We start from the raw sequence: 70,495 nt of genomic DNA, 5'->3' as shown, positions 1-70,495 counted from the left end.
GACCTGGGGGTGGGGAATGAGACCATTTTCTCTCCCTCGGATGGAAGAAAAAAGGCTGTGGCTGGTTTCCAAAGAGGAAGCAGAGTGAGGAGTGAGTGAAGAGATTCAAGGAGCTCTCAGGAGATAGCACTGGGAGGAGGTTGCGGGCATGGAGGCCAGGCCTGGGAGAGGTGGGTGTGTAGGACTGAGGGCTTGGGCCCTGGGCAGTAGGCGAGGGACACAGAGCACCAATTTAACAGTCAGACAGGCAGTCCTGGGTTTAGATCCCATGTCAGCCTCTTCTTGCAGCATGACTTAACATTCACTCAGCTTCCTCCTCTGTGAAACAGAGCCACAGAGATAGCACCTACCTCTCAAGGGGGTTGTGAAGATGAACAAAATTATGGGAAGGACAGTTCCCTTCCCATCCCTGCCCCACGGGGGTCCTTGCCCCAGCTCTGGCCCCTCCCATGTATTGACAAGCACTGGTCAGTCCTACTCCTCTCTGTCACCCTTTTTGCAGTGATGGGGACTGAGTGGTCTTCGTCCTCCCATCTCAGTGAGGAGAGCTGGTTTTCCTGTGTGAAGTCTTGGTCGTATGCCCATCTCTATAGAGCACGAATAAGGGCATGGGCACAACAGGAAAGCCACTCGCTCTAGGACCCACCTCCACAATGGGCTAAGGGAACATTTGACCTTTTGGAGGGTGCATTTCCCTACCTAACCCCCACCCTGCCCCGTCCATTCAATGCAGAATCATGCTTGAAGCCAAAACTCTCCCAATCCCCAGAGTGAGACTACTTAGGCCCAGCCCTCAGCCCCCATAATCAACTCCTGTAACGCACAGCATTTGGCTCTCAGGCAAGCCTCCTGTTAGTTCCTTCCAGCATGCTGCAGCCCTGTCTCCTGGCTGGGCAGAGGGAGCCAGGGGCCTACAGGGTCAGCACCAGCACACCAGCACCGGTGAGTGGGGCCTGGGCAGGAAGCCAGGTCATCACAGGGAGATGCTAGGGAGGCAAGAGCCAGAGATCTCAGCTACCCTGGAGTCCAGGAATTGGGAACCAGGAAATAGAGTCACGGTAACAGGAGTCTCCAGGGGACACAAGAAATCATTCTGAGGATAATGTGACCAGTTCTGCTCATTCATCTCCTCCCCTTCCAGGCTGTTTTTTTAGCGAAGTAGCTCCACTTGAATTTGCTCCAGCCCTTTGGTATAAAGACACCTGCTGATCAAGACATTGAGGGAAATAGGACTGGTGGTATTAATGTCTCCATTTTACTGATGAAGAAATTGAGGTCAGAAAGGGTAACCTATTTCCCCCAGACCACACAGCTTGTAATAGATGAATCTGGGACTGAAAACCAAGTGTTCAGACTCCAATTACAGAGTACAGCCTTACCAGGCCCCCACAGTCTCCCTGACCAAGCCATCGCTCATCCCAGCTGCACCTGTGGGGCCCTCATCGCCATGCCTGTCACCACTCTGCTCAGATCAGGCTCTTTTTTGGGGGCACATGGCATGTGGGATCTTAGTCCCCTAACCAGAAATGGAACGCACGTCGCTTGCATTGTGAGGCAGATTCTTAACCACTGGACCGCTGGGGAAGTCCAAGCTTTGCCTTTTTTGGCACAGTCACCCCCCTGGGCCGTGTCACAGCAGCCTTGGGCTCACATCCTCATCCTTTTCCAGAAGGGCAGCCCAGTCTTGGAGTCTTAGTCCCATGCGACCTCCAGGAGGAAGAAACTATAGCCCTGAAGGTCGAGGGAGGGTCACAGTGGCCTGAAGCTGAGGGCCTCCGAGCATGGCCAGGGACCCCACTGGGCCTATAGACACAATTTGGCCGTCACCTCAAAGGATGGCCGCGCCCGCCAACTTTCCAGACCCCCTCCACAGGGCCACCCTGTCACTGAACAGAAGCGGAGGGGCTGGCTCCCGAGCCGGGATCTCCAGCAGGCAGCCCTGACATTTTCCTCAGCCACACATGTCGGCTCTCCAGGACAGAGATCTCACCTTGCCGCCCAACTGGAGTCCTGTCTGCTGTGCATGTTCTTGTTCTGTTCCGTGTCTGTGCTGAGAGCAATCCAGTCACGCCCTAAAATAAAATCCACCCACCCCACTCTTTTTCTTCCATGAGAACATGAGGGCAGTGGCTGGGGTGAAAGGATCACTTAGTGAAAGGTCCTCCAGGGGATGGCCCCCAGGCTGTGTTCTCCAAAGCAGATCCTTTTGCTTTACTTGAAATGGTCCCTAATTCCCAGAATTGCCTGGGTGACCTATAGAAGGAATCACTGGAGTCCTGACTCTGTCCTAACACTCTTCATAAGTCACTTCTCTAGCCTCTCCCCAGAGCTGTCCTCCCACAATGAATGCAGAAGGGGTCCAGACAGGGAAAGGGTGCTACCTCGGCCAAGAGCCTACTGTGTACCAGGCTAACGCTAGTAGCTTGACCTACAGGAAGCCAGGTGATCCATGCAACAGCCTGTAAGGCAGTGTTTAATGGTCCCCACTTTGCAGTTACGGAAACTGAAGCTCAGATAGGTTAAGTGACTTATCCAGGGTCACACAGGAAGAAGACCGGAGAGCCAGGGTTTGAACCTAAACATTCGAAAGCTCATGCTCTTTCCACCCCAGGTGCCTTTCATCCCTGGTTCAGCCCCTTCTCAGGAAAAAGGTCTCCACTTAAACTTGGCAGTACCTTTCAAAATGAAAAATTCATACACACTTTGAGCCAGCAATCTCTCTTCTAGGAATGAATCCTCAAGAAACACTTATACGTGTGCACAAGGTATATTAGGTGTTCACTGCACAAAACATGTGAGATGTTCTTGTTTGCAACAGTAAAAAAGTCAGATACAACCTCAGTGACCATCAGTAAGGGAGTGGATAAATAAACAGAATTACCATGCTGCTGTAGGAAAGGATGAAGCAGATCTTAACTGGAAAGCATGGAAATTTCTCTAAAACAGAGTTAACAGGGAGAATGATAACTGTTTGAATATTGTATGTATTTTTATATATTGAATTTTGTATGTACGCATATACTACATAAATGTATTTTTAGGTCATTTTTTTAAAAAGCATTGATCATTTCCCAATGAGGGGAAGTGGGAGAAATGGAGAAGAGTAAAGAGAGAAGTAACTCCCAGGCACCAGGCAACAGACCCTCCACCCTCTCTGTCTCTCTTTAGGGCCGTGTCCTCCCTCTCACCCCTGCAAGGCAGACATTGGTGTGTCTGGGACAAGGGAAGGGAGTTCCTTATCAGTACAGGGCATGATTTCCTCCCACCATGCCCATCTACACCTGGCATCTCCTGAAGCAGCACAGACAAGACTCGAGGTTGGTGGTCCCCAGGAGGTCATCCCATTAGGTTATAATCGATGGGGTTTCAGCATACCATGCAGTAACAGCAAGGAAAGCTGTGATCACCCACCCTGGGCTGCATCTGGCACATGTCAGAGCCAGGCAACCTGGACCACGGATGAGTCAAGCTTGTGACTTAGTTCCTCCTTCTGTTTCTCTTGTTTATCACTTAGTATCCTGTAAATCAGATGAAATCTGGGGATGCCTGATAAGGAATGGGTGGGGGAGGGGCAATGCTGAACACAAGTGATAAGCAGGGATTGGTTGAATGTTTTCATTTGTCTTTAAAGCTCTGTCTTGGAATGAAGCTTGTTAAAAGTCTTAAGAGCTATTAATAGGGACGTCCGTTGCAACTGGCTGCTGACTGTCAAAACAAATGCTAACTGCCCTTGCCTCCTGCCCCCACCCTCTGTTGACCCAACCCTGTGCAGGCCGGGGGCTCAGGTGGACTTCTGTTAGTACACAGATAGACGGTCTATGTAGCAGGAAAACAGCTTTCACCCCACCTCAGATTAACCCACCTGCAGATTCGTCTTCAGCTGTGCTTTCTTTCCAATAAACTCTGGTATTCCTGTTTCACGGTTGAATGTCAATTCGGTAATCCTAATGGACCAGCCCTCCCCCTGCTTCACTTTCCTTTGCTCTCCTGTCAGACTTGGTCCTCATTCCTACAACTGTCTCTGTCAGTCATTCTGTCCTCCTGTTTCTCTAAGCTGCCTTAGTCTCTTTGATGCACATCCAACAGTCTGGCTTAAGTTTTACTCACATAACTGAAAAGTCTAAAGTTAGACTTCAGGTATAGCTGGATCCAAGCACTTAGACAATGTTATCTGGCATCTGTCACTCTTCAGCTCTTGGCTCTCCTCTCCTTTGTGTTGGCTTACTCTTTAATAGTCACTCGCCAAGCGATATAAGCAGCAAGCAGCTCTAGGCTTAAACTTACCAACATGGACAAATCCAATGGAAAGAAAGCACTCCTTTTCCATTGGTTCCACAAAAAGACCCAGTGCTGATCTCACTGGATCAGCTGTTACCAAGACATGTGACCCAGGGATGGATGGCACAGATGGGCCAGCTCCAGTCATAGGCCACCCTAGGATCTCATGGACAGAAGTAGGGAAGCGGTGGTTCCTAGGAAAAATCTAGGCGTGCTCAGCAACAGAAGGGAGATGGAAAGTAGTATGCAAATCAGTGTGACACTGACTTGGGCGGGGTCTTCACTTCTCTGGGCTTCTCTTAGTTTCCTTGTGTGGTAAACTGGGTGTGGTGTCCACAGCGGATCCCCTGCTCCTGGACATTTTCACAGCCTGGGTTCTTTTCAGAACCTTGGGCAGGTGATCTGCAGGAAAGCAGCTCCCAGATCTTTTGGTGTCACCTCTACTGTCACCACTCCCTTCCCCATTTCTGCTCCTGGTGGAGACTATGGTGGAGAGCAGTACAGGGAGGGGAAAAAGAGGAAGAGACAGGCTAGGAAAGGAAGACAAGGGAAAAGCAACAGAGACAGAGACTGGGAGGGAGGCAGAAGTTCAGTAGCAAACCTCTAAGGCTGTGCTGATGCTGGGCACTTTGGCCTACCTCCCTGCCCCCCGCCACTCACACCCCCCAGCCTGGAAGTGGTGCATCATGGCTTAGCGGTGCCAGCACCTGGCTGGGCTAAGCTCCAAGCCCCCACTACTTTGTCAGGGTATTATTATCCCCATTCTGCAGCTCTTGTCACCTGGAGGTTCTTTCTTCTCCTCTGGCCCACACACCAAACCTGCACAGGCACCTCTGTGATGGTCTCCTAACTGCCATCTCCTCCAAGGCCCTCTCCATGGCACAGTCAGTGCCTTGCTCCTGTGGGGGCCATCCCTGCCCCAAGACCATTTTCCCCTCCTTTGCCTCCCTCTGACTACATTCTCTACTCTTTGTCTAGAGAGAGCCAGGGTCTCTGCTTCAGAGAGCCTTCTGTCCTCCCTGGGTGGACTAAGATGGAAGGGGCCAGAGGTCAGAGGTGATACAACCGGGGACTGGGCACATCCGATCAACTGATCACCCAGTAAGAACTGAGCACTCATTCAGTGTCCAGTGTGGGATCCCTCCATGGTCTTCTCCACAGCTTCAAGTTGGCTGATCTTATCCCATACTAAGGATCCACTTTCCCTGGGTCCCTTATCTTTGTCTAGGATGTATCGTACAACTTTCACTTGGATTTTAGGAGACAACAAAGGGCCCTGAGACCCTTGAACAGGTCTCTTCACCTTTGGGTTGCTCCAGAATGAAGAGATTGAAACTAGATCAGGGATGTAAATTCTGGCACCCATGCTACCACTTCTAATTCAGTGCCCATGGCAGACATTGCTAATCAATAACGACACTCTCTTCTCAGGACACTTTCTAGGCAGCTGCTATTCATCATTTAGCATTAACTTGAAACTCCTTTGCCACTCCTGGACTGGCTGATCTCTAAGGGCTATTCCAACACTGACCGTCAAGGATTCTTTTGGCCTGGTTGAATCGATATCATCTCCCCCATTTCCCATTTCTCCCTCCAGCTCATTCTTTTGATTGTCCCATCCCTCTCTCTCTCCCATCCTGCCTTATGTCTAAGTTCCTGCTGCTGAGTCCATGTATACCCGAGATGATGTCTGGGTCTCCAAGGTTCTGTTTACTGTCACTCAACTTCAGTCTCTTTGAAAGTTACATTTTCCAGGCAGTCACACTTACACATGTTGGGCGGTTCTGTGGCATTGGCTCAGGGGAGGGAGGCAATGATAGAGACACCAGAGGCAGTCAGAGGAGAAGCAGGAGTGACATCCAGAGAAATATTAAGAAAGAGATAACAGGGTGGGCAGATAGAGGGCCTAGAGTTAAATTTCTGTCTCAAGGCCATATGGGTGGGAGTGGGGAGAGGGGAGTTTAAATGGAGTTTATCTTGGACCCCCAAGGTCAAGTAGGAGGGAGGATCAGGTAGAACCTAAAAGCAAAGGACAAAGAGGACACATAAATTAGTAGCTCAGCTGACAAACAGGAAAAGGGAAAGGGGATTCTTTGGTGGGAAGGACTATCAAGAATTATAATAATGAGATGGTATTTTAGTGGGTGCTTTATGAACATAAAAGCATCCCCTAGTTATTGATCAGAAGAGTTTGATACAGGAAGGTGAGTGCTGGCCAACAGCCAACTGGAGGGTTAAAGCAAAGCCTGACCCAAGTCGCAGGACACTCCCATCAGAATTGCTTGGAGCAGTTTTGGAATTTCAGGAAATGCTGCCAACTTTACCAGAGGGACCTGTGTACTTGTGCGACAGGCACAAGGGCCAGTCATTCAGGAGCCTAGTGACTACAAGAAAGCCACTTACCTGTAGGCCTGGGTTCAAATCCCAGCTCGTTCATGTACTATGAGACTTTCGCCTCAGTTTTTTCATCTGTAAGATGAGAATGAGTAGCATCTAACTTATAGGTCATGGAAAATATTAAATGTCTGTAAAGTGCTCAGCACAGTATCAGGTTTGAGATTGATAATAGCCAGTAGCTGATAAGCTGGTAATGCTAGCAATAGTATTACCATGGGTGATGCATCTCAGGGGCCCCATGAGGGACCCTCTAATCCACTTACTGTATATATATATGCTGGGTGCTGGCCTAAGTGTTTACCTGTATCACTGACTTTAATTGTGGGATTCTCCCAGGCACCGGTACACCATCAAATTCCCATGTGACAGATACATTTTGTTTAAACCCAAAAGGCTGCAATTCAAAATGCTTGCTCTCTGGTTTCGCTTGTGGGTGGTAGAGGAAGAGCTGGATAGATCCTTTGGGTCTGAGAAGAGGGGCTCCTTTTCTTTAGGGGGAAAACAGAGGTATAGGGGAAAGCACCACGGCCAGGCAAGAGGCTGGGAAAGGGCCCCAAGATGCTCAGCAGAGAGAGGGGCAGCTTCTGCCTTCCCTGTTGTGCTGTGGGTGAGCCCTGTTGAGGCTGCGGCCCCGCCCAGTCTCCCTCTGAAGGAAGCGATCAGGCCAGTGGGGCCCCTGCCTGTGAGGCTGCTGCAGGAGTCTGACTGGCTGGGGTTAACAAGGGTGAGTCGGCTGTCAGGATGCCATTTACTAGCATGACCTGGGGCTGGGTCAGCTCTTGAGCAATCTGTGCCTCAATTTCCTTGCCGATAAATTAGGGATGATAAAAATTAGCTCCCGACAGGATTAAGTAAGAATGTAGCATGTGTAGTATTAATTATTTGGCCCAGGGCTTCCGAGGTGGCACAGTGGGAAAGAATCTGCCTGCCAGTGTAGGAGTAGTGGGTTTGATCCCTGGGTGGTCGGGAAGTTCCCCTGGAGAAGGGAATGGCTACCCACTCCAGTATTCTTGCCTGGAGAATTCCATAGACAGAGCAGCCTCGTGGGCTACAGTCCATGGGGTCGCAAACAGTCAGACATGACTGAGCATGCACACATGACACGTGACTATTTAGCCCAGGTTGGACACAGTAAGTGCTTAAAAAAATGTGAGCTATTATTCTTCCAGTTAATTATTATTATGGCTTGTGACATCCTCAAATGTTTATTTTTACTGCTTGTGACAGCCTCAGATTGGGCAGTTACACCAATTCCAGCCAGGAGGTCCATGAGGGCCAGTGAGGGAGTGGGTCTTAGCCAAGTCTGGTATGATTTGGTCCCAGTCTGTCTGCCACCCATAGTCCTGACTCCAGATGATTCCACAGGGGAAGGCAGCCCCCTACCTCACCAAGCAATTGCTGAGGAAGTAGGAGGGGAGCAATCACTTGTGAAGACAGACAGGAGCGGCCACAAGGAGACCCGACCTTTTCTGTTAGGGACCTCAGTTCAAGAGCCCCACCCAGAGGAGTGTTCTCCACCCAGCTCCCCACATCCATCCCTGACTCCTACCTTCTTTCTCATCAGGAACACACTGTGTTCCTGTGTTTACCTGGGAAGGTGGGGGCTGCTGTGTCTGGGTATTTCTCTGGACACGGTCCTTCCTTGTCCCCACCCGGCGGATGCCTGGCCTGGATTGTATATTTCCGGAGCTGCCTACTTGAAACACAGGCTTTTATTTTTAGAAAATTACAAATGCAGGGGGCTGGGAGGAGAAGCTTGGGGCCCCAGAACTGGGGTGAAGGGGAGAAACTCAGGGGTCTGAATATGAATATGATGACTCTGAAACAAGAGTGAAGGGAGGCGTGAAGGGGAATAAGTGAGATGGTGGGAAAACCGAGGTGAGGAAGTAGGGGGGGATCCCACACTCCCAGCACCCTGAGCAGGGATCAGAGTCTTTACCCATTTAGGCTGGGGAGCTCTGGTGGGTGGAGGGGGAAGGGTCAAGGGTCACCTCTCTGGCATGTAGCTGGATCCCCAGGGAGGCTGAGGAGCCTGGGAAAGAGACTGAGCCAGCAGCTCCCCTCCCCACTCCCTGAGGCCTTGGGGACTGGGAGAGCAGCTTCCTGCACAGACAGCTCCTCAGTCTCCTGGGCTGGGGACGTCTTAACCCTTCTGCTGCCAGTATCAGGGAAAGCAGAGAGGAACACAGATGTACACCCAGGTAGCCCAAATGCTGTTTTGTGCCTGCCTTCCTCATGATGTCTTGCTTAATAGGCATCTCTGCATCTCTGGAGTCCCAACCCCAAAGCCCCAGATGGCCTGAAGCGGCAAGAATTCAGCTAATTGTCTTCTCCCAGAGCCCAGACAGAGGGACATGGGGGTGCTTCCCCCTAGGGATGGTTGGCACAGGGTCTTTTCCTTCACTGATGGGTGTTAGGGGATGTCAGTCAGAACTTCAAGCTCAGAAGGTAAAGAAGTCCCCATTCTGCCGTAAAGGCTTCCCAGGTGGCTCGGTAGTAAAGAATCTGCCTACCAATGAAGGAGACATGGGTCAGGAAGATCCCACAGAGTAGGAAATGGCAACTCACTCCTGTATTCTTGCCCGAAAAACCCCATGGAGAGAGGAGCCTGGTAGGCTACAGTCCATGGGGCTGAAAAGAGTTGGACACAACTGAGTGACTGAGTACATGCTACTGTGAATGGGAGGCCCCGGGCTGAGGGGAAACTCATCTTAAGAGTCAGGAGTCCTGGTTTGCTTGCCCACATGTGACCTTGGGGAGTTATTGAACTCTCTGGGCTTCAGCTGTAGCCTGTGCAAAATGAGGAAATCAGACCAGAGATGACCTGGTGTCATAAGGGGCACACCCTTCTCTGGGCCTTCATTCCCTGGTGTCCCCTGACCAATGCAGCTCCACATCCCTGGACACTGAACTTCAAGGCTTTCTTCTCCACCTGCTCCATGGAGACAGGAAAACGTTTGCTTTCTCCACCCCTAAATAAGCATGCCTAGCACAGTGTCTTACACAATCCTTCAAACAGGCTTGTGACCGATGAGTACATAGATGAACCAGCCACCCTTGATTTAGGGATAGGATGTCTCTTTCTCTTTCCATTGTCTCCTCAAGAGCACTAGACTAGGAGCAGAAGGACCTGGCCTGGGTTCAAGTTCTGACTGTTACTCACCAACTATGAAGCTTCAGGCAGGTCACCTTGCCCCTCCAAACCTTGATTTCTTTTCTCTGCAAAGTAGGAATTAGAAATAAAACATCTACCTTATGGACTTGTCAGGATAAATCCAGAAAGCCTTTGTAAATTCTAAAGCAAAAGAATTATATACAAAAAAAAAAAAAAAAAATCAAGAAGTATGACCATCAGTTACATTCTTGTTAATCCTGCACCCAGTTCAGGGGTAGCACAAAGTATGGTGGTTTTGAGGTTGGGGAGTCTTGATAGTCGTGTGACTTTGGGCAAGTTTCTAAACCTCTGAAAGCTTCCATTTCCTCATCTGCAAAATGGGGATTCTAATAGTACCTACAGTAAAGGGTTGTTGTAGGTATAAAAGAGAGACTTCATATAAATGGTTTCCCCAGTGCCTGGTGCATAGCAAATTCCACAAATAATAGCTGTTATTATTTCAGCACTGGTCCCCAACAATTCCTCCAGCTGCTTCAGCCCTGCCCTCCCAACCTGCAGGAGGTGATGGTCTCAGCCATACCTTCCTTGCCTGACACAGACATTCCCAAACTCATTTGATGAAAACGTATCCTGCAGAAGCTGCCTACCCCAAAACCCTCAGAGGAGGCAGAGCAGGAGTGGGTGCTGCTGACGGGAGGCCAGAGGATGAGGGCACTGTGCAGGGCTGTGTGGCGGCCAGGGCCGGGGAACGGAGGGTCAGAGGCTGTCCCTGCACCCTCGCCAGCCAACCAGGATTGGGGCCTCCTCCGCTTGCCAGGCTGGGCCTCATTGATGTTGGGAGCTGCTTATCAGGTTAGCACGGAGCCGCTGTCTCTGGCTGTCTCTGCGTATTACCCGACCCATCCGTCCTGGCCCTCCTGCGTGCTCTGCCTGCCCCCAGCTCTGCCTGCGCTAACTAGCTAATTGGATCTTGGCTAACCTGGTTATGAGCCAAGTCAGCCCAGCTCCTCTGCCTCCAGAAGCACAGGTGGGGGCAGGGCAGAGCGGCTGTGCATGAGTGTGTGAGCGAGTGTGTGTGTGTGTGTGTGTGCGCGCGTGTCTGTGTGTAGGAGCCTGTCTTGGCGCCCTTGTTCTAATCCTCCTGGGATTCCCTGGGCCCACGGAGATTGGATCTTAGGCGCCCGAGGTGAGCTCAGAGCACCCCAATCCGCTGTAAGTGGTTGAGGGCATGAGGGCATACACCCTATTCCAAAACTCAGCTCTGCCACTGTCACCATCTAGATGAATTCGGGGCAGCTGAGCCTCAACTTCCTCCTCTGTCAGCTGTATTATGGAATAATAAAATGTGCCACCTTGAGTGGCTTTGAGGACTAAGAGAAAACAAGACACATTCTAGTGCTTGGAGCTTAGTAGGCACTCTGGGAATGATAACTGTGATGTGTGACCACATTGTCATCACCGTCGTCATTAGGCACGCTGGGTTCCTGCCACTTCCCCCATCCTGCGGTGGGGGTGGGAGGGATCTCAGGGTGGGGGGCGGGAAAGGCTTTCATTCACAGTTCCTGGCAGGTGTTTCCTCCGAGGCAAGACTCCAATCTCCTCAATTGTTCCTTATGCAAATATCATGCTAATGATCACGTCAGAACACCCTAGAGCTTGGGGAAGGTGAAGGATGGACTGATTCCCCAGGTTTCTCTTTGGCCATTCCTTCTCCTTCCTCCCCCAAAGAGGAGCAAGTGCTGATCCCCACCAGTCCTCAGGGCAAAGAGAGGCAGAAAGACCCCGATTGAGAGAGAAACAAAGAAAGGCCCCAGTCTTGGTGGGAGATGGACAGCCTCATCATCGCCATAATCACCAACATCAAAAAGGCCTTTGGAAACGTCAGATTCTTCCCCGCCCTATGCAGGCTACTCTGCAATTATGGAGGCGCAGCCCCCTGGCCCTGGGGAGCTGGGGCGGGGGTGGGGAGGTAGTGGGGGGAGGGGAGGAGTTGGGGGGAGGGGAGGAGGAGGGGAGAGAGCTAGGGTTTGCTAAAAGGCAAGGGGCTGCTCCCTCATTGTCCTCGAAGGCAGGGCTTGCTCAGGCCACTCCCAGAGCCCCAGTGCCCCAGCTCCAGGCTGAGGCCAGGCTCACAATCAAGTGGGGAGACTGGAGATAAAGTGATCCTGAGGCAGCCACAGTGGGCCTTGCCCTGCTCTGCTTTCACTTTCTGACCAGTGATGATGGGCCAGTCACCTCATAGTCTTTTCCCCTCAATGTTAAATGGGCAAGATAATCCCTGCTTCTTTACATTCCTGTGAGAATTAAATGAGATGCTGTAGGCCTCACCCAAGGATGATCATAACAGGCAAGTAGAGTGAGAGCAAAGTAAAAGCAAATGCCCATCCCCACTCGTGGCCCACAGTAGGGGGGCTTGACAGAACCAGCCTCATTCTGTACCTGGCAACGTGACACAGGGTGTCCACTGAGCATTTACCCTGCCTTCTGGGTTAATGTTGGACAAGATTTGCAGTTGAACCTTAGCCTTCTGGCACTGTCCTCTGTTAGAACAGAGATGGAAGGGAAGTATACCTGTGCAGGCAAAAGTACTGCTGAGGCCAGTGTGGAACCAGCCTCTTCCCTGAGGGAACTCCCAGCACATACTGCCTTTCTTTTGCTGAGATGTCAGACCTGTAGGCAGCTCTACCAACCATGACCCCTCCTGACCCTGTTGTGAGGACCCCTGGCCCTTGGAACCTACTTCAGGCACACCTGGCCCTCAAGACTTAGAAGGTACTCAGGGACTTACCTGATAGTCCAGTCATTAAGAATTCCCCTTGCAATGCAGGGGCTACGGGTTTGATGCCTGGTCAGGGAACTAAGATCCCATGTGCCTCAAGCAACTAAGTTGTATGTGAACCTACTGAGCCTGCACAGCACAACTAGAGAGTCCCTGCGCCACAACCAAAGATCCCACATGATGCAATAAAGAGCCCACAGCCACAACTAAAAGGCAAATAAATAAAAATTAAAACAAATATGTCTCCTTAAAAAAAAAAAGACACAGTAGGCACTCAATATATACAAATTGGGGGGAATGAGGAGAAAGCCATGAGAACACTGCCAAGTAAGTAACCAATTGTGCAAGTGCAAGCCACTGTAATTAGACCAAGGAGGATGGCCAGTTATTAATATCAGACGCGTGGCAGGGTTAACAGCCATGGAGGGTGGCTGTAAGGACGAGAGAGGCACCTGCTACGCCCTCAAGGCCTCCCCTCCCTTTTTGGCCTTCTGAAGACGGCTGAACGGCTCCCAGTGCCCTCCCTGCTTCAGGTTTCCCTGCCTTCATGGTGCCTTCCAAGATGGTCTCTGTCTTGATCTCCCCCCCCCCACCATTAAGGTCCCTGCCTCTCCCATTCCTCCTCCCTCCTAGAATCGCCCCCACCCCAGCCTTCTATCTATACCTCTATTACGATGCCTATCAGGATGGAGCCCAATTACAGTTCTTTATGCCCGAGCCGTATCTCTTCTGTGGGATTCTAAACTCCCCAGGGCAGGATTTATCCAGTGGTGTCCATTGCTGCATTCCCAGTGGGGGAGGGCAGCCCCTGGCCTGTAAACGATGCTTAATAAATCCATGTTGAAATGGAAAATTAGAGTGAGGAGGAGAAGGGGAGTTGGAAAGAAGGGAGAGAAAGACCTGAGAGAGGGAGAAGAAAGGAGAGGGGTGAAGGGAGGAGAAAGGGAGGAAGGGAGAGGGGACAATGAGGCAGCTGTGTTGTTCTCTGATGGGGGACGCAGCCTAGCCCTCTTTTGGTGCTTATAGTCTGCTTGGAAACACAGGTGGCCGCACAAAGGGTGAGGCCCTAGTGCTCCTGCCGTACTGCAGGCTCCCGTGTCCCTGCCCTGGACCTGCTTCTCTGTCCTGTCAGTCTAGGCTCCCCTCACTCCCTGGCTCCCCTTGGCAGCCCGGCTCTGAGGAGGTGCTCCTGGGTGCCATCCAGCGGGAAGGGGCTGGGCAAAAACCACCCCAAGCCAGGGAGCACGGCCAGGAAGGAGTCGGCAAGGCAGATGCCGCCCCTCTCCTGCTGCCTTGATTAGAGAAATTGAGATGTTAATAATATTCTGAGATGCAAGGTGCTAATTAAAGTTAATTACTGTTTCCTTGTGAAGTAACCTCTCCTCATGTTTACCAGGAGCAAGGCTGCCAGCCGCTCCCCTGGCTCGTGCCAATCACGGTGCCCGCTGCTTAGTGTCCCCACATCCTCACAGGTACCCTCAGCTGCCCTAGTCCAGCAATCTGAGGTTCCCAGGCCCTGCCTCTTGGCACAGTACCAGACTAGCTCTGCCAAGGCGCATGGGGGCACACGGACAGGAGTGTCATGTGGGGCCTTTGAGGTTGGCACCCTGTCCTTTGCCTTCTCCCCTCCTGCAGAGTCTTGCCCTGTCTCTTTCCAGTTCCTAGACCTACAGCAAGTTACTTCACCTCTTAGAATCTCAGTTTTCACATCTGTAAATGGGGCTAATAATTCCTACCTTGTACAGTTGTTGTGAGGATCAAATGAGACTGCCTGTAAAACGCTCACCACAATCACAGGACTGGGATTTAATAAGCTCTCAATTAAGGTTAACTGTGATTGCTGTTGTCTTTGTTAATAATCATCTCCCTCCCAAATCCCTCTCCTGTGTGGTCTGACTGCAGGATTGGCAGTGGGTGAGTTGTAGACACATCCTCTACATATACCAGGGACACCACCTCAGGGACACTCCATGCGCTCTCCACACTGACACCCTTGGGAAGCACACCCTGCCTTGTGGAGGGCCTCCCCATCCCTGCCCCTCCCCAATACAGCTTTTTCTCAGGGCTCAGTCCCTGGTCTCAGCCTCACCCAGGGCAGTAGAGAGCAGAAGCGGGGAAGCTGATAGGGCTCTCTCAGGGATAGAGTTCTGCAAAGCCGTGTGTGTGTGTGTGTGTGTGTGTGTGTGTGTGTGTTTCCACCCTTGCGTTCCAGGCCACCCTCTTGGGATACAAGTCAGGTTGCCATGACAACCACTGCAGGTGCACAGCACCTCCAATCTTTTCTGCTTCCCCCTCCACAGCCACTCTGACCAATGCTGGGGGAGACACCATCTATCTGATGGGAGTCTCCCCATCCCCACCCCAGGCTACCACCCCTGTCCCTTTCCTGCCTTCTTAGGAAGCCACAGCCTCAGGAGGGGGCCCAGGGCTAAGGAAGAGCCCTGGGAAAGGATTCCTCCTTCAAGCCCAGGTTCCTCTATGGGCTTAGTGCTAAGAGTTAATATTGCTGTCACCTTTGATTTGGGCAGATGGAGGCTTCTGAAGCTTGGGTAATCAGAGTCAGGACCCCCTACTGATTTTGTGTACCTCCCTCTCTCCTGCCCTGGGAGGATTGCTGGCTCTTTCTCTGAGGGCGGCACTGGTCAGCCCAGCCTGGGGCATTTCCTGTTTATGGGCTTAGAAGGGCAAAGGGAGGGGCTCTCAGACTGGGCATCTGGCCCAGATTTCAGATGAGGGTGAGTTGGAGGGACACTGATGGTACCAGCAGGCCCTGGGAAACTCCCATGGCTCAGCTATTCCTGGTGGATTTCTGTGTTCCACCAACTCTGACCCCAAACCCGAATTCCAAGTGTAGCCTTGCTGAGGGTAGAGCCTGTCCTTAGCTTTCTATTCCAGACTTGATCTCTTTCTGCCCAAGTACCTGCCTCTAGCCCCTCTGGAGGCCTGGATCCCTTCCCCCAAAGCCCATGCCTCATGGGTCCAGCTCCATCTACCTCCACCCTAGCCCCCTCCTCACAGCCCTCTTCCCCAGTCTCCCTCTCATCCCCATCCCACCCACCTTCCACACGTCCTTCCCCCTCTCCACCACACCCTCTCACCTATATCCCTGTTCACCTCTCACCACCCTCCCTCTGCCTCCTTTTCTTGCTCAGGCTGCAGAAACCCCAAGCAGATTTCCTCCCATTCATTCATTCATTTGTTCTTTCAGCAAACATTTTTGAGGTCTGACAAATAAGTTAAACAAGATTTTTGCCTCCTGCGAGCAAGCTTTTATTCTAGTGAGAAGAGACCGAAATCGAAAAAGTAAACATAGAAATGAAATAATGACAGATTGGGCAAGGTCAAGGAAAAGGATAAAGGAGAACCTGTGACAGAGATCACAAGGGCACCTTCTAATCCCCCTCTTAGATATGGAGTCAAGAAAAGGATCATGGAGAGCAGCCGACAGGGGCCACCTGGAGGCAGAGATTTGGCAGAGGCTGTCCCTCAGCTCCTCTTTAAGCAGTAGACAGGGGCGCTACTAGATCCTGCTGCTCTCCACCCATTCCCCACCTGCTCTCATAGATACCTTGCTCTTCAGTCAACCATGACAGACAGAGACAGGAAATCAGAAAGACCTCCTCCCTGCCAGCCCTGCCCCTGCCCCCGCCCCACCAGCTTTTGCCAACAGCAGCTCTCCTGATGGCAAGGGCATCAGTCCTGGGTCATCTAGAGGGGGAAACTGAGATACAGGTAAGAAAAACATGACCTTGTCAAAATAGTTTGTTTAGCCTCAAGCCTCAACAAACTACCACAGCTGTAAGAAATAAAATATGCACATACCAAGACACGTTCCTGGCCAGGAAAGGGTTCACTATGGGCAGTTTCCCGTGAGGTGTGGGCACTGAGCATGTGGAACGGCTCCAAGCCACGTGGAGTCCAGGGCACGTTCACAAACACAGCTCGGGGACTTTGCCCTTCCCAGTGCTGCAGCCCCATGAAATATTTAGGCTTCTGGACTCAGCTTATCCCTTCTTGTCCCCTTCAGCAAGTGCACTTCCCCTACATCATTTATGGCTGTCCCTTTTCCTCTTCTTGGAGTCCTGCAGAGGAGGGGAAACCAGTCTCCAGACTGGAGGAGGGTATGTCCCGAACCCCGCATCCTGGCCCCGTGGGCGGGGGCAGGAATCAAGCCTAACCTTCTATTCCCTATCCCCTCCCCACCCCATAACAGGGACAGCCACCCGCAGATAGAGAGCTAGGCAGTGGGGTTGAGTCTAGGAGCTGAGAGGTAATTTGGGGGCCACAATAAGAGGGAAGAAGAACAAGAAAAGGAAAATGCACACGTTATGGTTCCTAAAGGGCCCCAGGAAAGGAAAAGAGCTGGGGACTGATGATGATAAGAGCTGTGTTCATTGAGCTCTTACAACTTACTGTTCTAAGCAGCTCACATACATTATCCTTTTAAATCTACACTCCAAAGTTAGGATCTATTATCCCCATCTCAATAGCTAGAGAAACTGATGCTCAGAGAGGTTAAGTTACTTGTCCAAGGCAATTCAGACAGTTCAACTTCAGAGGTCAAGTTCCACATGCTCCAGAAAGGTGATGAGACTTGGTTAGGGGTGGGAAGTGGGAATAGAGTTGCATATGTGTGTGTGTGTGTGTCCATGTGTGGGGAGTCATACTGGGGTAGTGTCTGCTGTCTTCCCTCTAACTCCCAAAAGATGAGGCTGCTCTCAATATAATCCCATCCCTTTGCTCCTCCTCCACTCTAAAGTGGATCTGCCCCAGTCAGCACTCCTAATGGCAAACGTTGGCCAGAGATTGGGAGACCCTGAGGAAAGGGGAAAACGAAGGTGAGGAGACAGAGGAGGAGGAAGAGCTAGAGGAAGAGACAGACACTAAGCAGAAAGCAGGTGTGTGTGAGGGAACATGAGTGACAGCTGGGTGGGGGGATTAGCATGACCCACAGCTTGGACAGTTAGAGCCCAGCCCATCCACTGGATGGTGACAGAATGGATGGAAGGTGATAGAAGGAACTCCCGCTCCACTCCCCATCCCACGGGGCTCCCTCTCCTCCCACCCTTCCCCCTTCACACCCCAGCTTCTCTTCCCCTCCCCCACTGTCTTCTTCCGAACAATTCTAATTAGACTAAGTGACTAAGAGGTGGTTTCAGCCTGAACAGCCAATTAGGCTGGGGAGAAGGGAATGAAGCTCCCCCAAGTCTCCCATCCCTCCCCCTTCATCTGCCTTTTACTCAGACCAAGTATTCTGTGCCCCAAACTCCTGACTTGCTCAGATTCTCCTGATCCTGCTCCTCCCTCACTGGCCACTGGCCCCCAGTTACCTGTGTCCAGACAGCTGTCAGCCCATTGCTTAGTGCCCACCTTGAGGCCCTCCATTCTCAGGCACTGAGAGTCCATTCAAGTCTTCCTGGTAGGAGATGCAAGGAGAAAGAGGGGCCTCCTTGGAAGGCTATCTTCCTGAGTCTCTTTATTTATAATGTTGCTCCTCTCTCTCTCTTTCGTCTTCCTCTGGCACTTATTTCTAACATCCATGGACCAGGCCTACTGGTTGCCATGGAGACACAATGTGCAGCTGGATGGTAAGCGGGTGAGAGGAGCTGTGTGCACTCTGCAGCACGGGTGGCTGTGTGTGATACATATCCATGTGCGAGGAAGCTTTCCTCAAGGGCTCCCTGAAGTGAGACCCTGGCTGAGGGGGAGACTCCAGAGGGCCCCAATGACCTTCAGCCTCTGCAGGTCAGACACTATATGATGTTCAATCCAGGCCTTTGATCAAAAGATTCTGGAGGGGCCCAAACTGCCCCTCCTGTCCAAGGAGAGGATTGGGAACCCCAGAAAGGAACAGGAGTGGGCAGAGACCTTTCCTGTATAGAACAGCTGGAGAGATTAAGCTGTGCAGATGGACAGGCTGCTAAGAGGCCAAAAGCACCCCACCCCAACACACTCTAGGGGATAGGGGTGGGGAGGTTGGCCAGCAAGCTGGAAATTCCCCTCCATTTACTTCACCCCATGTTTATCCAGAAGGTTCTAAGAAGTGAGAGACCTCAGTTCCTGCCCACAGAAAGCTTAGCATCTTAGATGAATCAGGTTACTTCCTTATCATCTCCCACCTCGGGGTGTTGGCAGCTGCAATTTTCTGTACTGGAATACTCTGTTTTGAGCTCTGAAACGTAAGGTTCCCTTAGAGAAGCTTCCTGGGCCACACAGAGTAAGGCAGCCCCCTCCTCTTCCCTACCTCGTTATCCTCCTTCATGTCCCACTGTTTCCTTCACAGCACTTTAACACAGTCTATAATTATCTCATTTGTTTGTTTATTGTCTGTCTTCTCCACTGGAATGGAAGTTCTAAGAGACAGTAGGGACCAGGCCTGTCTAAATGAGTGCAGCTGGCACAGAGCCTGCCCCACAGTAGGTGCTAAATATGTGTTAAATACAAGAGTGGACACATTATTTCATTGAAGTCCCCAAATAATCCTCTGTGATGGTAAGCATTATTAGCTCCATTTTACAGATGAAGAAGCCAAGGCTCAGTCACGTGCCCAAGCTCATACCACAGGAAGTGCTACAGATAGATTTCTAATGTAGATCTGATTCCAGGCATGATGGAAGGATGTGGGGACTGAATTTCCTAACATACACTGTGCTGTGGTTCCTCTTCCCCACTATCTGTGGGTATACGCCTCCACCTCTACCCCAGGCATCTCCAGAAACCTGGGCAGAGAAGGCAAGAGGACAGTTTTAGAATCTGTAAAGAACACAAATCTGATCTCTCCTTTTAGAGGCTTAGAATCCCTGAATGACTCCCTTGCCCTCCTTAGGTTGACCAGCAGGCCCTGTCAGTTCTGGCCCCTGTCCTTTCCAATCTCTCTGGCCCTCCTGAGCCACTTCATCTTCTCCTGCTGTACCTTCAGGCCCTTGCACACACAGCTCCATAGCCTGGGAGGCAGACCCCTTCCTCATGGGCTTTTCCCCATCTGCCCTTCAAAACTCAGCTCTGTCCCAACCTCTTCCACGAAGCCTGCTGCAAGGTGCTGGAAAAGGCACCTCCTTTGGCTCTCCAGCCTGAATTTACGGCTCAGGGCAGGGCTGAACATATGATGTGGTCATTGTTTACCTGTCTGCCTCTCCCAAAGAGACCTTGAAATGTCTGTAGCATGAATGAACCAACCAACGACAGGATTCTAGTATCCAAGTCCCTTAACCCTGACATCATTTCCAGGGCTTGGCCTCAACAGAAGGAGCGCCTCACCCCTCACTGTCTGGTCAACTCAGAGGTGGAGATGACATGGGGCCCTCTTGCTGACTCAGTGCCTCCTCTGATCAGGAAGTGAGGCCTCAAGGTTAGGTGCAGGTCTCCCTGGCCTAACTGGTAGAGGGAGGGTAGGAGATTCTGTAACTGGAGGAAGGTGGGAGCACAGGGTTGCACACTGAGCCAGGAAGCTGATCTCACCCTTTGTGGATTCAGAGGCTGCCAGAGGGATCTCTGCTCTTCCTTTCAGGGTGTCCACCCCCCACCCCACTGCCAGGTTGCTTGAGCGCAACTGATCAGACCTGATCTTGGTGGTGTCTTCACTCTGCCCCCTCCCATTTTCCCCCACATCTTCAGCACAGCAGATCCAACCACTTGTCTCCGACTGTAGCGAGGGGGCGTGGGGTGGGTCCAAGCCCTGAGAAGGCGGGAGTAAGGGAATGGATAAAGGAGCCCCCACGACCCGCGCCGTACCCGCGGTCGATCCGGGTTTACATGGAGGCTCATCCAGGATTAGTCCCTGCGCTCGACTAATCCCAGCAGCTGAACCGACCCCGGGGTCCGGGAGTCAGGCCCACGCTGCGAGAGCTGGGGGTGGTGGGATGGGGAAGGGTGCACGCGGACTGAGCGGAAGCGCACGCGGGGGAGGGGCGCCCCGGCAGGCGGGGCCGCGAAACCGGCTGATCCGGTCTCTGTTCTTCGACTTCTTCCGAGCTGGTGTTTACCAGGGAGCCGGACGGAGGAGGCCTGGCCACTCGACACGGAAGCGGGGGTGGGGGTGGGGGGGTAGGGGGAAGTGCGCATTCGGGGCCAGAGGCTGAGACCTTATCGGGTCCCCATACATAAGACTTCCAACCCTCGTTCCTGAGCATGCGACGGAGCGACAGACAGGTGTCCCCTGCCCCTTCTCTCATCCAGTTCTGTGATTCAAACTGCTAAATGAGGGGTAGCGGGAATGGATACGTGCCCTATGGAAGACGGCAGCATAGAGTAACCCTCCGCAGCGCGGCGCGCCCTCCAGCCTAAGGCCTAGCTTACACCTTAACTCCGGTGGGAATGGGTTGCTGGGAGCGGATCGAGCCCAGTGGATGGCTTTGGAGTACGAAGTAGATCTGCCATCAGTTTCCGTCCTCTTGTCCCCATCCCTGCGTGGCGCCGATTAATGCCATTATGGATCTCGATCCCTCTTCTCCCGTCCGCGTCCCCCGACCCTCTCCAAGGTCGCTACCCCAGATTTAGCCTCCACTTTCCCCGGGACGCCGACCCAAGGGGCTGGAAGAAGCCAAGTGGGGTCCGGTTTTCACACTTTTATTGTAAAGCTCGGGAATAATTACACGGGTCTTTCATTGACAGCTCAGCAAACAAACCGGAAACGAACCGAACCGGAGGGGTAGGGGCGGTGCCTGCGCATGCTCGCGGCGGGGGGCGGGGGGCGGTCAGAGAAAGAGAAAGACAAGAGAGACAGAAATCATTACAAATCAACGGGATTGTGCTCGCAGCGCCAGGGACAGGGGTGGAGTGGGGGCGGAGCGGGGGCCCTTCCCGGGAGGAGCGAGGCGTTGGGAAGTGGCACGAACCAAGAGAAACACGACCCCAGTGTGGGCACCCAACGCGCCCAAAACCCCCCTCCCTGATCCCCACCCCCCAACACACGAGAGAGACACGGCCCCCCTCCCCACTCAGATAACCCGAGGAGACACAGTCTCCCCCTCCCCACGGGCAGACACACCGCCCGGAAACCCCATGGGCGAGACACAGTCCCCCCTCCCAGAGAAGTCCCACGTGGAGACGCCCCCTAAGAGGCTTTCTCTTGGCCAACACAAGCCAACCCAACACCAGGAGACAGCCCCCGTCCAGGGAAGAAATGGCTCCAGAGGCTGGGCCCTCAGGAGATAGAGGTATCCCAGAGCCCCTAGGAGAAAAGACAACTTAGAGCTGCCCAGTCTCATCCCAAGTGCTGCAGGTCAGAGACACCCCGGAGGAGAGGTGCGGGGAGGGCCAGAAACATCTCTTCCCAGACATGCTTCAGAGATAGCCCCCTTCCCTGGGAAGAGAGATGGCCCAAGACTGACATGCCTTAAGTACTCCCAGGAACCCTGGGAGGAAAACAGGCTCCCCAGAGAGCCTGGGTAGGGGGGAGACATGCTCCCATGGTCCCCGGAGGGAATACATATCCCTCTAGAGACTCCCAAGGGGAGAGATAGGGCCTAGGGAGCCCCCAGAGGTGAGGGATGCCCCAGAGACTCTCCCCGGGGGAAGTGAGACACGCTTCAGGGACCCTAGGAGAGAAGTATGTCCCCATATACCCTCCCCCGACCAAGAGACATGCTCTGAAGTAGGGGGTGAGGACAGACTAGGTCCCCTCTAGGAAGACACTGACTGGGTCAGGCTGGGTTTGAGCGGGGTCTCCTCTGGCCAAATGTCGCCTATTTGTACATAAAACTGTACGCGACACAAGGCATTGGGGAAGGGCTTCACAGACCTAGGACCAACTGGAGTGGTCCCCAGTGCTGTCACCCACCCCCTGCCCACCTTTGGTTTCACCTCTCCAGTGCCCAGGTGGTGACAGACTCAGTGCCCCGACCCCAACCAGGGGGCTAGGGGCTCTGCCTTTGCCTGTGGGAAGGGCTCCTCTGTGCTTCTCAGCCCTCCTGGCCACCTGGGCCACTCTCTTCCTTCTGGCTTCTCCATTGTGCAAAGTGCTCCTCTGCCCTTCCACTTAGTGCTCAGGGGCCTCCAAGACCAGGGCAGGGTGCCCAGGCCACCAGGGGCTTCCAAGGGGAGTCTGCCGACCCCAGGAATGCCTCCTGTCTGGACCACCCTCTCCACCAAGCAAATGGGCCGCATACAATCTTGCCAGAATCTTGAACTCCAGGACCCAGGACAGCCCTCAAAGCCACTGACCCACCAGCTGGGCAACTCATGTTACCAACTCCACCAGTATTGCACCTGCCCCGTTTGTGCAGGGGGAAGGGGCTGTCTCTTTAACCAGCCCCAGCCCACCTCCTGGGCCTCCCCGAGGGAAAGGAGCCTTTGGCCAATCCCTGGACCTGGTTGCTGCCACCCCAGCCCACTCTACACCCTGCCCTCCATAGAAGGGCTGTGGATGCTGGGGCCACAAGCCTAACAATGTTCTCCTTCCCAGCACTGTTACCCCAAGCCAAGTTAGGGGCAAGGAGCAGAGAATAAGGTGATTCTTCAGCCCCATGGCTTTCAGGGGTGGAGGTGGGGTCTCTGGGGATACAGGAGTTAAGACCCCAGCAACACAGCTCCCAAAGGCACCAGACGACCCAGCAGCCTGTACCCACCCCTCCCACCCTTGGGCCGACCCCCCCAAGCTTAGACGAAGTCAAGCAAGGGCCATACCCTGAGTCTCCAGCCTCCCAGCCTGGGCTCCTGGGGAGCTGGAGAGGTATGGGCCAAGGCAGTGGGGGTTTCTGGAAGGAAGGGGGACTGAGGCTTTGAGATGGCCACAGTGGGAGACGGAGGCTCTGCAGGATGCCCCTCACACCCTGGCCCCCTGAGGTGAAGAAAAGAATCCCACCTCATCATGGCTGACTGGGCTTCTCTGCCCCCCAATCTCCCCACCCCCATGGGACCCCTGACCCTGGCAAAGGGAAGCCCAACTGGAAGAAGGGGGCCTGGAGCCCAGGGTGCCCTGAGGCGCCCTTCCCACCCCCTGAGATCAAGGCAATGGTGGTTTTACAGGCTGACGGGTCAGTCATGGCAGGGGCTGGGGGTGGGGGGCAGAGAGGGGGCAGGGTGCAGGTACCCCCTACTGGGGGCAGCGACCAGCCACCCCCTGAACAAACCTTCCTGCTCCCAACTCACCCGACCAGGCCAGAGGCACAGTCATCCCACCCCTGTCCAGCTGCCCCCCACAGCCTCAGGGCCCCTCTGTGATGCTCATCTGGATGTGGGGGCCAGCCTGAGCGGGGATTCCCCCCACCAGGGCACAGCGTAACAGTTCCAAAAAAATAGAGATTTGTTTCTTAAAAAAAATTAAATAAAAGCCCAGCTCTGCTGATAGGCGAATGTTACCCTCACCCCCGCCCACCCTTTGTTTCCCTGGCCTGCACCCCCATCCCACCATGGCCCCAGGGGTATTTACAACATGGAACAGTAGAGGCCTGGGGTGGGGGGCACTGCGGCAGGGAGGAGGGGGCATAGGGCAGGTCCCCCCCAGAGGGGTCCCCCAAGACAACACAACATCAACAAGAAAAGTTGCAAATCAGGCAGAAATGGGGACATCATTCCAAGGTCCTTATATACAGACACTGCATGACCAGTGGGGAAGGGGGGGCCCCCAGATGGGACCAGGCATGGGCATGTGGCAGGCAGGTGGGCCGGCCCAGGAGCAGTACAGGAAGACAAGGCCTCTGCCCCACTCTCACCCCCATCCCCACCCCACCTTTGGTAACAACAGCCCTTCGGGGAGCGCCTGGTGGTTGAATTTCCTCTGGGAGTTCCCAGGGAGGGGGGCTCCCCAGTTCAGCCCTGCTGCAGGGCTGGAATAGAGGCATCCTATCCCCGCCCTGGTCGGCCATCCGGGAAACAATGAGTTAAAAGTGTGCTACCCACCCTTGACTCCACTATCTGCCCAAAGTAAGGGGGTGCTCCCTGGAAGTCGAGGGAAGGGAGCCTAGTCATCGGAGAGGAGCCCTCTTGGGCATCAGCTGGGAGGAGCCCCATAAAGGGGAAGAGGGGGCTCCCTAGGGTCTGGGGGATGAAGTGAAGGGAGAGGACCTGGACCCTGCATGGGGGAAGGGCCAGCGTGGTCATGAGGCCAGTACCCCACCCCCCACTCAGGGCCCTGGCCAGGAAGTCCACGCTGGAGGAGTCAGGAGCGGGGACCCTGGAATGGGCCCACCTGGGAGCTGGCCGGCGACTGGGGAAGGGATGGCCAGCCGGCCAGAAGGGGGCTCACAGGTAGATCTCGCGCTTGGCTGTCTGGGCAGATGCCGGTGTGGCTGCAGGTGGGAAGTCCGAGGTCTGGGTCAGGGGGATTTCCTCCAAGGTGGCCGAGTCCTTGCAGGAATCATGGCTACTGTGGGAGAAGGCACTGTAGGAGGGCAGGAGGCGCACGGGGGCCGTTTTGGTGTTCCGGTCTTCCGGGGGGCTGGGGCTGCCGGCGCCCGCAGGCTCCTGCCCTCCTCGGTCCTGGTAAGGCACGAAGGTGGAGAGTTTGAGGGCGCTGCTCTTGGTCCGGCGGCTGGGAGACGACTGGCCTGGCATCCAGCACGTGTCGGAGTGGCCAAACTCGCTGCACTCGCGGGTACAGGTGCCCGTCATGGCGACATCAGGCAGAGGGCGCAGGTCTGCAGGGAAGAAAGGGGAGGGTCCTCAGGCAGGGCAGCCTTCGAGGGCTCTGCTCCATGGCCTCCCAACAGCACCTCCACTCTGTCTTGGAACAAGAGTGCACACCCCTTCCTGCCCACCAAGCTCACAGGCACACACACCCTCCCACCATCCATGGAGTGTACACTCTCACACACAGCCTATCCTTAAATAGACACCTCCCTTCTTCCACCCTCACCCATCCTCCAGCTCTCCTCTCACACACCCACTGTATCTGCCCTCAGACAGGTGCACGCACAACCCATCTATGCACTCTGTCATCTACCTCCAGACAGGCTGACACATGCACACCTACCCTCAGATAGGGATGAGGAAACCCCTGTCCTCATTACAGACACAATCTCTTTCTCCCTTGTCGCCCCCTTCCCCCCACACACCCATAGCCTTCCCTTCAGATAGGCATGGACGCACAAACCTACACCGGGTATCTCTATCCTCAGACAGAGGTGGGCACATATCTTCCTTCTGAGCCCCCTTAAGCCTCACCATGCCCCCAGCTGTCCTGAAACCCCACCCCAGCACAGCAAGGCCCCACTACAAAGCCAGGGGTTCCCATAGAAGCACACACTCACATAGCCACAAGCACGCTCATGCAGCCCCACCCCGCCTTACTCTGGCCCCTACAGCAACCACCATCCCTGGCCTTGCCCCGGCTCCCTGCCCAGAACACCCACGGGAACAGGAGTTGGCCGCCTGACATCAGCAGTAGCCGGTGTGGTTGCTGGGCAGCCGGGGTCTCTATGGGAACGGTTGGGCCTGGAGCACTTCCTGTCACAGTTGCCCCTGTCCTGCCCTCTCTTGGGGACAGCACCAGGCGGTGACCTCCCCGCCCCCTGCCAGGGACATGACTGAGCAGCACCACCTGGGGTGGGGGCTCCCCTGGCACCACCCACCCTGGTTTGGTCTCCTGCCAGTGCAAGGTGAGAAGGGGACAGCTCTGTCGTTAACCCTCAAAGCACCCAGGCTCTTTAGCTCAGGGCAGAGTGGGGACCCAACATGGCATGGAGCAGAGCACGGGCACTGGGTGGGCGGGGCTGGGTGCTGGGCCGAGTCCCACAGACCCCAGACCCCAGAGCAGCTCCCACATACCTGGCAGTCCGCCTCAGGGCCTGCTCCTGCCAGCCGGCTCTGCGCGGGCACAAAAAGGACGAGACGGGAGTGAGATCGCGCATGGACGGGCAGGGTGGGGAGAGAGGACACTCTGAGACCTCGGGCCTGGGAGGTCAGACAACAACCTGTGCCCGCGGGGTGAGGTGTGGAACCTTTCATCTTTTGGGGGGCTTCGGGACTTCGGCTTGAGGGAGGGGGCGAGACCTGAGGAAAGCTCCAAGCTGGAGAGTCTGTCTATCCCAAGGGCAAGCTGATTTAGGCTCCCCACTGTGGGCCACCACAGATGCCTTCACACAGACACGCACTGCATCCATACATTCTGACACACATCCCCCATCTGTCCCCATACTGCTCCTGCCCAGACCTCACTTCTGCCATCACTCTCCAAGCCTCTCCCAGACAAGACTTTCCCCTTCCCAGCCCCACCACTCCTCTCCTCAGCCAAACCATCTCCTGCTCCCCCGGGGACCATCACACCCTTCTCTGGGCTCCTTAGAGCATCCAGGGTCCCTTGAGCATCCTCAAGGCCCTCTGACCCTCATTACATCAAAAGATTGCCTCAAGGCTCCCTCACCACTGTCTGAGCCCTCTAGCCCCCATTCTTGGGGTCCCTGTTCCCAGGAAGCAATATAGAGTAGTACTAAATGCAAAGTCTTTGGAATCAGAGAAGCCTGGGTTTGAATCCTTCCCAGCTTTGTCACTTCCTGTATAGGACTTTGGATAAGTGACTCAACCTCTCTGCGCCTCAGTTTTCTCCACTGTAAAGTGGGCACAATAAAGATCTCAAATCAGAGTGGTTATGCAGATTCAATGAATATATGCCAGAAAGCACTCTGCACAGTGATCACTGCTGACCACAGAAGAGCTCAAGAGATGGAGGCTGTTTTGTAAGGTCTTGTCATCATTTTCAGGCTTCTACTCATTCCTGGGGTGCCCGACCATGCCAACGCCCCTCACCGTTCTCGGGGTGCTCCATCTCTCCTATGCTGCCATCAGGGGTGGTGCGCTCATAGTGATCCTCAGGCAGAGCCAGGGGACCCAGTCGGGGCCCTGACGACGACTTGCTGGATGGCGTCTCAGACTCCTCCAGGCCACTATCGTAGTAACTATGCTGGGACGGGTCCTGGAGCTCCTGGGCCTGGCTGGTGGCGGAGAAGGTGACGCGGCGGTGAGGTAACTGCGGGGAGAGGAAATGTCACTGCTGGCCGGCCAGCCTGCCCCACGGGCCCACCACCACACCAGGCTGCAGCCCCAGCCAAGCCTACACCCAGAGCTTCTAGTCCTCTAGGCCTCAGCAGCAACCAAGAAGAGGCCCAGCCCCCCAGCACAGCACAGCCCCCCAGAAAGCAGACACCTTCATAGAGCACTGCCCTTCATTCTAGGACAGCTCCCAGGACAGCCAGGACCACACACTGGAAGTCCTAACACAGCACAGGCCCCAGTGTTATGATAGCCCCCAGGCCAGCAACGATAAGCCTAATCCAGTACAACCACTTGTTAGAGCACAGCTTCCCAGTATTGGCACAGCCTCTCTCATTCCAGACAGCCAACACCAAAATAGCACAATACCAGCCAACTCCCCTAATTCCAGCATAGCCTCTAAACACCAGCAAGCCTCCAGTTTCTAGAACAGCTCCCTGAAAGCAGGACACACTCCTCATTCCAAAACAGCTCATCAATACCAGAACAGTTCCCTAATTTCCAAATAGCAGCTTCCAGACTCCAGCTCCTCACCTGTTTCATTGCTCCATAACTTCCTACTGCCTCCATCCAGTGGGGTTGCTAACGGCTTTCTGAGGTTCTGTTCCTCACCCCTGGTCTGCAATGCCCCCTGGTCTGTAATGCCATAGGCAGGACTCCCTGCTGAGTCCTCTCCCACTCAGCCCCTGTCCCCACTTGTTCCCCTTCAGAGAGGCCTGGGAGTGGAAAAAGGTGGGAAGGAAGAAGGAAAAGGAGCCTGATAACAAATCAGGGCACCTTGGGGGTGGGGTGGCAGAACAATGGAAACTCCCCAGCCCTCCATATCAGGAAACAGTATTACTGGAGAGGGCAGGGCCCAGGAGGACCTGGGCATAGGAGGGGGAGGCGGCATCCATCAGGGATTCAGAAGACTGGCTTCAGATGGAGACTCCTTCTAGGAAACAGGAAGGAGCTTCTGGGAGGGGCTGCCGGCTTGGTGGATTCAGGATTTAGACTGGGAGCTGGGGTCGGGGGAGTGCAAAAGTGACAGGCTGCTCCCAGCCAGCAGCTCCGTCTGCCTGCCATGGGTTAATGATCATCCCAGGAACCTGGCAACCTCAGCCTGGAACTTGGCACAACCAACCAAGCACCCAAACACCCACCTGGGACTACCACTGGTTCTCCTACCAACCAGAAATTAGGAGTTGTGGAGGGTGAAGACCAAGGGCCCCTGGAGGCCAGGGATGGGAGCAGCCCATGCCCAGGCCCCTGCTGATGAGTCTCCAGGTTCCCTCTAATCCTCTGACTTTGTGCTGCTTTGTTCTTAAAACTCTCAATAGGTTATTGAGATGGAAGGTGGTCCAGGTTTGCAGACCCACCCTCCTGATACCGTAGACAATTTGTGTCCCATTCAAGGCAGCTGGGGTGGGGGAGGGCGTCAGCACAGGGAGCTGCCTGCCCACCCTGCCTCCCACTCCATCTTCAGGCACAGGCAACCCTTCTTGAGATCCATGTCGGGATCCAAAACACTGAAAGGTCTGGGTGATAACAGACAAGATCTCCCAAACTGACCTGACGATAGGTTCCAGGAGCTCTGGGAGGCACAGAGTAGCCCGGCTATCAAATGTTTTTTTCTTCACAGTTTTCTTTTTAGACATTAGCCAGCAGCCCTCCGTCCCTGCAGAACCTGTGCCTGGTAATCCAAGGCTGCAATCCTGCCTCCTGGAATACACATTACTTGGTCTTTTTCTATGATGCTTTTCTTTAAAATGGAGGGTTGGGTCATACTCAATACTAAATATTCCCTATAGTTCTATGACTATCAAATTTTAAAAAGTCTAGGGACTTCCCGGCAGTCCATTGGTTAAGATCCCACACTTCCACTGCAGGAGGCGCAGCTTCAGTCCCTGGTTGAGGAACTAAGATCCCACATGCTGTGCAGTGTGGCCAATAAATAAATAAATCTTAAAAGCCTATGTCCAAAATCTGTCTCAAACACCCCAGTCCAGAAGTTCTAGACACTTCCTGGATATTTCTAGTTGGTGTCCCCATGGACCCTTCAGATTCAACGTGCCTGAAACCAAATTCTTTTTCTTCAGTCAGCTTCTGCATGGGCAATGATCTTACCATTATCCCCCTTATCCAGACTCAGAAGGATGGTATCTATCTGGAAATCTTGGTAGCTCTCCCCTCACTCCCCACCCCTACCCCACATCCAATTATTCCTTGAGTCCTGTGGGTCTTTTCTCCAGAACGTCAGCCTGATCCATCCATCCATTATTCCCTTCGCCACCATCCTTGCCTAGACCTTAGGGGTTCAGTCCTGTACCTTCACCTCTACCAACTTAAATCCATCATACACTCCAGTGAACTTTCTAAAACTCAGTTCACCCCAAATTCAAGAGCTTTCAGGGGCTCCTATTTCCTCTAAGGAACTTTTGACAAGGTATCTATGTCCTCTATAGCCTACACCTTCCAATCTCCTGTCTCAGCTCCCCACTCCATCCTCCATTCCGTTCAGAGTCCCCTCTCTGCCCTCTCCCTGCCTCCAGCTTGGTGACACTCACTCCTGCCTCAGGGACTGGCTCAGCCTCCCGTCCATCTCCTGCTCCTCACTTCATGAAGAGCTGGTTCAGGTGCACATTTCCCTCTCAGGAGCCCACTCCCATGTCTTCTCATACTACATGCCTCAAAGAAAGGGAGGGGACACCATGGTCAAATAAATGTGGAAAACCCAGAGTTATACAAAGCTTAACAGTTTCTCCCTTCTTGCAGAACTTTGTAGAGCCTTTATTAGGTTAATCTGAACTTAGTCAAAAAGTGCATAATGGAAAATAGCAGACTCTGGCAACCAGATCTCGTGATGATTTGAATTTGACTCCATCGCTACCTGGTTTTCATTTCTGTAAAATGACCTACTCACAAAGAGTTATGAGCGTTGAATGAGCTAATTCACATAAAATGCTTAGCATGGTACGTTGCACCTGGTAAGGACTCAAAAAAAAAAAAAAAGAAAGCGAGTAGTGGCAGAACAAGTTGGGAAAAGCTTTTCTATGTGGCATTCTCACTGGCGAGAAGCAACACCAAGATTCCGAACTGCCTCATCTTTTCACTTGTATGTCTTGTAGAAATATGACCATTTTTCCCTCAGGGTCTAGCACAGTGCTGAGCACACAGTAGGGATTCAGCCTATGTGTTTTGATGATAACAGCGGTATCATGACTTGGTTATGTTCAAATGTGCAGTGTGGCTCCATCCCTGGGTTGGTCTGGAGCCGAGTAAAGGATAATCCCTCAGACTTCGGAAAAGAAAAAGAGATGAAAGAGCTACAGGAACAGAAGAATGAGGGAGAGGCAGCGGCAGCAAGGAGAGGAACAAGAGAGAAAGGATGATTGGTCAGGAGCTGCCGGAGGCCACCCGAGAGATGCTTATTCGTCCAGGAGAAATGAGATGAAACCAGATTTCACTTCCCCATGCCCCACTCCTCCAAAACCCCCAGGATTTTCACTTTGGGGGTGCTCCAGGGCGTTGGGGAGTTTGTGGACCGAATCAGAATAGAGAGCTGGCGCCTTGGACCTCCTGGGAGTGTCTCAAGCCTCTTCAGTTACCATGGACACAGGTTGCCTCTGGCCTCAGAGACTCCCCCAGGACCTGAGTCCCCTCACTCTGACTTTAGCCTCCTCCTTGGGCACAGCCAGCGACAGGGCAGACCCAGGAGAGCAAGAAGTGAGAGACGGAGAGAGAGAGAGTGAATGAGAGCTAGCAGCTAAGGGTGGCCAGAGCAAGGAGCTGAAGGAAGGGAAGGGAGAGGGCCATCTAGGGTGCCTCAGCCCAGGTCCAGGGACACAGAGCAGGTTGGCCCACGGCACTGGAGGATTCCCTCCCCTCTCCCTGGGCCCGCCCTCCCGGCAGCCCAGGCTGGTGACCCTGGTGGGAAGACAGGGCAAAACAGGCTAATTGCTGGGTGTTGAGTGGTACAGGGATGAAGAGGCTGGGAAAGGGACTTGGGAAGATCTTGCCTCTAGTGAAGTTGCCTAGTATAATTAAAAGGTTCTGTGCCTTTACCTGAGGCAGCCAGACTGCACTCCACCTACCCCTACCAGCTGCTCTGGTCTGAGCTCTATTGGGAACTGCTCAGTCTGCACAGAGGGGAAAGGTCAAGTCTTAGTCAGTGGAGAAAGGTCAGGACTTGGGTGTCTCTCCACCCGCTTTCTTGATGAAGGGCATCATTCCCAGGGAGGCCTCACAAACATGAGGGGAGGTGGACTTCCCTGGTAGTACAGTGGGCAAGACTCTGTGCTCTCAATGCAAGGGGCCTGGGATTCGACTCCTGCTCAGGGAACTAGATCCCACATGCTACAACTAAGACCTGGCCCAGCCTAAAGAAATAAATATTGTTTAAAAAAAAACACTAAAAACCACGAGGAGAGGGATACACTGCTGGACACACTTCTTTTTGAAGGGTGCTTCACCCAGACAAGGACTTGGTCATGGTCATGGGTTGGTGGGGGGGAAGGTGATCAATTAAGATACGGTTGGCAGAGAGGTGCAGGTCTGGGACATGGGGAGGGACAAAGAGCAGGGATGGGGACACTGAGGCAGGACCTCCAGACAAAGGTTTGTTTCCAGTCTCTCTCACTTCTTCTCTCACTTCCAGGAAAATAAGAAACCAAAACTCCAAAAATAGAGAACTTTATTATCAGGGGGAAGTGTTTGGGATGGGGGAAGAGGAATGGGGGGCCCAGCCCAGGAGTCTGGGGTGGGGAAAAGGGTAACACACAGTACACAGAGAAGGCACAAAGGGGGGCCCCCCTCCCTGACAGAGTCCCCACCTGGTTACCCACCAGGGCCCAGGTCTCCCTGTTTCCCCTTCACAGAAGCACCCATGACTGGTCTCAGACAGAGATCCAGGTTTGAAGGAGACTTAAGTCTCCATTTCCCTCCACGCTTCTGCCTCCAAACCCTTCTGCTCCCCTGCCCATCAGCCCCCACCTGCAGCACCCAGCATCTGGTCCTGTCCCAGGATGTAACAAACCACAGGCCTCTCCCAGTGGGGAGGGGCAGTGGGTGGGGGGACACAGAACGCACCCTCCATTTTCACTGGGCCCAGCCCTCCAAGCCTGGGTGAGGCAGCAGGGTCATTGCCGGTCCCAGCGTTCCCTGACCTTTGGTTCCACCTCCCACCATTGCCTTGGGCTGGTGAGCAGAGCAGGTTCAAGACACCAGCTCCGTCACTCCCACACCTCGGTCCAGATGGCCCCATGGTAGGGGTAGGGTGGGGGCTGGGGCGTGCTGAGCCTCAAGGGCTGGCCTACCTGCTTGCTGGGGTATTTGGGGGGGTTGGTGCGGTAGCTGTAGTCGGAGTACTGCTCAGAGCCCGTGGACGTCGTGTCCCCGGTGCCCACGAATGTGTTTGCAGGCGGCAGTTCCTGCACCACCTGGTGCTTCTTGGAGGCGGAAGGCGACTGGGGCTGCAACTGGATGGAAGGCAGTGGGGAATTAGAGCGATAGTGGCGACCCAGGTCAGGGCTGCCTGGTGGGTAGTTGAGGGGCAGGTGGATGCGTGGACTGTCCCCAGGGGCGTCGCTCATCAGGTTGAACTTGAGAGACTTCTGCAGGCCAGTCTCATCCTCATCCTCCACCGGTTTCACAGGCTTGGGAGACTTGCTCTTCTTGCCCTTGCTTTTGTTGCCCTTGGAAACTTTGCTGCTGGGCTTGGGGGCGTACAGGTCCTTGGTCTCCTTCTTGCCAGCCTGGTAGCCACTCTTGGCCTCCCGTTGCCGGCAGTAGCGCACGAGCACAGCCAGGGCGATGAGCAAGGCCACGGCCACGACACCAGCCACCACGCCAAAGAGGATGTTGCCGCGCTGCTTGGAGCGCTCATATTCTGGGTCCCCGGCGATGTCAATGTCCAGCGGTGTGTCCAAGCTGTGGCCCAGTAGGGTCTCGAGCAGCGTGCGGTTGGCCAGAGTCTCGTTGACATACAGGTGGACCAAGGCTGTGCCGTAGCGTGGGGGCTTGCCGCGGTCACTGACCTTCACGACTAAGCGGTGCAGCCCATGGTGGCGGCGCTCAATCTCCTTCTCCAGGGTGATGGCACCAGAATGTGACCCAATCTGGAAAAGTCCATAAGGGTTGCCACCAGCGATGCTGTAGGTCAGCTCGGCATTGACACCAGAGTCAATGTCCTCAGCTGTCACCTGGCTGACCGTCTCACCCAGACGGGTCTGGGGGGTCAGCAGCCGGTGGGAGGTGTTAGAAGGGGCAGTGATAAAAGGTGCGTTGTCATTCTCATCCAGCACGTTGATGGTGACACCAACATAAGCTGAGCGAGGTGGGACACCACCGTCCACAGCTTTCAGTTGGAAGGTATAGGTGCTTTGTTGCTCCCGATCGAAGCTCAGGCTGGAGAGTATGGTGCCCGTGCCATTCTGGATAACAAAGTCACCATTGTCCTGCTCCACCGTGAGCTGCACCCGTGCGTTCTCCCCCTTGTCCCCATCAATGACAGTCACCATGCCCACTGGACTCAGTGCCGGCATGTTCTCCATCACCGAGAAGTTGTAGCCACTCAGCATAAACTTGGGGTCGTTGTCATTGCAGTCCAGCACGTTGACGAGGACGGTGGCTGTGCCCTGGAGACTAGGGCTGCCCCGGTCAGCTGCCACCACCTTCAACTCATAGCTTTCCCTCTGTTCCCTATCCAGGGATGTCTTCACCCGGATCTCTCCAGTTTCAGGTGAGATGGTGAAGAGGCCCTTGGCAGCTGGCTCAGGCTCCAGAGAGTAAACCAGCTCAGCATTGGAGCCCGAGTCGGCGTCACTGGCAGTGACCTCGGCAACCACTTCACCCGGCTTGTTGTTTTCTGGGAAAGCGACCTCAGTGATGCTCTGGGTGAAGACAGGCGCATTGTCATTGACGTCCACCACCTGCACCTTGAGGGAATTGGTGCTGGAGAGTGGCGGGTTGCCAGAATCCACGGCCACAATCTCGATGGTGTAGTCTTTGACCTTCTCATAGTCGAGCGGGGTGGTGGTTTGCAGGAAGTACTTCTTCTTGCTGTCACTTCCCGTCTCGCTGGCCTGGCGGAGTTGGAAGGGCACATCGCCTGCTACCACACAGGTGACAGCCGCATTCTCTCCCTCGTCTCTGTCAGATACCTGCACCAGGGCCACAGCTGTCTCTTCCGCCACATCCTCTGAGATGTTGGCCATCCCGTCCTGGTGCGTCACCAGCCCTATGCCACGGATCTCGATGGTGGGTGCATTGTCGTTCATGTCCTTCACAGTCACCACCACCTGGGCTCGGGCACTCTTGGGGTTGGTGCCACGGTCCTTGGCAAGCACCGAGAAACGCAGGGTGCTCAGGTCCTCACGGTCCACGGGGCCCTGCACAGTGATAAGTCCGGTGTTCCTGTCCAGTCGTAGAAGGCGTCTCACGACTTCAGGTGCCTGGTGGAAAGTGTAGTCGATCTCTGCGTTGGCACCTTGGTCTGAGTCGTTGGCCTTCACCTACAGGGCAGGGGTAGAAACGAGGGAAACAGGGCTGGGTTAGCTTGGGGATAGCAAATTAAGGGACACCAGGGCTGCCTTTCCAGGGAGCACAGCAGACATGACTAATCTAATAAGGCAGCCTTTCCAAAAGCAGCACGTGTAAGCCCTGCCCTTTCCCAGTTCCTGACACTGTAGCTGATATTACTGATCTATTTCCCTGAAGAGCACAGATAACAGCCCACAAATCCTCGATGGTGCTGCAGGCTAACTACTAGAGATGGGACAGGGCAGAACTGAACTCTACTTATCATTTCTATACTAGTCCACCCAAACGTGGGGATGAGGATCCAGCTAGCAACCAGGGTAGCCCTTCCACCCAATTTAACTGACCTTCAACCCTTCTGAAGAGCTGGGAATGTGTGAGTAGTAGAGCTGGTGTGTATGTATGGCATATGTGTATAATAGGCATGCATGAACATACACGTGTTGTGACTATGTGAGAAGGTATGTGTGTTTGTGTACGTGTGTGTTTGTACATGAATGGAGACCCACATGCCCACCTGGAGGCCACAGGTGAGGGGACTGCTTTTTTTGAAAACAGCCAGATAGGGATGTGGGTCAGAGGGAGCCCGCCAAGCCAGGCCACTACCCTTGTCAAACCGGGGAAACCTGTTTCAAGTCTCTTCTCCTCCCAGGTCTGGTGCTGGCTAGGCACCAACTTGAGGAATCCGGCCGAGCCTGCGGCCAAGAAGGAGGGACTGGTGCAGGCCACAGAGCCTGCTGGCAGCAGGCTGGGCTCCCAGCATCAAACAACGAACTGCCTGTCCCTCTGCAGTGGGCACGCCCTTCTGCGCCGAGGCCGACGCGCACCCGGCCCAAGTCTACACAAACACGGGTGGTGACGGAGGAACAGGAGCCAGGTGGGAATGGCCATGAGGGAGCACCGGTCAGGCAGAAACATGCGATCTAGAGTTAGGTCACAGCCCAGCAGAATGCGTTGGCAGTGTGTGTGGGGAGATGAGACCAGATGGGTGCAACTAGGCAGAGTCTCTGGGGAGCAGAGCAACAGAGTCTTATGTTCAAATCCCAGCTCCACTGCTTCCCAATAACGTGACCTTGGGCCAATGATTTAACATCCTCGAGCCTCAGTTTACAAATGTGTAAAAGGAGGATAATAATAGAACCTATTTCACAAGGTAGTGATGAGGATTAAATGGGATGTTATTGGTAAAAGTGTCTAACACTGCCTGGCACGTGCCAAGTGCTCCCTAAATACCATGTATCTCTCTTTTTGTTTATCCATTCAGCCATCCATCCATTCACCTCTGAAAATCAGTGCTGACACTCTATGGGCCACTGCTAGTGTCTTTCCTTCCCATCAGGATTTTTTTCTGACAGTCAAGACACATGGGTCAGGATTCCCAACTGCTTGATCTCTGCTCACTCCTCTAACAGTTTCTCTTCGCCCCTCCATCCCCTCAGTCTGTCACCAACTTTTCATTATGATTCCCACTGTCTGCTTCCCTGTCTCTAGCTTGGTCACCCACCTCCTTATCCGCCTTTCGTGCCAGCTTACCTCTCTCTCTGACTCTTGACTTCTGTCTCTCTCTCCCATCTTGCTCAGTTCTTCAGCCTCTTTCCCACTGCTGGTTCTCTCCTATCCTCTCTTTTCTGCTCTATCTACCTGTAGCCTCGTCTATGCCCCATTGTCCTGCTTCATCCCACTTCTTGACTCTTATACCCATGGGCTCTAAAGTCAAACTGTTGGACGTGGCCGAGGTGGGATCTGAACACATCAGATGGGTGACGTGAGGAAAGTTTCCTAATCTCTGTGGGCTCAGTTCCCCATCTGTAAAATGGGATAATGCTTACTTGGTACTATGGGGATTAAATGATATAATACACAGAATGTATTCAGAACAGTGCCCAGCACCTAGGCTATGATTAGTCACCATCCCCGACTGTCTGTCTCCCTTCTCTCTGTCTTTCTTCTACAGATTCCAGTCCACCAGCCACTAAATAAAGGTCCAAACTGCCCCTGTGCCCTGCTTCAGTTTGGGGATGTAGAAGGAATGGTTTCCCAGAACAGCTAACGGTGTGCAGGGCAGTCTGAGCCCTCCTCAGCTCCCTCACATCAAAGACAGACAACTTCAGCCCATGGGGAAGGAGAAAGGCTCTGGGGCTGGCAGGAGGCCAGGGCTGAGATGACAGCACGAGATACACCCACCTGTCTGCAGGGACGCTTTCTTTGCTCCCTCCCAGGCCCTGGCCCCGCCAAGCTGCCCAGCCCCTGGGGCAGTTCCCATGGAAAGGGGTGCTGAGAACTGCAACAGAGGCCACCAACCCAACTGTGCCCAGTACCCCATATCCATGGGTGCCCAGTGCCTAGGGGAGGAGACAGATGTATAGATATCTGAGCACAGTTTCTAGAATTCTGAGGACTCACCTGGCTAAAATGATTTCATTTGACTGTCAGGGATGGGCAAAGGTAGGCTGTGGCTTTCAGCCTCGGGAAACTCTCATCTGGCTAACGGGCCCCTGGTTGGGAAGATATTCCCATCTCTGGAGAGAATCTACTTGGACAAAAGGCGATTCATTTGTTCAGCTCGCTTGGCTGGGGAGGAGAATGTCATTTGACTTGGGAGGGGGTTTCACTTTGCAGAGGTTTCTCCAACTTGACTCCGCCTCAGGGATGGGGGATCACTGTACTTATGCTGTGTCACTGTCACGTAAATAGCTTGACAGAGGAAAGTCACTCCCCTGCTGGGGTGTGGTAGGAAAGTCTCACCAAGCAGGGGCTGGGAAAAGAGATCTCGCTGCAGTATTTTGACCGTTTTGCCCTTAAGTGAAGGGAATTCTCACGAGGTTGGGGTGGGCTCCCATTTCTAAATGGAAGTCAGCCACAGGGTAGAGCAGGGAAGACGTAGGGTAGAGTAGACCCAGGGTAGAGTGGGTCACCCTGACAGATGGAGGGGCCTCTCACCTGGATGACTGAGTGGCCTATGGGGCTGTTCTCAGACAGCTCAGCCTCGTAGGACGGCCGCTCGAACTTGGGGGCATTGTCATTGGTGTCGAGCACGGTGACCCGAAGCAGGGCGCTGCTGGCACGTGGGGGGTTGCCACCATCCTGCACCTTGATGGTGAGGTCGTAAGAATCCAGGCGTTCCCGGTCCAGGTTGCCCATCACGATGAGCTGCGGCTGCTTCCCCTCCTGGTCCTCTGCCACCTGCAGCCCAAATAGCTCCTGGGCCTCGGGCCCCACCTGCAGCTCATATGACGCCACACCGTTGGGGCCAGCATCTCGATCCGAAGCCACCGGGATGGAGAAGAGTGAGCCGATGTTGGTGTTCTCGGGGATGGGCAGTGTGATGACTGGCGAGGCGAAGTTGGGCGTGTTGTCATTGATGTCCTGAACCTCTATCTGGCCCTCCAGCAGCCGGGGGCTGCCATTCTGCACAAGGTCTGTGATAGACACCTCAAACTCCAGGATACAGGGCTCACCAGGGAGCTGGTTCTGGCATTCACGGAGCCCCTCACGGTCGATAGAGGTCTCTGTGGTAAAGATGTCGCCCGTCTTGCCATCCACCCGCAGGTACGGAGCGCCCACCTCTAGTTTGTACAGGTGGCCCACGTCGGGAAAACCGTAGTCAGCGGCGAGGCTCCCGATGAGGGTATTGGGCGGCTGTTCCTCAGCCACCTTGTACACCACCCGAGTGGCATGGCCTGGGGACGGAGCCAGCAGCAGCAGCAGTGCTAGCAGCAGGGTGGGCAACAGCAGACGTCGCTCCCCAGGGCCTGGGCTGTGCCTCAGGGGCCCCATTGGGGCAGGCTCCAGAATCAGGAGAGCTGTAAGGGGGAGAGACAGAACAGAGTGGTCAGCTGGGAGGAGAGCCCAGGCTCTGAGGGCTGCCCAGAGCCACCCCCAACTCCCCCTCTCCCACCCACACACTGATCTCCAGGAGAGAGAATACCGATTCCAGGACCCAGAACCCGGAGTCTCACCCACAGCCCAGAGTAGCAGCGGTGTCTGCTCCAGCTGGAGGAGCCGGTAGGCGCCGGAACAGGTCTAGAGCAGTTCCCGCCCCTGGAATGCCCGGACCCACCTGACACTCCCTCCCTCCCTGCTCTCTGCCCAACACCTCCTTCTCACCAGCATCCTGCCTTAGTCACCCATGCTAATTACCCTGATACTGAGATAGGGAGAGACAGCAAGTGCAAGGGCGAGACCTGGAGCCCCCCACCCCCTGCCATGAACACAGTAGGAGAGAGACGCAGGAACCCTCACATTCCCCAGACCCCAATCATCACCACCGCCCACGCTGAGGGCCGCTCAAGTTGGCTGCAGGCAGAAGGGATGACGTCACGTTCCTATCCCTTCTGAGATGCCAAGTCAGTGTGCGCATGTGAGGTAGGACATCTCAAATCCTCTTCTGACACTAATCACCCTGCTAACCAGGGTGCCCACCCCTACAAAGGGCCAGCTTGAACAGGGCCCCAACCGAGGCTTGCAAACAAGGTTGAGGAATAGGGGTTCTCCCTCCCCGACCTCCTTGCAAACACACATGCCCCTGAGCATGGACACCTGTGTGTACACACACAGCTCCTCCGCCCTCGCTCTCCACGGGGGCGGTGGGGAGGAGAGACATGGGCAGGTACGTGGAAGATAGCAGACGTCAATACTGGGGTCAGGGCAGTCAGTGGTCAGAGCTGACTAGCCCTGGAACTGGCATTGGGAGCTGCCCTGGCCCGTCCTTAGAAGCTAGGAGTCCAGCAGGTCTAACTGGGATTGGGCTGCCGATGACACGAGCAGCCTTGCCCAGACCACTTCCCACACGTCTGTTCAGTCTCCCAGTGTGTATCTGGCCCCTACCTCACACCTGGCCCCTCCCGGCCTTAACCGGTCCAGCCCCATCTCGCATCTGCCTCTCCCTGCCCACCCCCAAATCCTTCCAGTGAGAGACCTGTATGCCCCAGCCAACCACAATCTGCACCGCAGTCACGACAGCAGCTTGCTGCTCCTGCTGGTCTCCTCAGCTTTGAGCTGTGTGTCAGCAGATTCCAGCTCAGTACCAGCCTTGACTACCTCCTCTTCTCCAGCACCACCACACCACAACCAGCCCTGCTTTGCAAATCCAAAGTCTTTGGCTTGGCATCTTCAACAGAGGCTCAGGCTGGATCTCCTGTCCCCAGCTCCTTGCCTGCCCCTGGAATAGGTGCCCCGCACCTGGAAATCCTACCAAGGCCCTGTGACAGGCCACACCCACCCCACTAAAGGCAGCCGCTGGTCACCCGGGAAGCCTTCCCAGCCTCTTCAGCCCACAGTGACCTCTCCTTCCTCCAACTCACAGCCACTTATTGTGCGTACCAATCCCTCGGCAATGAATCACCGTGCAGCCGGGGACACCGCCCGCCTGTGTTATTCAGTCCCCATATTGTGCATCTAGTCCTGTGTTTTCCACCTCCCCAAGCATCCTGAAGGAAGGGACAGGGCTCCCTGCATTCATCCCCTTCCCAGAGCTGGGCTCACTACAGTGCTCATTCATGCTTTCAGGGAACATTTATTGGGTACTTAAAATGTTCCAGGCTCTATGGAACACAGTGGAACATACTGCTCTATGGGCAGTGGAACACAGATGCAGTCTGTCGTTGTGGAGCTCACCATTCTAACCCATGACTGGTTGTCACTTTTGTTGGGTTGTACCCATTTGACAGGTGTAGGGCAGCAGGATGGAGAGAGCAGGGACTGTGACATCAGGCAGTCTGAGGCAGACCCCAGCTGCCCACGTCCTGACCATGTGAGCTGCAGAAGTTGATTTAGAGCCTCGGTTTCCTTGTCAGTAAAATGGGAATATGACTACCTCTTTCCTAGGGAGTTTGAGATCATATGGGCTGAATGCCTAGCACATGGGCACTCAACAAATGCTCCCTCAAAGCACTTACCGATGTAGTTAGGTAGCTGTTTGGGGAATAATTTGTGAATGGTTTGTCTTTCTGTGAGCAGAAACTAAGAGAGCCTCTGCTTTGTTTACTCGTATATCCATCCTGAGGGCCTCGCCCTGGACCCTGCACACAGTTGCTGCTGCTGCTGTTTAGTCGCTAAGTCATGTCCAACTCTTTTGCATCCCCATGGACTGTAGCCCACCAGGCTCCTCTGTCCATGGCATTTCCCAAGCAAGAATACCGGAGTGGGTTGCCATTTCCTTCTCCAGGGGATCTTCCTGACCCAGGGATTGAACCCGGGTCTCCTGCATTGGCAGGTGGATTCTCTACCACTGAGCCACCAGGGAAGCCCCCCGCACAGCACAGTGGGTGCTCAGTCACAGCTAATGAATGACTGCGATTATTTTAGCTAACCTATCCTGGAACTTGGTGTGTGTTCACTGCTCGTCCTCACCCACTTTCTCCACTCCACTGAGGACTCCCCGGGCTCTGATCGAACCCTTCTTGTGTAGGTTAGATCTCAGCAAATGGTCATTGAATGCAGATTCCTTGCACAAGCAAAGCCCCTCCCTGGTCGTTTCTCCCACTAATAGGCTCAACACACGTGAGGCTGTTATCAGATGAGTAGTGTGTGTTTGTTCCCAGCTGCAATCTTAATCTCTTTAAAGGAGAGAGGAATTTATCTGACGCTCTATTTGGATCCATCCTTCAGCCATTTCCCCTCTCCGCATGGACCTGGCACTGGGCTCATCCTACCATCGAGCCCCAACCCAAACACACCTATCTCCAAAGAACCTCATTCCCTTCTGGGCACCTTATTCTGCCCTCCCTTGCACAGCACACACACTATATGGGATCACTGTGAGCACCAACTCCAAGTCTTGGCTGGGTGGGGCTTAAACCTGACAGGAGAAATAAAGCAGTGACAGCCTGCCTCCACTCACTCTCTCCAGATCAACCTTTTGGAGTCACATCCCCCTTAGTAAATTTTATGAAACTACATGGCAGATTTTTCCAAGAAGAACGAATGTTCACAAATTTTGGCTACAACTTCAGAGGTCCGTGGTCTGGCAGCGTCAGGGTGACTTTGATTTGTAGCTGCTCTAAGAGCTACAGATTAAGCACCAATCTCGGGGGCTTTCTTCCCCATCTCAGGTCACAACCAGGGGCTCTGACCCCTCAGGCCTCCCAGGCAGCACAAACATAGCGTGTTTGTGACACATTCTCCCCACCTCCCGCCTGCCTCCTAATACTCATACACATTCTCTCACTCTTGCTGTCACCCGTGCTCAGTCGCTCAGTCACGTCAGACTCTTTGCGACCCCGTGGGCTATAGCCCACCAGGCTCCCCTGTCCATGGAATTTTTCAAGCAAGAATACTGGAGCCGGTTGCCATTTCCTTCTCCAGGGAAATCTTTCCCACCCAGGGATCAAACCCACGTCTCTTGCATCTCCTGCAGTGGCAGGCAGATTCTGTGCCACTGAGCCACCAGGGAAGCCCCCCTGTCACCCTTAGGAGTCAGGAAAGGATTGTGGCATCTAACTTCTGATTGGGAGGAACACTAAAAAGGAATATCCAAGGCAAGGACGGTTGGGGGCAGGGGGAGTTTCCAGGGGTTGGGAGAGGCTTGCTGAGAGTAGGATCAAGAGCTGAAGAAGGCTAGGCTCTTTAAGTACCTGAAGAGTCCCTTTAAAATGAGTACAATCTGGCCCCACCCTTAGGAATTCTGATTCTGGAAGAGGGGCCTGGAGAAACCCCCCAGGCAGCAAGGTGGAGGCAGCAAGGGTCTGGAACCTTCTGGGAACAACCTTGAGGTACTCTAGGTCTTTGGAATTAAGAATGAAGTATAATTTCTGTCATCACCTTTACCATCATCATCTCTAACACTCCCAGAGATTCTACTACATTTACATCCATTTCCCATTTAATCCCCCCAATCCTCTGAAATGGGTCCTGTTTATTATTACATGGCTTCCCATAGTACATATGATAAAACTGAGGCTCAGAAAGAATAACTGCCTTAGGTCATAGAAATAGTAAGCTGAAAAGTTAAAGTGAAGTTGCTCGGTCGTGTCTGACTCTTTGCAACCCCATGGACTGTAGCCTACCAGGCTCCTCCGTCCATGGAATTTTCCAGGCAAGAGTACTGGAGTGGGTTGGCATTTCCTTCTCTAAGGGATCTTCCCTACCCAGGGATTGAACCTGGGTCATCAGTATTGCAGGCAGACACTTTACCAACTGAGCCAACAGGGAAGCTCCTAGTAAGCTGAAGAGTTGGGATTTGAGAAATAAGAATGCCTTCCCACATGAGTTGAGAAAAGGCTGGATGGAGGAAGAGAAATCAACAGAAATCACTGGTTGCTATGTACTCCCCCTCCCCCAACACACACACACACACACACACACACACACACACACACAATCCCTGGGTTGCCAAACCTGCAGGGCAAGGAGTGAAAGAGAAAGAGAGGGTCTAGGGTTCAAGGACGGAAGGACGCCAGGCCTCCCTGGATGCAGGGAGAGAGAACAGAACAGCCAGGAGTGGCAGTGAGGCAGCCCTTCCTACTCCTGCTCCCACCATCCCTGAACTTTGTCCTGGTGGTTGGTTACAGGGAGTCATTAGTCCCAGACGGCAGCCTCTGAAGCCATTAGTGCCTTATCTGCCCTTGCCCAGGCACTGGCTGCCTTCCCGGCAGGGGTGTCCCCACCTCCACCTGGTGACACTGGGAACCCAGGACCCTGAGCAGTCAGAGCCTCAGGAGGGTCAGTGACTCATTCTTCTCAGGCTCCACGAGCGCAGTGAGGTGAGAGGGCAGAGGCCAGGGAAAGCCAAGGAAAATGCCATCTGTGTCAACATCTGGGCAGGAAGAAGGACGGCTGTGGGGGTCACCTGGAACCTTCATTGCCAGCCTACCTCGGGGACCAGGGGCCATTTCCTCCTGAATGCTGTGGCCAGAGAGGAAACATACAGGGGCAGATGTCACAGCCCCAGAGGCCAGGTCAGCTGTGACCCCCACCCCTGCAGTGTAACAAACAGCCACCACCACTGCGGGCACAAAACACCAAAGGACAAAGCAAACATCTGGGAAAGGAGGGCAAGCAAGCTGGGCTGTATGGGGTGGAGCTGCTCAGAGGCTTCCCACAGTGAATAAGTGCACAGCCCTCAGCTCCTCTCCCTTCTCTTTCACAACCCACTATTAGCCTCTGTGGAGTTTCCAGGCACCTGCATTCTTGAGTCAGATTGTCAGAGTTCAAACTCTTGTTCCACCACTTGCTAGCTGTGTGACCTTGGCCAAGTGACTTTACCTCTCTGAAGATATTTCTATATTGTGGAATGGAAATAATCCTGCCTCTTGAAATTATTTGGGAGGATTAAATGAGAGCTGATACATTAAGGTCTATTGTAAAGGAGTGATATCTTTCTATCTAAATGGAGCATTTCATTTCCAGCATCAGACACACAGTAGGTGCTCACTGGTTTCATCAATAAGTGAACAAATCCCTTGCCAGCTGGGAAGACCTATGAAGGCAAGGGTAGTTGTGTATCTTACTACAGTATTGCATCCTCATCACCCACCATGGGCCTTGGCAGACAGTAGGAGCTCAATACATGGTTGAAATAATCTCTGCAGCACCAACTATCCTCTCTTATGGTAGGGGCAGCCCTCACCCCATGTGAGGATCTCCTCCTTCCCCATCTCCTCTCCCCAGCCCTGACTCCTGCTCAGCTCCTCCCTCCATCCTCCCAGACCCTCTCCTGACCCTTCCACCCACACTCCGAAGCAGTTAGCTCACCATCTCTACCTAGCCCAGGTCCCCTGACCAAGTAGCCACAGCAGCAGAACCTCTGCCAGCAAGACGCCCCTTTCCAGCTGAAATCCCTTTTGGGGGTGGGGACTAGGTGGGAGGGAAGGGGAGAAACTAAATGCAGCCAGAACTGAAACCAGACCTGCTCCCCTGCTATCCTGCTCAGCAGTCTCTGGAGGCCCTTCTCATCCCTCCCTCCTCGATCCACTCCATGCCCTGGTCTAGTTATAATTACAGATCTCAATCCTCCGAGACCCCCACATCAAGAAAGTAACACTTGCCCCACCCCTAACCCCCACACACCTAGACCTCTGGCTGTCACAAACACCTCTGGGCGCCCTCTTTCCAGGCAGCTACCAAGGGTTGGCTCAAAGCAGGTAATGGAAGGCCCTCGGCGTCTTCCGGCACGACATACTAGACTCAGCCGGACAGGCCGGAGGGGGCAGACCCCAACCTACACCGCTGCGGTCAGCGGGCGCTCGCGGCACACACCCTGCGCTCGGGGCATCTCCTCCCAGAGGACACTGGAGAGTGTCGGGGGTGGGACAGCGGCAGTTCCTCCAGCATCCCCGGGATCTCTCGGCCCCACCCCACCCCCACCCTCACCCCCGCGGCGCCGGGCCTCCCCGAGCCCGAGGCGAGACGCGAGTGCGGCGCCGGGAGAATGCGCCTCACCAGCGGGCCCCAGGCGCCCCCTGCCCCAGGGGCCGCCGCCGGGAATCCCTCCTCCTCCGCACTCCCGGTCTCAGCCTAGGGACCCCCACAAGCCGGCGTCGCCGAGAGCCGCGCCGCGGGCGCCGGGAGGGGGCAGGGAAGAAGCCGGCGCCGGAATCACAAAGCGGCGAGCCCGGCCCGGAGGAGAAATTCTCGTAAAACCGAGCCTCTCGCGGACAGCAGAAAAGGGGGCTTTACCCTACTCTCAATCATGAAAGATGTCAGAGCCGCCCCGAATATTTCCTGCTAGAAGGAATGGTCGCCGGCCACTGCTGAGAAACAGAGGCCAGAAGTCTGGGCTCCCGAGGGTAGGTGGGGGGAAGGAGTGCGAGTCCTTGTCGCCTGCCAATTCTGCTCCTGCGCGTGCCGCGCGTGCCCTCCTGGTCCCAGGGCCTCGCCCGCGCACACGACTCTGGCCTGCAGCCGGGACCTGGCGCAGGGGACGCCCAGGTGTGAGAGAGACACAGGTGTGTGGGACCCAGGTCTACTGGGGATCCAGGTGGTTCGGAGAACGCAACTGAATGGTCCGAAGAGGGTCGCAAACACTGCCCAAGGTTGGCACCCTTTGCAAAAGGGCCTAGTGCCCCGGAGCTTCGGGGAGGCGGGGTGGCGCGGCCTGCCAGGTCCAGCTTGTTCCGGGAATACCCAGCCGGCCGGCCCGGGAGTGGGGGTGGGGGAGGCGCCGGCGGGGAAGCTGGTCCGGCCAGCCCGCCCCTAGGGTTCCCGCCGCCGATATTTACACTGCCTGTATCGTGATAAGGGGAAGGGGCGCTAGGGGCTCTCCCGGCGGCCCGGCAGCTTCCCAGGACGGAATCTGGCCTTTGAGGGAGAGGGACAGAGCGCGTGTGTTTGTGTGTATACCCCGCAAGGTGTAATGTGATATTGTTGGTGGAAGGTGTGTGTGGAATCCAGTGTTAAGATGTGGGAAGCAATAAACTGTGTTTGTGACCGTGAAGCGCTGTTGTAGGTGCCACTTCCTGTGTTAGGGTGTATGCCTTCAAGGCGTGTGCGGAAACACTGGGTTCTGTGTTTATGGGTGCAATCGAGGGGTGCAAGCAAGACGCGTTGTGTACCTGTGTTCTGGCCAAGGAGTGTAACATAATTTATGTTAGGGTGTGTTCCTTAAAGGAATATGTGTGTGTGTGACTGGGTTTTGAGTGTTCATCTGGCTAACTGTGGCCGTGACACTCCTGTTTTAGAGCACGAGATTGCGTTTGTGTGTCCAAGTCGCCGAATGTCACCCCCGGTTGTGTTCTATTGCTTTGTAGGACCACAGGTTGTGTGTCCGTGCCGCTGAGCGTGCAGGCGCTGAAGCGGATTCTCAGCTAGTGACGGTGCCCCAGCGGGCGCTGATGTGCGGGAGGTATGCCTGTGTGCACATATGTATGTATGTGTGTAGATATGTCCGTGGTCTGGCCCTCCGGGTGCCCGCGGGGAGCTGGACGCGCCTGAGTGATCCGAGCCGGTCGCCCAACAAGTGTGTGTGCTTGTGGATGAGGGTCCTTGCTTGCTACGTCCTCGGGGAATGGCCCCCAACTGGGGGCTGCGCTCTTGCCCCAAACCATCTCCATCTCTCGCGCTCCCGGAGCCCCCTTATGCTCGCAGCTCCAAGCGCACCGGGGTGCAGGGCGCCTAGGCTGGGGTCCAGTCCAGCACTCCCTCTCCTCGCTTGGCTTCTTGCGGCGGACCTTGGAGGCCAGGGTGCCCCGGCCGCAACCCCCACTCCGAGCTTCCAAACGCCCCCCAATTCAACCCCGGCACGCGGAGCACCGACTGGGCCCCCGTAGCCTCGCTCGGCCGAGCGCCCCTCCCTCGGCTCCCGCCGGCCATGGCCGCTCACAGGCGGGAGCCACCGCCGCCTCCACCGCCACCGATCCTTACCCGACTCTGGGCAGCGCCGGCCGCGGGCCCTGCAGTCCATGAGCCGCCACCGGCCCCGGCCCGGGCTGCGACTCAGCACGGCTCGGGCTGGCGCTGCGGTTCAGGCTTGGCTCCGGCTGGCTTTGCGCGCAGCAGCCCCGGCGGCTTCGCGTCCGCGCCGCGCTCCCGCTCCCGGAGTGTGTGAGGCGACGGCGGCGGCGGCGGTGGCGGCGGCGGCGGCGGCGGAGCCAGCAGCGAGCGGAGCGCACAGCCGGGCCCGCCCCCTCCCTCCCCCTCCCTCCTGGCCCGCCCGCCCGCCTCCCGCCCGCCTCCCTGTCCCCCTCCCCCCGCTCCGTGGCCGGGAGGTGGAGCTCGGGACCGCTCTGGTTCTGCTGGGAGGGGACCCCAGCACCGCTCCGCAAAGCCGGGACCCCTTTTGCTGTCTCCTCGCTACCCGAGGCCCGTATACGCAGATTGTCCCCCTCCCAGGCTCTTCAGTTTACACTTATCCCACCCGTGCCCCCATCTGGAACCCCTCCCAAATTCCTTTCCCAACCTTATTCAAACACCTGTCCTTTACTCTGCCCCCCTGGGAAGTCGAGGCACGGGAAATGTCTCCCGATGCCTTCTCTGGGCATCTGCTTCTCCAGATCCACGTTCTTCCTGCCCAGACCCCCAGAGCACCCCGAGTGGCCCTCCCTTCCCACTGCGCTCTGGGGAAGTCCACCCCTCCCCCTCTGGCCGAAGCCGCAGAGCGGTCAGCGTCGGTGGCCGCAGCAAGTCTTGGGGGTGGGGCTACGGAGGGGACCGTGGAAGGGGGAGGGTAATGGGACCCAGAGGCTCCCCTAGAATGAGGACTGGGGAAATATGCAAGTGTGAAGATGAGGTGACGCGCCTCAGCTCGGGCTGTTAGAGGGTCCCCCAATCACCTGTCCTCTGGGCGGCATGGAGCTGTGGCCCCAACACATTTACCAGTGACAAACATATTCACACTGAGTCACACGGGTCCCTACCCCGCGAAGCCGCGCGGTGTCACGGCCTGTATCACACGCCCTCGCAGTGCCACACTCTCTGTTACACTCACACTCACCGACTCACACGGTGGCAACACGCAGTGTCTCACACACTCGATAACTCAGTTTCTCCCACTCAGTTTTGGCTCTCTGGCGCCATCTAGAGGTGGCTGAGCTGCCTGGGAATTCCTTTTCCTTCGCTCAGGGTTTGGTACCCGAGGCTCTTAAGTACCCCAGTCCAATACGACCTCCAGCCTTTCGCCATGGATAAGCCAATGCAGAGGGTTGAAGTTCAGAAGAGTGAGAAAGACTGTGTTCCTGGCAAGGACTGTCACTGGGTGTGGAAAGGTCTAATACGGGATGACCGATATCTGCGTCTCTATTTGCCTTGGCCTCTGACTCCTCGTCCCTATCCAACCGCATTTTCCCATCCCTATCGCTCTTCTACCCCTTGTCTCTTTCCTCTGCTATCTCCCCTTCTGACACCTGGATTCTCGGTGGAGCCCTCCTCAGGGTAAGGGTGGGCTTCTCCGGCCAGCTAAGGGCTGGCCAAGATCTCTCCGAGAGCAGCCCCCTCTCCGTTGGACTCCCTTTCTGGCCTGGGCCCTGCTCTAGTCTGCACCCCTAGCCCTCAGCCCTAGAATCCCAGGTGGGGGGCTCTGGGTGAGAGATGAGGTGAGCTAGTGGCAGGCAAATCTGTCCTTTAGGTGGTTTCTCTCTGTCCCTTGCAAAATTCACACTCTCCCCATCATTGAGCACAGCTCCAAGGGAGGAATCAGTGGCCCAGAGACAAGAAATCTTCCACAGAGGAGCTGCCCCAGCCTCCCTGCCCCCAGCATGTGCCTGCTGCCCGCTGCAGCAAACCCTCCCCAGTCTGCTTGCTGGGAGCCATTCAAAGGCTCCTCTGTTCTCCTCCCTTGCTCAGGGCTGAGCAAGATAGGCAGCCGCAGAGCTGGGCAGGAAATGCTAATCTCCCAGATGTTCTCCTCCGTCCTCCCTACTCTACCACCATCAAGCCCAAATCCTGCACCAAGTGGTGGGAGCAGAACTGGGCCGGCGCAAAGCCAGGGTGTGTCTACTCTTCTCCCTGCTCTCTCTCCCTTCCTAACCCTCTGCCAGGCTGGGGGACCTGAGCCTGGGACAGTGTAGAAATGAAGATGAGGCTGTTTTCCCAAAGAAGGAGGGCAGGCAGAGGGCAGAGACCAGGAGGTTACATTTGAGGAGAGAAGCCAGGTTCCTGGCCCCATACCAAACTGGGAGGAGGACCTGACTGACAAGTAGGATATGGGGTCAAGTTCTAAACTGATGGTGCCTGAGATTCCAGCTGAGACTATGGCTGGGGATTGGACCCTGAGTTATGCTTGGTGTGGGAGTAGTTGGGATGCTTGGGGCCTACGGCTCTTGCTGTGATATGTATGTGCCTGGGATGGACTGTGACTAAGAAAGTTAGGATGGTGTAGATCCTGGCATTGTAACACAAAAAAATTGTTGCCACTGATAGCAGCTGGGACACTGTTGTGATGCTATGATGCTGGTGTGCCTAGGCTATCTCCAGAACAATCAGATTATGACAAAGGCTGTCGTGTGTGTTCATGTGGAAAGGAGGGCTGTAACTGAAATGCTGTAAGCCTTGAAACTGAAGATGTGAGGCTGGCATACCTGAGACTGGCTATAGCTGAGAAGCTGTTCTCTGTTCATATGACGTAGGTAGAACTGTAGCTGGATCCGTTGCTTAGGTCCTAGGAGATGAGAGGCTGTTGCTAGGAGCCTGTACCTGAGAGGAAGGCTGTTACCTGGGATAGGAGCAGAGCTACTGTTGTGTATAGGACTGTAGCTGGGATGCTATTGGTCCTGAAACTATAGCTGTGATGACAGCATACTGGGGATTGGCTATAGCTAAGATGCTGTTGCCCAGGCTTGTGGCTGGTCTATTATTGTGTGCAGGACTCTAGCTGGGATGCTGTTATGCCTGCAGCCATAGTTCTGAAGCTCAAATGTAGCTGGGAGGCCATTTCCTGGTAATATAGCTGGACCACTCTTGTGTGGGGGATGGAGCCCAGACTCTGTTGCCTAGGAGATGAGAAGCTGTTCCCTGGGAAGCTGTTCTGGGAGGCAGGGTGCTACCTGAGATGGGAGCTGATCTTCTGTTGGAGCTGATCTACTGTTGTACTTGGGACGGCTCCCGAGTGGCTGTTGCGTCTGTGGCTGGCTGGGTCGGGGAAGGCGAATGAGTTCTGCCTTGAGGTCTGGGAGATGCCAGGAGCCCAAAGCTGGGCGGGGGCTGCTGCTCTGGGAGGCTTCAGCAGCTGCTTTGCTGTGAAGCTGGGAAGCCTGTTTTCATTACTGTTTTAACTCTTTTTTTAACCTTGTTTTTCTCTCGGCTGCACTTTTGCTCACTCATTAATTTTGGTATTTTTCTCACGGTGCCTCAGCCCCTGTCACGGCTGCCATGGCAACGGGAGACAGTTTGCACAGTGCCAAAATATCTGATCAAAAAATAACCAAAATAAGCAAACACCAAAACGACTGTTCTGGGGGCTCCAGCCAAGGGAGAGCCAATGGCTCAAGTCCAGGAAACTCTAGGCTCCCAAGGGACCCTTTTTGTTCCCCAGGGAAGCTTTGCTAAACCTTCTGATAACCTCGGAGGCCTCTTCCCAAGGGAATCGCCCCAACAAATTCTCCCCGGACTCTAAGATTTCCAATGGTCTCTGCCCAAGAGGTATTGAGAAGATGTGAGGACCGGGGTTCACTTCCCAGGAGCTGAGTCAAGCCTCTATGAAGCTCCCTCCCTGCCCTCACCAGACATGTCTGCATTACTCCTTCCACCCCTCTTCTGGCCCTCCCTCCTTCCTCAGGCTTCTTTTACTTTCTCTCCTCCCAATCCCTGCTTGGCCACCTCCACTCTCTTCTTTTCATTACCCCAGCATCCTGACAGGTTCGATAGAGGGGAGGAAGCTGCAGCCTCCAGACCCACCCCCAACTCTTCAATGGAGATATGAGGAGAGATGCCACAAAAGCACCTGACACTCCTAGGCTCTGGCCACCTCCAGCTCCAGCTGCCTACAGGAAATTCCTGAACAGCCCTGAATACCCACACCCACTCTGGTTTCCCCCCAATAGCATTCTAGTTTCCTGGGGACTTCCTTCTTTCAAGTGGGCATGTCCCCAGGAGGAGTAGAACAATAGAGCCTCAGGTGGAAAAGGCAGGGGCAAAACTCTTGGTACTACCTGTTTCACTTCTTCACCCACTAATTACCCCTCTGATGGGGCTTGTCTAGATTTCTAGAGCACTAAGAACCGGAGCAACAAGAAGGTGCCCTTCAACTCTGCCTGGGTCACATCGCAAAATTATATTTCTGGCTTCTCTTCTTTGAGCCCCTCCAGCAGTGAAAATCTCACTCCCAACAGGTCTTTGTCCCCCTCTGAGAGCTAGAACTCATCTTCTGCTCCTTATGTTCAATTCCTATAGCCCTCTCCCCACCAATAGCAATAGTGGCCTTGGCCTCCTGGCAGAGCCTTCCTGGGCCTGTTACCATAGAAACCGGATAGTCTGTGCAGTGTGAGATGGGGAGGGGAGACAGGAGCAGGGAGGAGGGACCAGACCTCAGGAACAGCCCTAGAAGAAGGGACCTGGACACTGAAAGGAGGACGCTGCCCCATCCTAAGGGAGGGGGGACCTTGATTTGGAGAGGGGAGAGAGAATCTTTGTAGGTTCTGTCCCTACACAGCTTTCTCTGTTGCCTCCCAAGGAGGCACACAACTGTCTCCTCGCCTGGCACAGAGAAGGGGAGTTCCTCTTTCCCCACACCTCTAAAATCCTTCTTTACCAGGAACTTTCTGATCTGGGATGATTCTCTTTCCCAGGAGGCACCAGTCTTAGTCTAAGACCAGGATCATAGAATACCTTCCCCCCCACAAGAGCTACGCAATCGCCCCAGACCAGTAACTCTGTGCTCTGAAGGCTGGGCAGCCCTGGGACCCGGTGGCCGCTGCTGACCCCGTGGCGTGCGGCTCTGAAAGGCCCCATTCATCTCTGGGGGCTGAAGGCACCATTGTCCCTGGCGGGGGGTGGTGGAATCAGTGGGGGGTCTCGACTCAGAAGGAAGGAATGTGTCTGGAGAAGTTGCCCCCAGGGCTCCAGTCTCCAGGTCCCCGCCACATCTCCATCGGGACCCCCTCACGACCCCAAGCCCTCTCCCCTACTGCTCCCGGCAGCCTTCGTGGTTCTCCTAAGGGTGGGAATTGCCGCGGTTTTGGGTAGAAGCCTCGCCCCAATTCTCTGGCTCTCTCTGGAGAAATATTTCTGGGGCTGGGAGCTGTCCAGCACCTCGGGTCCTGACGGACCAACGATTCGCCTAGGTGCCATCACACCAGAAGGGGCTCAGGGCCAGACTCAGCTGGCTGGGAGCTTGGGAGTTCTCCTCCACCTAGGCTAACACTGTAAACCACACCTAGCCTGGGTGGGCATGGGTGCAGCTCTGGACATGGGCATCCATGGGTGCTGAGAACTGACCCAAGGGGCAACTTGACTCCTGCCCTATCTGAGGAGAATTGAAGGGTCAAGTGCCACCAGGCCACTCCCTTGGAAGGCTGTCTCTGATAGAGTTAAAGAAAAAACTGGGAGAGGTCAGGCCCTGCCTCCCTTCCCCCTATCTCTGCCTTGCCTCTGTTTCTGTTTTCCTAACTCTCTCCACCCTCCTCCTCTCTTTCCCTCCCTGCTGGGTTGGGGGCTGCTGAATTATCATTTCCCAGCTCTGCTAATGTGCTCCCTGCTGCGGGGAGGGATCATAATTCTGGGAGATGATTAAGTTTCAAATTGTTTTTCTGTGTGTTGTTGAAGATGAGGCTTTAATATGGTCCCTCCCCAGATGGGGAACCTGGCCTGGCCCCAGCTGCTTTCCCTATCCTCCTTTGCCAGCCCTCTCCTCTCTGATAGACCAGGTCTGGGCACATGTCCCTTTGTGTGCCCTCTGAACTTATGCAGGGGGATGGGGAGGGGGGTGGACCTACCTTTGACTCAGACAGGAATACATATAATGTGGTGGTGAGAAATACTGGTTTTGAAGTCAGACAAGTCAGGATTCAAGTTCTAACTCTGCCACTTACTATCTGTGTGATCTTGGATGAGTTAAACTGTCTGAGCCTCAGTTTCTTCATCTATAAAATGAAGATACTTTAACAGTTGCCTCATAGAGAGCTTTGTGTGTTTAAATCCATAATGCATGTCAAATGCTTAGCAGAGTGCCTGGCTCACGGTAAAACTTGATGAATATTAGTGGTTGTAAGTACGCACATACCCCATCCTGTGTGATCCTGCCTCCTCCATCCTTCCTAACTTTGTTCTTCAGTTTAGTAAATGTATATCTAATGCCTGCTATTTTCCAGGCACTGTGCAATAGAAATCAAGTATTCAGGAGTGAGGAGGTTGGTTTTCTTGCTTATCTCCCCTTAAGTACCCCTTCATTTGCCTCCTTTCCTCTTTTCAATTTAAGTTCACTCCCAGTTTACTCTCCCACATACTTCCAGCTCTTCCTTTATTATTCCTACTTCATTCGTTCTCTGCAGTCTTATCACTTCACCTTGATTTTTATCTTCCTAACACACACACACACACACACATCTTTTATCTTCTACATGATTCTCCATCCCATTTGGGGCCATGATACTAAATAAAGGTGGCTGAATTTTCAAGCTAGGAGAGAGAATCCCGAGTCATGCTCTGTGTATGTGTGTGCGTGCGTGTGTGTTTGTATCTAAGGATCACACACATTGAGTGTGCATTCAATGGTGGATCTGTAACAGACTTCTGAACTCATACATTTGAACTGTGTACTTATTTGCCTTCTATCCCCTTTGTACAAGGCTTACAGCCCTTGAAATATGTCTATTTCTTTTCCTACTATCTACCTACTCTGCCCTGCCACGAAGTCATTCCACAACTCTTTGAGGGCTTGATTCAGTGCAGGAAACAGAAGCTACTCTAGGTGTTTTAAACTGAAGGGAATTTAATATAGGGAATTGAGTCCTTACAAAAATATGTTTAAAGATCTGTGGAGTGGACTCCTAGAAGCTGTACCAAGAGGGCTAGGACATATTCCATAATCAGAAATGGGGACTCAAAAGGCCACCATCGGTACTATTGAATTAAAGAACACACTGCCAAAGCTTTGCCATCTAGGAATTAGGAAGAAGAGACCAGGAAGCTGGAATAACTGTTGCAGGAGAACTGCACCTCTCCAGAATCCTGCTTACCAGCAGAAAGCCCAAAATAGTAGAAAGAAGGCCTTTCCCACTTTTCTGCCTTCCAGTCACACAAGTGTACTTAACTGTAAGGGAGTCAGGGAAATGTAGTCTAGCTTTCTAGTCTCTAGAACACAGTAGAAGAAAGCAACAGTAGAGGATGCATGCCCACTGACCCTGTTCAACACTGATTTGGACCTTGCCCTTTAGCAGTTCACAGACTAGAGGAGAAAACATCAGGATCAATGCAGGCTAAAAAGATAAGCTGGAAAGTATCTGTGACAGACCAAATTTCAGCCGCATGGGGTCTGGGACCTTAATGGTCTTAAACTGAGTCCAGACCTACTTTGGAGCTCAGGCTCTGCTAATCACTGGAGGAATAAAACTGAGGTGAGCGCATGAGGGAGAGGTGGGGGAAAAAGAGACCATGACCCGGTGTCCACAATAGTTCTCATCTTCTAGACGGGGCTCTACGCAATAATCCAGGACCCTAAGTGAGATCCCAAGAAAACAGAACCCATGCTCCATGGTAGACCCTCCCTCATACTGGCTGGGTTGGGTTTATGTGACCCTGTGTGGCTCATCTATCACTTACCTCAAACCATCAGTCTAAAATGAGCCCTCAGGATCACCACTGGGAGAAGAGAAGTCCAGAGGGAAGGCTAAAATGGGCCCGACTTTCAAGCAGGAGGGCCTGAACCCAGGCATGTTTTCCTGGGGAATATCCAGGAACTGGCACCTTCTAGCAATATGTATCTGCTTCCTCCTGCAATTCCAGATGTTTTGGCATCTTTCCTCTTCTTTGACTCTAGGAACCAGGAGCTGAGTCTAGGTGCTTCTAGGACAAGATCCCAAATAAACCCCAAGTTTATAAATGGTGTCAGTTTCTATCTTCTGAGTAAGTATGAAAGTCTAAGGATAAGGGATAGGCTGGCATTTCCTCATGGGCTTAAAATTGTTGTTCAGTCACTAAGTCGTATCTGACTCTGGGACCCCATGAACTGCAGCACACCAGGCTTCCCTGTCCTTCACTATCTCCCTGAGTTTGCTCAAACTTTTGTCCATTGAGTTAGTGATGCTATCTAACCATCTCATCCTCTGCTGCCCCTTCTCCTCTTGCCCTCAATCTTTCCCAGCATCAGAATCTTTTCCAGTGAGTTGGCTCTTCACATCAGGTGGCTAAAATATTGGAGCTTTGGCATCAGTCCTTCCAATGAATATTTAGGGTTGATTTTCTTTAGGATTGACTGGTTTGATCTCTTTGCAGTCCATGGTCCACTGGAGAAGGGAATGGCAAACCACTTCAGTATTCTTGCCTCGAGAACCCCATGAACAATATGAATAGAGCTTAAAAGGGAAGGTAGTATATCCCGGTGGGTAAAAACTTGGCCTCTAGAGTCCTGTCCTGACTCAACTGCTTCCTAGTTTGGCCCTAGGTGACCTTGGGCCAATGACATAATCTCTCTGAGCTTGTTCCCCATCTGTAAAAGGGAATAATACATACTTGCCTCTCAAGATGGTTGGAAAACTAATTGAAATAATTATATATGTAACTATTGTTAAGTGCTTGATTCAGTTCTTGACACATAGTAAGCTTTCAGTAAATGCCAGCTGTTAGTATTTTGTTATTATTATTGATGTCATACTTTCTCAGACAATACAATACAAAAAAGCTTCCATTTTATTTACCAGGAGATACCTAGAAGAGGGGCATCCTCATACAAGGCTTGCTCTAGAAGTATGAGTTCTTAGTCATGATTGGGAAAAGTAGGGAGCCAGACCAGGCAGGATGCCCCTCTTTCTTCCAGCTGAGAAGTCTCTGTCAGCTTAAATCCTAGGGCTGTCCCTGTGTGGACCCATTCAGACATCTTAACATCACCCAGGGAAGTGGACCTGATGTCACTCTGGCAGGTTAGGAAAGGCAAGACTAATAATATTCACAGGCCTAGGATTTTAAAAGTTTGGAATTATCTGCTCTGACCTTTTGTGCCCCCTTTCCTCCTTTCCTTTCCTCAAACCCTCCAACTCCATTTAAATTTTATTGAACATCTACTATGTACCAGGCAACATGTTAGGCACTGGGGGTACAGTGAAGATCAGAGAGAAAGACAGCCCCTAACCTCCTGGGGCTCTCAGTTTTATTGCAGCCACAAACTATGCAACTATAATGACACAAATAATCATTTAATTACAGTTATAGTGGATGTATCTAAGGAAAATGACAGAGAGTAATGAGAGTGGATGATGGAGGAACGTAACCTCCCTTGTTAGTCTAGAGGAAGAGGGAGCAGCAGGGAAGGCCAGAGCAGACCTGAAGAATGAGTAAGAGTCAGCCAGCCAGGCAGGGGGAAGTGCCCTGGGCAAAGGGAGTTCCTGCCAAAATGTTAGATGATAACTTTATGGTGTGTTGCCTTCACCAGAGGTATTTGATTCTTGACTGGGGACTCCCAGAGGGATAAATATTTAATGGTGGGGTTTTTGAGAGACATGTGACCAGCTGATAGGGTAAGGAGGCCGTCTCAGCAGCATTTGAACCACACCATGTGGCCAGGAAGCCTATCTCTGGGTATGCGTTCTGTGTTGGAATGTAAATGCTTGTTTGAGACTGTGAATGTAGGTGCAGGTGGGTATGAATAAATGCAGAGCTATAACTAATAATTTTGACATCTGGGCCACGCAGCAGAAACATATCTTTAAATCCAGGGATATGCCAATTCATGGGGGAGATGCAGGAGAACCAAGAAGGAAAACTTCCCCTGCATGCACATAGAGCCCCCACCAGTTAAACCCCGCACCCTTGACCTTGGACATCCCAGATCATCCATCTCTGCCAAGTGTCAGGGGCAGACTAAGCAGCCCTGCTAGTGAAGCATTGGTATTGAAGGCGGGGGAGGAGGAGAGGCTTTAAAATTTGCACAGTCTTTTAGAAAATTGATATTTAGAACATCGGCATCCTCCATATTTTTGTTCCTGGGCCCTCACTGAGTGCCACGTGCTCAGTTGTGTCCAACTCTTTGCAACCCCATGGACCATAGCCTGCCAGGCTCTTTAGTCCATGAAATTTTCCATGCAAGAATATTGGAGTGGGTTGCCATTTCCTCCTCCAGGGGATCTTCCAGACCAGGGATAGAACCCGTATCTCCTGTGTCTCCTGCATTGCAGGAAGATTCTTCACCTGCTGAGCCATTGGGGAAGCCCCTAGTGAGTGAGCATACCTTTATTGAGACTTTGAATGTATGCATACATCTATATGTGTGTGAATGCTGACTGTACGTGCTTATGTGGGTATGAATAGGTGTTTGGGACCATTGTCAACTGTGATAACTAAGAGTCTGGGGCTGGCAGGCATGTTCCTGTGTTCCTCCTCTCCCATTATGCCTGTCTCCACTGATCTCATGAGATGCAGAGGCTAGGATTATCTGTTGGTCAGGGCCGAGTCTTTTCATATTCACGGACCGAAAATGTACTGACCACAAGGCAAGCAGAGATAATATGCTCACCTTCACCTCCATCCCATAAAGCAAGTGGAACCTGGGCCCTTTGCAGTGAATGAGCTTCAATAATTCATCCCAGCTGCGGGTGTGGTATTGACATAAAGCTAATTTAACACTGGGGAAGCCAAGGGAGGTGAGGAGCAATTATGCCTTCACCTGCAGCCTGGTCACTCTGCTAGCTCTCTGATGCTATGTTGGAAAGCAGAATTCTAGAGTGGGAAAAGGTGGGGGAGGTCACTTGTCCCTTTCCCTGCTTGTAGGCAGTTGACTTTCTGAGGCTGTTAAGATGATGTTCTATTTTCTTCTTGAGAATATTCTTGAATAGAGGCTTCCCATCCCCATTTCAGGACTTAAACTTCTCCAAAGTGACAGAGATGTTTCTTAGGTCAGACCAAGTTCTCCTGTATCTCTTTCTGAGGAATCAAAATCATTGACACTTTCTATAGGGTGTGATGGGTTTTGGAGAAGTGAGGTTGAGGGTTTTGCTGGACAGAGAGGGAATCTATGGTTAATGTTTTAAATGACATCCAACAACTCCATTTGATTTTCTTTCTCAAAAATAAAAATCACTCATTCAACATCCAAAAAATGCTCATTGAGTTCCTTTCTTCCTTTATTCAATAAATGCTTAGTAAGCACCTACAGGTACTAGAAGAACCAGACAGTCTGAATCCTTGCCTTCATGTGGGTTTATATGATAACAGGAGAGAGAAACATTAAACAGATACACACATGAATAAGTGCAAACTGTTGCTAATGCTACTTATTTGTATTCATTCACTCGTTCAAATACCAATACAATGAGGGAGAGTAATAGGGAACAGCTTTGGAAGAAAAGGCCTCTCTGGAGCCCTGAAGGTTGAGTAGCCTGGGGAAGAGAGTGGGACGAATAAAGCAGGGGAGGGAAAGGCACGTGTTCAGTGCTTTGCTTCTTGCTGCAAGTAGATGGTGAAGCTTTCCTGGGGCCTGATGGGAGAAAATGAATTGGAAAAGAAAGAGCTGAGTTCAAATTCTGCCTTTGCCACTTTATACTTAGGTGGCCTTGGGCAAGCTACTTCTCTCTTTCAAGTCTCAGTCACCTCTTCTATAAAATGGAGATGGTAACATTTCCCACTTTATAGGACTGTTGTGAAAAATTAAGTAAAATAATGTTCTAAAGTGCTTACCAGTGCTTGGCATATGGTAAGTGTCAATAAATTACTATTATTGCTATTATGATTATCCTCAAACGCTCCAAGTTCTTTATTACCCCCAGGCTTTGGCACAGTTTGTTCCCTCTGCCTGGATCACACCCCATTCCCTTTACTTGCTTATATGCATCTGTCAAGTAACAGCTGAAATGTATTTCCCTGGAAGGACTTTCCTGACCCTAGATCAATGGCTCTCAAACTTTAGTGCATGTAAGAATCATGTGTGTGTGTGTGTGTGTGTGTGTGTGTGTGTGTGTGTGAGGATGGCTTATTACAAAGCAGATTCTCAGTCTGACAAAGTACCACGGTAATGTAAGATGAAACATCATGGGAAACTGAAACTGAATGAGAGATACAACTTTTCTGTAAATCTAAGATTATTCTAAAATATTAATTTAAAAGTTTATTTAAAAAAAGATTCCTATGCAAGTCACAGCATAATGAGATAACACCACATACTATTAAAACAAGAGAGAGAGTAATAAGTGCTGGCTAGATGTGGAGAAACTGAAACACTTGTGCACTGTTAGTAGGAATGTAAAATGGTACAGCCACTTTGGAAAATAGTATGACAGTTTCTCAAAAACTTAAAATAGAATTACTATGTTCCACCAATTCCAATTCTGGGTATAACCCTGAAAGAATTCAAAACAGGGTCTCAAAGAGATATTTATATGCCCATGTTCACAGCACACTATTCACAGTGGAAGCAGGCCACGTGTTCCTTGAAGGATGAATCACTAGATGAAATGTGGTATATACATGCAATGGAATATTACTCAGCCTTAAAAAGGAAGGAAATTTTGACATATACTGATGTTCAAGCAGGTTTTAGAAAAGGCAGAGGAACCAGAGATCAAATTGCCAACATCCGCTGGATCATGGAAAAAGCAAGAGAATTCCAGAAAAACATCTATTTCTGCTTTATTGACTATGCCAAAGCCTTTGACTGTGTCAATCACAATAAACTGTGGAAAATTCTTAAAGAGATGGGAATACCAGACCACCTGACCTGCCTCTTGAGAAATCTGTATGCAGGTCAGGAAGCAACAGTTAGAATTGGACATGGAACAACAGACTGGTTCCAAATAGGAAAAGGAGTACATCAAGGCTGTATATTATCACCCTGCTTATTTAACTTATATGCAGAGTACATCATGAGAAACGCTGGACTGGAAGAAACACAAGCTGGAATCAAGATTGCCGGGAGAAATATCAATAACCTCAGATATGCAGATGACACCACCCTTAGGGCAGAAAGTGAAGAGGAACTAAAAAGCCTCTTGATGAAAGTGAAAGTGGAGAGTGAAAAAGTTGGCTTAAAGCTCAACATTCAGAAAACGAAGATCATGACATCCAGTCCCATCACTTCATGGGAAATAGATGGGGAAACGGTGGAAACAGTGACAGACTTTATTTTTGGGGCTCCAAAATCACTGCAGATGGTGACTGCAGCCATGAAATTAAAAGACACTTACTCCTAGGAAGAAAAGTTATGACCAACCTAGATAGCATATTCAAAAGCAGAGACATTACTTTGCCAACAAAGGTCCGTCTAGTCAAGGCTATGGTTTTTCCTGTGGTCATGTATGGATGTGAGAGTTGGACTGTGAAGAAGGCTGAGTGCTGAAGAATTGATGCTTTTGAACTGTGGTGTTGGAGAAGACTCTTGAGAGTCCCTTGGACTGCAAGGAGATCCAATCAGTCCATTCTGAAGGAGATCAGCCCTGGGATTTCTTTGGAGGGAAAGATGCTGAAGCTGAAACTCCAGTACTTTGGCCACCTCATGCAAAGAGTTGACTCATTGGAAAAGACTCTGATGCTGGAAGGGATTGGGGGCAGGAGGAGAAGGGGACAACAGAGGATGAGATGGCTGGATGGCATCACTGACTCGATGGATGTGAGTCTGAGTGAACTCTGGGAGTTGGTGATGGACAGGGAGGCCTGGCGTGTTGGGATTCATGGGGTCACGAAGAGTCGGACACGACTGAGCGACTGAACTGAACTGAACTGAACAATATGGATGTAACTGGAGGACCTTAATGCTAAGTGAAATAAATCAGTGACAAAACAATGAATACTATATGATTCCATGTATACGAGGTATTTAGAGTAGTCAAATTTATACAGATGAAAAATAAAATAGAGTTGCTAGGAGCTTGAAAAAAAGGAAACTGGAGTTTTTTTTAATGTGTTTAGAGTTTGTCTTACAAGATGAAAAAATTTTGGAGATAGGTTGCACAGGAATGTGAATATACTTAACACTGTTGAACTGTATACTTTTTAAAAAAGTTAAGATGGTAAATTTTATATTATGTATATTTTACCACAATTTAAAAAATTCAGATAGCAGATTCATGGGCCCCATCTTCAGAGGTTTTGACTCAGTGAAGAAATGGAAAAGCTGACCCTAAAATTCATATGGAATTACAAGGGACCCTGACTAGCCAAAATAATCTTGAAAAAGAACAAAGTTGGAGGATTCACATTTCCTGATTTCAAAATTTACCATAAAGCTACAATAATTAAAATAGTGTGGTACTGGCATAAGGATAGACATATAGATCAGTGGAATAGAACTGGGTTCAGAAATAGACTCATATATCTACGGTTAATTGAGTTTTGACAAGAATGCCAAGAATATTTTATGGAGAAAGAATAGTTTCTTCAACACTTGGTGCAGAAAAAACCAGAGATCCTTATGCAAAAAGAAAGAGGAGAAGAGGAAAGAGAAGAAGAGAAGCTGGACCCCCACTTTACACTATACATAAAGATTAACTCAGTGTGGATCAAAGGCCTGAATATAAGAGCTAAAGCTATTACACTGTGAGAAGAATGCATAACAGCAAATCTTCATGACCTGGGTTTGGCAACGGTCTTAAATGTGACACCAAAAACACAAGTAACAAAAGAAAAAATGGACATATTGGACATCATTGAATTTAAAACTTTAGTGCATTGAAAGACACCATTAAGAAAGTGGAAGGACATTTTGCAAGTTATATTTCCAATAAGGTTCTATATGGAACTCTTACAACTTGGCGACAAAAAGACAAATAACCCAGTTTAAAAATGAGCAAAGGCCTTGAATAGACATTTTTCCAAAGGAGATTGTACAAGTAGCCAATAAGTACATGAAAAGATGCTCAACATCATTAGTCAGGGAAACGGAAATCAAAACCACAATGAGATACCACTTCACATCCCCTAGAATGGCTGTACTAAAACCAACAGAGCAAGCAAACAAACGAACTCACCAAAACAAAAAACAACTGTTGGCAAGGATGTGATGACCTTGGAGCCCCTGTACATTTCTGGTGAGCATGTGGAATTGTGCAGCCACTGTGGAAAACAGTTTGGTGGTTCCCTAAAAAGCTAAACATAGAATTAGCATGTGACCCAACAATTCCACTTCTAGGTATATACCCAAGAAAATTGAAAACAGATACTCAAATACTTGTGTATGTATGTTCACAGCGACAATATTCACAATAGCCAAAATGTGGAAATAATCCAAATACCCATCGATGGATGAATGGACAAACAAAATATAGTATATTCATCTAATGGGATATTATTCATCAATAAGAGGAAATGAAGTGCCAGCATATGCCACAACATGGAGGAACCTCAGGAATATTACAAGTTGAAGAAAACAGGCACAAAGTGTTATATGTCGTATGTGTGTAATTTCATTCAGATAAAATATCCAAGATAGGTAAATCCATGGAAAGCAGGTTAGTGGTTGCCAAGAGATGGGGGGAGGGGAACATGAGGAATGACTGCTTGATGGGTGATGAAAATGTTTTGGAGCTAAACAGAAGTTGTGATTGCACCACGTTGTGAATATGCTAAATGCCACTGCAATGTATACTTTTAAAGCTATTGTTTGTTATGTAAATTTTGCTCCGATGAAGAAAAAAGCAGATTCCTGGCCCCACCTTCAGAGTCTTTGACTCAGTAGATCTGGTAGGAAGCCCAGGAATCTGAATTTTCTGCAAAGACCTTAGATGCCTGATGCAGGTACAGGTACATATTTTTGAGAAACCGTCTTAAGTCTCCTGTTGACTATACTTTCCCACAGGACCTAAGCTTTTCCTTTTGTTCATTGCTTCATTGTTCAGTGGCTAAGTCATGTCAGACTCTTTCTGACCCTACAAACTGTAGCATGCCAGGCTTCCCTGTCCTTCATTATTCCCCAGAGTTTTCTCAAACTCATGTCCATTGAGTCAGTGATGCTATCTAGCCATCTCATTCTCTGCTGCCCCCTTCTCCCCTTGCCCTTGATCTTTCCCAGCATCAGGGTCTTTGCCAATGAGTCAGCTCTTCGCATCAGGTGGCCAAAGAATTGGAGCTTCAGCTTCAGCATCAGTCCTTCCAATGAATATTTAGGGTTGATTTTCTTTAGGATTGACTGGTTTGATCTCCTTGCTGTTTAAGGGACTCTGAAGAGTCTTATCCAGCACCACAATTAGAAAATATCAATTCTTCGGCACTCAACCTTATTTATGGTCCAGCTCTCACATTATACATGACTACTGGAAAAACCATAGCTTTGACTATACGGACCTTTGTTGGCAAAGTGATGTCTCTGCTTTTTAATAACACTGTCCAGGTTTGTCATAGCTTTTCTTCCAAGGAACAAGCATCTTTTAATTTCGTGACTGCAGTCACTGTCACAGTGATTTTGGAGCCCAAGAAAATAAAACCTGTCACTGTTTCCACTTTTTCCAAATCTATTTGCCATGAAATGATGAAAGTGAAAGAAGAAAGTGAAAAAGTTGGCTTAAAGCTCAACATTCAGAAAACTAAGATCATGGCATCCAGTCCCATCACTTCATGGTAGTGCATCCAATGTTTCAACTCCCATCTCTCCATGAGTTTCACTGCGTGATGAAGTGTATCCTCCCTGGTGTGGAAACCAGCACACTCTGGTTGGGAAAGGCCTTCCCCAGGACCCAGATTAGGGTCCCCATGGGAAGGCACACAGCTAGGGAGCTCCTGGCCAAGCCTGGGGACAGCAATTTTGGTTCTGGGGCCCTCAAACATGGCATCTAGAGGTACACACCTCTGTTGGCATCTCTTGGCTGGAAGACTTGGCCAGGTTTTCCCAGCCTCGTGAGCCCAGTGCCTTTTGGCTGGGTGGCTGCCTCCACGGTACTTTCAAGCATACTGTCAGCAGAGTGGCTTTCCTCGCTGTCACTCAGCTGGGCCTGAGCCATCCTGCTGTCTCCTGTGCAGACTTCTGAGGCCCCACCACACTGCAGGAAGCATGATGGAGCCCAGAAGGTGTAGGTGAGACATGCCAGAAGATGGCCAGAGCCTCACGCCTGGACCTCTCTGATGAGGCCTGCAAAATGCAGTTTTCTCTTCACTGCTCTTACCCCTCCCATCCAGGCTCCCTAGGGTTACCCTTCCCTCTGTGTCTTCTCTGAGGGGGCGAGTGAAGTTTCCCAGCTCTGCACTAAGCTTATGATTGTCAATTAACCCTAAATCACCAACCACCACCCCCCACAGACTTATATTTACATACCAGATATCACAAAAATAGGAAGACAGTGTGTCTCAAAGGAAAAACCAGAGCGTTTAAAATTTTTATTACTGGCTAATTACGTGGCATTTCTCCAAGGCCCCCAATATTTCCCTCAACATGAAAAAAGTCACTTCCTTTAAGCACATACTATACACTAGGAAACAGCTTAATACTTCCGTGCATTACCCCGTTCAATCCTCACAGGACCCTACCAGGTATATCATGCTTTAGAAGCTTAATTGTAGAATATAACAGATACACAGAAGATGTCTAAAACATATATATGAACTCTTTGACACATACTTGTCCCCTATAATATATTAATATAATAACAATATTATAACATTGGTAGATCATGTATCATTATCACATGTATCTGTGGTAAACATTCCCTTATTTTTCTTTATAGTTTTATTACCCCCGTATGCTGCAGTCCATGGGATCGCGAAGAGTCGGACATGACTGAGCGACTTCACTTTCACTTTTCACTTTCATGCATTGGAGAAGGAAATGGCAACCCACTCCAGTGTTCTTGCCTGGAGAATCCCAGGGACGGGGGAGCCTGGTGGGCTGCCATCTATGGGGTCGCACAGAGTCTGAAGAGCAACTTAGCAGCAGCATGCATTCCTAGGGCTTCCCAGGTGGTGCTAGTAGTAAAGAACCTGCCTGCCAATGCAGGAGACATAAGAGTGGTGGCTTGGGAAGATACCCTGGAGAAGGGCAGGGCAATCCACTCCAGTATTCTTGCCTAGAGAAGCCCATGGGCAGAGGAGCCTGGCAGGCTATATATATATATAGTCCACTGGGTCGCAAAGAGTTGAACACTTCTGAAGCAACTTACATGCATTACTAAATTGTATAGTTTTCTTTTGTTTCTTTTAAAACTATACATGAATGGAATAATACAATATATATCCTCTAAAGGTTTTTCCTTATCATGAATTTATGTAGAATTCATTTATGTTGTTTCACATATCTGAAGGTAACTAGTATTCACTGGTATATATTCCACTATATGAAATACCACAATTTATATTTCCATTCATTATAGATGGGCATTGGGGTTGTTTCTCCTTTTCAGGCCACACAAACATTCTTGTACATGAGTTCTGGTGTACATGGGTCCATAATTCTCTAGAGCACATATATAATTAGTAATGGAATTGCTGCATCATAGAATATGAGTATCTTCAGCTGTGATGAACAATCCCAAAGATTGTTTTTCAAAGTGGTTGTGTTTTATGTTGTGTTTATCCCTCTCATTTTACTGATGAGGACATGGATACTCATCAGTAGCTCAGGATCACTGGTTCCAAGTGGAGGGGAGCTAGGATTTATACCACGTCGATCTGACTTTGAAGGTCAGGCTCTTAACCAGCTCACTACCTACCCTCTGCTCTAATTAAGGTATACTCAACTGCTGTAACTAGAAAACCAGTAATAACTCAGTAGTTTAAAATATAAATCTCTCATATAATGGTCTGAAGGGAATGTTTCAGATCAGTAGGCAGTTCTATTCTACAAGCCATTAAGAAATCAAGGTTACTCTAGGACTTTGTCATGAAATACGTGGTTGAGGCCGGATTGCTGCCATGTTCGAGATCCAGCTGGCGAGAGAGTGGAATCATGTGTAAGTCCTACTGGTCCAGTGCCTAAGACTCCACACTCCCAGTGCAGGGGGCCCAGATTCGATCCCTGATCAGAGCTAGATTCCCCACAGCTAAGCATTTGCATGCTGCAGCTAAAGATCCCGTACGTTACAACAAAGATTAAAGATTCCATGTGCTTCAACTAAGACCCAGCACAGCCAAATGAATAAATTAAGAAAGATTTTATGTACATGTAAGGTTTTATAAATTTGGCCTGAAAGTGCTCTATATCACTTCTTAGTCTCCTGGCTATACCTAGCTGTGATGGATGGTGGAAAATATAGACTGACCAGACAGACATATCCCAGCTCAAATCTGTTACCACGGACAGGGTGGGGGAAGATGGATTTTGGTGGATAATTAGCCTCCTCACCACAATGTTTTGCCTCCCCTCCCCCCATTATTTCTAGAGTTGTTTCTTCCTTGCTTACCTTACTAATAATGTTCCTCTTCTTTTCTGTCTCATGGCAATCTCAAGGATAAATTATGTAACCAAGTAGTAGGTTTCAGTTCAAGAAGAAGGTAATGGGGGCGGGGGTAGGGGGCTTGCCTGATAGCTCAGTTGGTAAAGAATCCTCTTGCAATGCAGGAGACCCCGGTTTGATTCCTGGATCGGGAAGATCTGCTGGAGAAGGGATAGGCTACCCATTCCAGTATTCTTGGGCTTCCCTGGTGGCTCAGCTGGTAAAGAATCCACCTGCAATGCGGGAGACCTGGGTTTGACCCCTGGGTTGGGAAGATACCCTGGAGAAGGGAACGGCTACCCACTCCAGTATCCTGGCCTGGAGAATTCCATGAACTATACAGTCCATGGGGTCGCCAAGAGTCAGACTCAACTGAGTGACTTTCGCTTTCAGGTAGTTGCTGAGCAAAGTGAACAGAAGTGCCCTCCTATACCATCGCATTCTCTTTAATAATCTTATTTTGAGTTACTTCCTGTAACGCACTGAGCACATACAGAGACATCAAGCATGTCTGTTTATCATATAAGGGAGTTTCAGAAAACAGCTCGTGTGGATGAAGAGTTAAGGACATGTGCACCTACAGAGTGAGCTTAGAAGCAATCAATCACAGAGTCCCAGATATGTAGCCATGTCCTGCCCTGCAGGGAGAGCCCCACAGAGCACATGCAGAGAAACTTGGACTGGATGGAATATACATAGGGAGGGAATGTCCTTCACAGTTCAGTTCAGTTCAGTCACTCAGTCGTGTCCAACTCTTTGCGACCCCATGAATCCCAGCACGCCAGGCCTCCCTGTCCATCACCAACTCCCAGAGTTCACTCAGACTCATGTCCATCGAGTCAATGATGCCATCCAGCCATCTCACCTCTGTCTTCCCCTTCTCCTCCTGCCCCCAATCCCTCCCAGCATCAGAGTCTTTTCCAATGAGTCAACTCTTCGTATGAGGTGGCCAAAGTACTGGAGTTTCAGCTTTAGCATCATTCCTTCCAAAGAAATCCCAGGGCTGATCTCCTTCAGAATGGACTGGTTGGATCTCCTTGCAGTCCAAGGGACTCTCAAGAGTCTTCTCCAACACCACAGTTCAAAAGCATCAATCCTTTGGCACTCAGCTTTCTTCACTGTCCAACTCTCACGTGCTAAGGAAAAATCTCACACTGAATAATCCCTCCCTCTGAGCAACAAGGGGTCTTAAGGCGCTTGGTCTGTGGAAATCGTGGTTTGTTACATTCAAAGGGTTTGTGAGTCTCCTGATACCTAGAAAGTGAGTGAAGTCGCTCAGTCGTGTCCGACTCTTTGTGACCCCATGGACTGCAGCCTACCAGGCTCCTCTGTCCGTGGGATTTTCCAGGCAATAGTACTGGAGTGGATTGTCATTTCCTTCTCCAGAGGATCCCAACCCAGGGATTGAACCTGGGTCTCCCGCATTGTAGACAGATGCTTTACCGTCTGAGCCACCTAGAGGCGCCCTCAAATATAAGGGGCTATAAGGAGGTGAGTTTTCTGTATCTGTGGGGAAAGTCTGAATGGATTAGGTAGAAGACAGGATGAGATGACCTGTGGGTGCTGCCCAAATCAGGGCCTGTGTTCTAAGGTTAGATGGATATTGTTCTAAGATGTCAGACATCCTAAACCATAACTACTAATCTTTTCTTCTGCCTCATGGAAAAGAGGGTGCCCCCTTTCTGCTGCAAATGGCCTATCCTGAGAAAGCTGGAGGAACAGTGGGGCAAGAGTTGGGAGTGAGTAGGGTGAGGATCAGAAAGACATAGGAATGTGTCCTGGCTCCAAGCTAGTCAGGCAAATCTCTTAACTACCCTCAGCATCAATGTCTCATCTGTAAACTGTAACTGTATCTGAGGAAGAAACAATAATCATCCCCATTTTACAGGCTCAGAGTAGTTTTACAGGCTCATTTTAGAGGCTCAGAGTAGTTAAGGTGCTCAAGAATTCACTATGCAAAGTGAAGTCAGGATTCAGACTCAGGCAGTCTGACTCTAGAAGTGAAGCTCTAAGAATCACTACTGGGGTGGTGTGTGCAGGGGCGGAGGTGGGGTGTAGAAAGAGATACTCTTTAATTTGTATAATAAGACATCCACTGTTAGATGGAGAGTAAGTGTCTTGGCGTGAAGGGAGGGCAGTACTGTGGGTGGGCAGGAGGGAGAAGGAACAGACTGGAGTCTCTCCTGCCGTTTCTTTGTCGGGTTTGCACGCACCAAGCAGGGCAACAGCCATGTTGACGGGGACCTAGGGCGCCTGCCCCGCCCCCTCAGAAGAGGACCTGCCGCTGCCTTCTCCACGGGGTGCCACTCACTCCCCTCCTCCTGGCAACCAAGGTTTGGAGGAGGGGGGAGGGGTACAGCGGTGGGCACAGTTTATGCTCCTCCAGAGCTTCCGAGCAAGATTTCCCCAAAAAGCCGTATTAAATAAATAAAAGGAAATTCAGCAGATGGAAACATAAATCAATGAAAACTCCCATATGAGTGCAAAGATTTATGTCAAAAAACAAAACATCAACATCTGGGAGCTGCCGCGTCTCCTCTTGGCTGCTCATTTGGAATGGATTCTCGCTGTCGCTTTCCGCCCCTTTCTAGCTCTGGAAGAGGACAGAGAGAAAAAATAAAACCCATTTTTAAAACAGTCATTTTTAAATCAGAAATGAACGCTGTTTTCTCCCTCAAGACTGGAGGGAACGTGATCCGGACTACGGGGGGCATCGCCGGGAGAGAGGGCCCTCGGCAGGACGCCGAGGGGCGCCCCTCCTTCCCCACACCCCCGCGGCTCTCTGGGGTCCGATACCTCCAGATTTCACAGCCGCCGCGGCAACGCTAGCATACATACCAGTGCCCACCGCACTGCGGCCGCGCTCCACGACTCCAGGCGCCCGCGCCCCGACCCCTCACGTGGGTGGAGGAGGCCTGCGCAGAGGCGGCTGGGTGCCCGCCCCTACCCTCAGTCCGGCCCGCCGCCAGGGAGCTCATCTCATCCGGGCGAGCCTCTGCGTGAGTTCCTCCAGTTCCCGGGAGAAGGACTGGGAACATGCTGAGAGTAAAATGCAGGCTTTGAGGATGAAGCGCACGGACTGAAGGCGACGTTTAGCCCATACGTTGAGCCACACAGGGATTAAGAGGGCAAGCATTGGCATCCTGATGGTTCAAATCCCATATCGGTCACTGCCAACTGGTTGACCTTGAACAAGTTAACCTCTGAGCCAGGGTTTCGTCATCTGCAAAATGGGAATAATATCACCACCCTCCTGGGGGACTGTGAAAAGTAAATGAGAAAACACACATAAAGTGCTCTATTCAGTACAAACACACATAAAATTGAATAAATGTTATCTATTATCATCACGATAAAGGCTTAGATTCTCACCATAACCTACAAGGCTCTGCATAATCCATGCTCCCAGCTTTCTGGCCTTGGAGAAGCCACTGACCACTCCATCCTAGGCACCAGTCACTAAGTTCTGCACAGCAGCCTAGCTCCCTTGCACTTCGGGACCTTTGCACATGCTGTTTCCTGTGCTTGGAAGGCTATTTTCCACCTTCCACTTCAACCCAGGCTGCCCATTCTTAGGGCTTCAGTTTACTTGTTACATCATCCAGGAAACTTCCTGATTCTCCA

At 52.1% G+C, this 70,495-nt stretch overlaps 1 protein-coding gene, 1 long non-coding RNA gene and 1 other non-coding gene across 4 annotated transcripts; all 3 read right to left on the bottom strand.

The window, feature by feature from the left end:
* Nucleotides 1-21,118: 21,118 nt before the first annotated feature.
* Nucleotides 21,119-47,506, bottom strand: PCDH1 (protocadherin 1). Of its 2 annotated transcripts, XM_027546129.1 has the most exons (6): nt 47,310-47,506; nt 37,950-38,812; nt 32,789-34,984; nt 27,252-27,471; nt 26,274-26,312; nt 21,119-25,144 (listed from the first exon to the last, which is right to left on the bottom strand). In XM_027546129.1, exons 1-5 carry the CDS (start codon nt 47,347-47,349, stop codon nt 26,287-26,289), a joined length of 3,345 nt encoding a protein of 1,114 aa, XP_027401930.1. In that variant the 5' UTR covers nt 47,350-47,506; the 3' UTR covers nt 21,119-25,144; nt 26,274-26,286. The 2 variants fall into 2 exon arrangements, with proteins under 2 accessions (XP_027401930.1, XP_027401929.1); XM_027546128.1 differs by lacking the exon at nt 26,274-26,312.
* TRNAC-GCA lies at nt 43,089-43,160 on the bottom strand. The gene has a single exon. It is a non-coding gene; the product is annotated as a tRNA-Cys (tRNA).
* A 21,824-nt stretch (nt 47,507-69,330) lies between the features above and the next one.
* Nucleotides 69,331-70,063, bottom strand: LOC113895229. Its single transcript, XR_003511797.1, has 2 exons — nt 69,710-70,063; nt 69,331-69,464 (listed from the first exon to the last, which is right to left on the bottom strand). It is a non-coding gene; the product is annotated as an uncharacterized LOC113895229 (long non-coding RNA).
* Between the last annotated feature and the right edge of the window lie 432 nt (nt 70,064-70,495).

Source organism: Bos indicus x Bos taurus, chromosome 7 (genome assembly GCF_003369695.1).
Source record: "Bos indicus x Bos taurus breed Angus x Brahman F1 hybrid chromosome 7, Bos_hybrid_MaternalHap_v2.0, whole genome shotgun sequence".
Classification (NCBI taxonomy): Eukaryota; Metazoa; Chordata; class Mammalia; order Artiodactyla; family Bovidae; genus Bos; species Bos indicus x Bos taurus.
The sequence above is the reverse complement of the archived record's forward strand: the minus strand, read 5'-3'. Positions and strand labels throughout refer to the sequence as shown.

Coding starts and splice junctions, on each gene's coding strand:
- PCDH1 (XM_027546128.1), bottom strand. CDS start 47,349: ATGGACTGCAGGGCCCGCGGCCGGCGCTGCCCAGAGTCGG. Junction 38,813..47,309: donor CCGGCGCTGCCCAGAGTCGG/GTAAGGATCGGT, acceptor TCCCCCTTACAG/CTCTCCTGATTCTGGAGCCT. Junction 34,985..37,949: donor TAGGCCACTCAGTCATCCAG/GTGAGAGGCCCC, acceptor CCTGCCCTGTAG/GTGAAGGCCAACGACTCAGA.